At 37.4% G+C, this 60,948-nt stretch overlaps 2 protein-coding genes across 11 annotated transcripts in view; both read right to left on the bottom strand.

Moving 5' to 3' along the window:
- Positions 1–16,969: 16,969 nt before the first annotated feature.
- Positions 16,970–32,333, bottom strand: kdm4ab (lysine (K)-specific demethylase 4A, genome duplicate b). 2 transcript variants are annotated; one of them, XM_051868040.1, is made up of 23 exons: positions 32,197–32,333; positions 30,828–30,980; positions 30,565–30,740; positions 30,369–30,483; positions 30,063–30,256; positions 29,851–29,900; positions 29,655–29,758; positions 29,364–29,501; positions 28,462–28,682; positions 28,211–28,365; positions 28,046–28,108; positions 27,666–27,955; positions 26,706–26,814; positions 26,454–26,626; positions 24,559–24,748; positions 22,989–23,065; positions 22,734–22,789; positions 22,449–22,557; positions 21,143–21,331; positions 19,287–19,460; positions 19,082–19,201; positions 18,463–18,555; positions 16,970–18,329 (listed from the first exon to the last, which is right to left on the bottom strand). In XM_051868040.1, the coding sequence occupies exons 2-23, from the start codon at positions 30,954–30,956 to the stop codon at positions 18,189–18,191; spliced, it is 3,066 nt and encodes a 1,021-aa protein (XP_051724000.1). In that variant the 5' UTR covers positions 30,957–30,980; positions 32,197–32,333; the 3' UTR covers positions 16,970–18,188. The 2 variants fall into 2 exon arrangements, with proteins under 2 accessions (XP_051724000.1, XP_051723992.1); XM_051868032.1 differs by having other exon boundaries at positions 27,666–28,108.
- An 8,005-nt stretch (positions 32,334–40,338) lies between these two features.
- Positions 40,339–60,948, bottom strand: part of ptprfb (protein tyrosine phosphatase receptor type Fb) — a 210,194-nt gene continuing 189,584 nt past the window's right edge. For all 9 annotated transcript variants that reach the window (XM_051912632.1, XM_051912656.1, XM_051912675.1 and 6 more), the window contains 12 exons: positions 60,808–60,905; positions 54,742–54,865; positions 54,433–54,608; positions 52,150–52,269; positions 51,905–52,059; positions 50,890–51,175; positions 49,282–49,460; positions 44,909–45,035; positions 44,696–44,821; positions 44,172–44,326; positions 43,012–43,147; positions 40,339–42,047 (listed from right to left, as the gene is read on the bottom strand). In XM_051912632.1, coding sequence (XP_051768592.1) covers positions 41,979–42,047; positions 43,012–43,147; positions 44,172–44,326; positions 44,696–44,821; positions 44,909–45,035; positions 49,282–49,460; positions 50,890–51,175; positions 51,905–52,059; positions 52,150–52,269; positions 54,433–54,608; positions 54,742–54,865; positions 60,808–60,905 — 1,751 coding nt within the window. In that variant the 3' untranslated portion in view covers positions 40,339–41,978. The remainder of the gene's footprint in view (positions 42,048–43,011; positions 43,148–44,171; positions 44,327–44,695; positions 44,822–44,908; positions 45,036–49,281; positions 49,461–50,889; positions 51,176–51,904; positions 52,060–52,149; positions 52,270–54,432; positions 54,609–54,741; positions 54,866–60,807; positions 60,906–60,948) is intronic.

Raw genomic sequence — 60,948 nt, 5'->3', positions numbered from 1 at the left:
ACGCTGGTAAGGACAGTAAAGGACACTGGCTCACTACACATTGGGACACTTATGTCTCTATTTCAGGCGATGTGACAACGTCCTTATTGTATAACATCACTACTGGTATTTATGAACAAAAACAGAGCTGATATCTTTCTGACATTACTTTTAAGTACTTTATGATAAATACTTTGCTTGTTACATATACGTGCAACATTTCAGCCGTAAATAAATTATAAATGTTAGCTAGATTATGTTCATTACCTGTTTAGCAATGTATGTTTATGCTGAAATATAATAAAATAATGGTTTGTATTTTTTAAAAACATCTATTGCGCGTCGTTATGTGTAGTGAGTTTGCTCACATGATTTAAGTTTCGTGCTGCAGAACCTCCATTAAGGGAGCATAGTGAGCATCGATGCTCCCTGGTTTTAATGGTGCATTGTGGGACTTTTTAGGGAGCGGATGTTTCAGTGCCCTGGAAGGATTCTGCGATTGAGACAGGGCTTAAAATGGCTGACTCCCTGATCAGTGCCCTGACTACTGAACTATGGAGCTGACTGAGACGCACCCCATGAATGTGACTCCCAAATGAGGAACACCAGAGGGTCTTCGCAGTCGATCATCTGACCCCCATGTGATCCCCACAAGGCTCTTGAGCTACTTACGTCCCTGGAGATTAAAGACTGCACACAAAAAATGAGAACAGAGTGGTTGTATTGCAAAGACACAGTGTGCCTGCAGAAATGCATAGTTTAAATAGTTTCAGCCAAATAGCATTGGATATCTCGCATCACATATTTTTAAGAAGAATGAGAAATAATTTTACTACATAAACTGTGTTTCCACCCTCACCATGTCCTGAGAAATATGAGCATATATCAATATTTGATATAGTTTGCAATAGCTTCTTTCATGTGTTTCAATCGACACAGCAGTAAAATTAGTGTTTAGATAGTGGTAGATAAATGTTGAAATAAATAAAATATTATATTTGAATAATACGTACCATCACTATACCAATGTGGCACAGTTAAACAAAGCCATATGCCTGATAGCATTACTACATGACTTATACAGCACTGGAGCTCAAAAGAAGTATCTACTTTTGATATGCGGTTTAAGAACTTGAGAAAATAGACAAAAAAATATAGTCAGTTGCCCTTACTGTTATTTGTACAAAGCATGCGTGAAGTTAAGCCACTTGGAAAGAACACAAACTACAGTATGGCATTCCTTTAGTCAGAAAGACACTGTATTTATTTTGACAGATGAAAACAAGGTGAGGTGAATGTTTAAAATAGATATAATACATGTTAAAAGTTTGAAAATGGTTCTGTTTCATAATCATATCATAAAAACATGATATCAGTATTTGATTTATTCTTCTTCTGCTCTTTTTGAAAATGGCACGTGAGCTGCATGAACTCAACAAGTTTGTCTAAAACCTGCTGATCTTGTTCTCCAGTTTCTTGTGTTAAATGAGGAAGTACATCTGCCCAAGCAAGTTCACCTGATCAGTCAATTTACTTTCATTACAAACCAAATTTCCGAAACACCCAATTGTTCTAAATTGGACACATCATCACTGATGAACCCAGGGTTGTAACTTGTTACAGGTTTTAGATCATCAGACACCTTCGCCTGGGCGACCCAAGTAGCCCACTACACCATGGATTACCCCTCTTGTCTTGATCCACAGCCACCTTGAAACTTTTTCCCCAGCTTCTATGATGTTTTCGGTGCCTCTTCTTTCTTGCAACCCTCTAACCCTCTTCTTTTTAGTTTGTATTTAAATGATCTCCCAGATGCTTGTCCGGATGTATATATTCAAATGTACGCAGATGACACTGTGAGTCCTGTACATGATAAACAAATGAACAGGTATCACAAAAATGATCTGTTGTCGTAACTAAACTCTTGGATTGGCTAAATCAGTGTTGTCTAATGTTCAGAAGGAAGAGATCCTCCCAGATATAATAGTTAATGGTGAAAAATTACAAATTGTGTCAGATTTTAAATATCTTGGAGTTATTTTAGACACCCATTTAACATTTGAAAAGCATGTTAAAAAAAATAGTCTGCGCAGTGACACCTCAACTTAGAAATTTTAAATTTATACAGAGTCAACTTTAAAAAGAGGCTGCAAAAGTGTTTTTGCATTCCTTGATCTTTTCTCACTTTTCTTATTGTATAACTTCATGGTCACAAACAGGAAAATCTACTCTTAGACCTTTACATAAAAGTGTTTGATAAGAAATCTGACAGATATCATCATTGTTTTATAATTGAAAAGTACAGTTTTTTTACTTTTAACAATTTTGTTATGTTTACAATAGTTGTTTGATGTACAAAATCGGGTAACACTTTATTTTAGGGTCTTTTAACTAGTTGCTTATTAGCATGCATACTACTAAAATATTGGCTGTTTATTAGTAATTATTAAGCACATATTAATGCCTTATTCTGTTTGACCTTATTCTACATTCATAATCCTACCCCATACCTAAACTTAACAACTACCTTACTAACTATTAATAAGGAGTAAATTAGGAGTTTATTGAGGGAAAAGTCGTAGTTAATAGTGAATACATGTTCCCTATACTAAAGTGTTACCCAAAATCGTTGATGATCTTGCACCCTTAAAGGAATTTGTCTCTTTGCGTACTCATAAGACAAACAAGAGCTTCGTTAAGAGGTGACTGTGAAGCGCATTTTAGAGTAACTGATTTTGGTCGATCAGCTTTTTCTGTAAGAATCGTTAATAACTGGAATAATTTACCAATTAATATTAGACAATGTACTATTTTTGCACAGTTTAAATTACATTTGAAAAAATGGTTAAAGATGAGTCAGGTTTGTGATCATTGAATATATAATGAAATATTGATTTTTTTTTCTCTCTATTGTAGTTTATACTGTTAAGTGATGGGTTGTATGTCATATATTTTGTATTTGTGGGGGTATTTTATTGTGTATGCCTTGTATTTACAAACCCGATTCCAAAAAGTTGGGACACTGTACAAATTGTGAATAAAAAAGGAATGCAATGATGTGGAAGTTTCAAATTTCAATATTTTATTCAGAATACATCATAGATGACATATCAAATGTATAAACTGAGAAAATGTATCATTTTAAGGGAAAAATAAGTTGATTTTAAATTTCATGGCATCAACACATCTCAAAAAAGTTGGGACAAGGCCATGTTTACCATTGTGTGGCATCCTCTCTTCTTTTTATAACAGTCTGCAAACGTCTGGGGACTGAGGAGACAAGTTGCTCAAGTTTAGGAATAGGAATGTTGTCCCATTCTTGTCTAATACAGGCTTCTAGTTGCTCAACTGTCTTAGGTCTTCTTTGTCGCATCTTCCTCTTTATGATGCGCCAAATGTTTTCTATGGGTGAAAGATCTGGACTGCAGGCTGGCCATTTCAGTACCCGGATCCTTCTTCTACGCAGCCATGATGTTGTAACTGATGCAGTATGTGGTCTGGCATTGTCATGTTGGAAAATGCAAGGTCTTCCCTGAAAGAGACGACGTCTGGATGGGAGCATATGTTGTTCTAGAACTTGGATATACTTTTCAGCATTGATGGTGCTTTTCCAGATATGCCAGCTGCCCATGCCACACGCACTCATGCAACCCCATACCATCAGAGATGCAGGCTTTTGAACTGAGCGCCGATAACAACTTGGGTTGTCCTTGTCCTCTTTAGTCCGGATGACATGGCATCCCAGTTTTCCAAAAAGAACTTCAAATTTTGATTCGTCTGACCACAGAACAGTTTTCTACTTTGCCACAGTCCATTTTAAATGAGTCTTGGCCCAGAGAAAACGCCTGCGCTTCTGGATCTTGTTTAGATATGGCTTCTTTTTTGACCTATAGAGTTTTAGCCGGCAACGGCGAATGGCACGGTGGTTTGTGTTCACCGATGATGTCTTCTGAAAGTATTCCTGAGCCCATGTTGTGATTTCCATTACAGTAGCATTCCTGTATGTGATGCAGTGCCTTCTAAGGGCCCGAAGATCACGGGCATCCAGTATGGCTTTCCGGCCTTGACCCTTACGCACAGAGATTGTTCCAGATTCTCTGAATCTTCGGATGATATTATGCACTGTAGATGATGATAACTTCAAACTCTTTGCAATTTTTCTCTGAGAAACTCCTTTCTGATATTGCTCCACTATTTTTCGCCACAGCATTGGGGGAATTGGTGATCCTCTGCCCATCTTGACTTCTGAGAGACACTGCCACTCTGAGAGGCTCTTTTTATACCCAATCATGTTGCCAATTGACCTAATAAGTTGCAAATGGGTCCTCCAGCTGTTCCTTATATGTACATTTAACTTTTCCGGCCTCTTATTGCTACCTGTCCCAACTTTTTTGGAATGTGTAGCTCTCATAAAATCCAAAATGAGCCAATATTTGGCATGACATTTCAAAATGTCTCACTTTCAACATTTGATATGTTATCTATATTCTATTGTGAATAAAATATAAGTTTATGAGATTTGTAAATTATTGCATTCCTTTTTTATTCACAATTTGTACAGTGTCCCAACTTTTTTGGAATCGGGTTTGTATGTGGGGATTTTATTGTAGGCCTATATATTCTTATATTGATACTTTGGTCCTAGTTTACTCCTGCCCAGGGACAGCAGATGAAATTTAGCTCTGTAGCAGTTTTTTATTGTCCATTGTCCCTGTCAAATAAAGAATAAAATAAAATAAAACAAAATAAAATAAAATAAAATAAAATAATACCAAGAAAAGCAGTGTCCAATGTAGAGAATGTCCTGCAAAGCCCCTGCAGCCCACCTCAAAGGACTCACAGCGGGCCCTCCACCCATGCCTTCTACATTCCTTTGCCAGTTCGAGATACTTGGACTTCTTGTGCTCGTAGGCCTCCTCTATCCAGTCTTCCCAAGAGAGAGTAGGTTCCAACATGACCATTTGTAAGATGTTAACCCTTGTAAAAATTTGAAACTTGGGAGCACAGACTTAAGTTTGGTCTCATTTTTAAGAAGACCCTTGGCAGATTATTGTTGAAGTTAAAAAAAAAAAAAAAAAAAAAGTTATAAAGTGTAACCAAAAAAAGTTATTGAGGTTTAAGTTTATGAAAATGATTTATGAACATTATTTTATATAAAATATATATATATTATGAAACATGTTGAACTCTAAAACTGCTAGAAAATCAAAGCCATAAGTCTAAACAAGATGTGTTCCAAATTTGAGGTTGATATCTCAAAAAATGAGCTTTCAGTAAGATTTTGTATGGGCGCAGTACCAAATTTCCCCCCACTAGATGCTAGCAAAACTCCACTGGTGCACACAGTGGTTGGATTTGTGATTTGCAGTATAGAGTTTTCTCTCTCAAATATTACAAGCACACACACAATTTTTTTTTATTACACACATACAAGCCACACTCTGACATCCATACCAACACACCCACACAATTATAGCTGCATAATTTATCCATGGCTCTATAATATGCATAAGCAGAAAACAAGAATAGAGTATTTGCTTTATAGGACAAACCTGAGAAAATGGCACCATCTGGTAAAAAAATAGCAAAAATTTACATTTTGAAGCCTGCCAACAAAATGAAAGCCCATTAACAAAGATTGCAACATTTTATAATGAAATGGCCCTCGGATTAAAAATTGCAGTTTTAATGGGTTTCAATGGGGACATTTCTGTCCTTAAAGGGATAGTTCACCTAAAAATGAAAATTATCCCATGATTTACCCTCAAGCCATCCTAGGTGTATATGACTATCTTCTTTCAGATGAACACAATCCTAGATATATTTAAAAATATCCTTAGTCCTCCAAGGTTTATAACGGTTGAATGGTAGGCCAAATTCTGAAGATAGAAAAAATGCATCCATCCATTAAAAAAAATTAATCCATACGACTCCAGAGGGTTAATAAAGGCCTTTTGAAGTGAAGGGATGTGTTTTTGTAAGAAAAATATCCATATTTAAAACTTAACAAATTCAAATAACTAGCTTCTGGCGGACGACCGTACACATACTGCACACGTCAATTTGGGTGGAAGAGCAACCTTTGACCTGACGTGATGACGCAATGACAAATGCAGTTGGCATTAACACAGGCAAAATGATAAAAGATTAAAAAAAAAACTGAAAAATACAAAAATGTCCATAAGGTCTCACAAAGGTTAAGACCAAATCTGGCCTGAGTGTCGTCCTTGCAATGTTTTCCGGAAACTTCAGTTGCTTCTCTAGGTCAACCTTCAGCTGCCAATCATGAGCTGAGGCTTACTGTAGGTGTTAAATACCAGATGTTCAATTTCACCTTTAAACACTAGCAAAAATTCCACTCCTACTTCAGAAAACATGTTAAACCTAAGCTAACCTGACCTAAGACATTGAAACAGAATGTCTGTCCCTCACAGTATAGTTTTCATTTGAATCAAATCTAATATGGCATCCACCATGACTAAAGTCTTTAATCTGATTTAGCATGATGTGAGAAAAACAATTCTATCAAAGGCATCTCATATTCCCCTTTAATTTTAATGTGCTGATATGTTCGATTCAAAGGTGAACAACCACAGTATGTTAGTACACAAACACTCAGGAATACTAGTGCAGTCAGCATTCACCAAGTGCACACTCAGCAGATTAACATTTTTATTATAGTTCATAACATGCTTTATTTATAGCATGCAACCACACTGTTCATGGACTGGTGTGACCATTATTCAGCCCAGCTGGCTCAAAGCCTGTGGTCGTGCTAGGTACCACATACCGCTTGACGCAGGTTATCAGATATGTCAATACCAATTTATTGCATTGGAATCACATAAAAGCATCTGTGTGTCAGGCAAAACAGATGAGATTTGCCTGTATACATGTTCCTCAGTTAAAAGCCGCTTTCATTACGACTCTGCTCTGTTTGTGTCTTAATGCCAAGCGTGTCTAATTACTGTTTGAGTAGATGACACTGCTTTAGAATTCACTTCCCAAGCAATACAAAAGAAAAGCTAATGGATGTTTACGTAATGACTGGTCTAAATACATGAACTTCCCATGCTTTCAGGAACTGAGAGACCACATGCTGTAACGATCACACTGAAGTAGTGGTTTTCAGTTCCAGGGTTCCTCAAATCAGGTGGCCTGCAGAGTTTAGATCAAACCAGGGGGGTAGCCAGAACTTTAGTTCAGGGATGACCAGGTAAGACCTAGTGATTTTAATTGGGGTGGCAAAAATTAGTAAAATTATATATATATATTATATATATATATATATTAAAAAAAAAAAAAAAAAAAAAAAAAAACCTGCTTCAAATCTAGAATAAATCACTCAATTGAGACCGTGCGAGGAATACCTTAATGTGAACTAAAACCTGCATTTAAATGTGAGAAACCTTTATGATTGTTCCATTTGCGTGCGGAACACCAGTAACTTCCAGAATTGTGCTAAATCAATGCACTGATGAATTAACAGATGAATTAATGAATTAAAAAATGCATAGATAAATAAGTTATAATAAACCGAAATCATTAATTCTCATGTCTACATTTGGCTTTAAACTTTTTTGCTATAGGCTACACTTTACAATATGGTTCATTTGTTAACATTAACTAATGTATAAAGTAATATGAACTAACCATGAGCAATACATTTGTTACTGTATTTCTTCATCTTTGTTAACGTTAGTTAATAAACACAGCAGTTCATTGTTCATGTTAGTTCACAGCATATTAACTAATGTTAACAAATACAACTCTTTAATAATGTATTAGTAAATGCTGAAATTAACAAAGATTAATAAATGCTGTAGAAGTGCAGTTCATTATTAGTTGAACCTCATTGTAAAGTGTTACCACTTTTTCTATATAAAACTGAAAATACAGTTTTCATCTACCTCATGTCCACACAAACAGCAATAACGCATCGAGACAAACACTTATACCAAAGCCCCTGGAAGGCAAGCCTGCAACCTTTAGCCAAAAAAGCGTAACGGCTAATGCTAACGCTCCAGCTGTGGCGGTACGCAGGAAAGGAGACCAGAGGCCACGATAGGCTGAGAGGTGCTGCACGTCATTAAGTTAGCCGTTACGCTTTCTCCAATGGTAAGAGATACAAGGCGTTTCTCAATGTCAAGGATACTTCCTTGGCAGGACTGGTCCTTCCAAGTCACTTCCTTCAGAGGCTAGGCGAGGCTGCTCTTTAGCATTCGGAGAACACGTAAATGGAACAGACTAGCAAGTGCACGTCATTGCGTCATTACGTCAGTGAAAAGGCAACCAAGCTAACAATTGTTAAATGACGGTCCGGTTCAGTTAGCCATCAATAACGTAATTTGTATTTGTATAATTTATAATATCAATACGGTAGTAATTTATACTGGCATTTAAACGTTAAACTTTATTTATCTGACATATTTACTACAGTTATAACAAATGTTTGGTAACGTAAATATACTTACATTTGAAAGCATATTGCCCGCTAAAGTCCAACATTTTTTTAAAATTTTTTGAACAAGATCGCAAAGCTGCGCGCATAGGATTGTGGGTGATTTGAGAGCGCGAAGGCTACACATATGCATCCTTTCCTGTATATGGGATATTTTTCGAACGAAGGACTCAGTCCTTGTTTGAAATTCCGAGGATCCTCGACATTGGAACAGTCCTTCGACGGATGTCGATGACGTAGCATCCTCGAAATTCTGGCTTCCGAGGATCCTTCCTTGACATTGAGAAACGCCTACAGGCTGTTTCTCAATTCCAAGAACGCAGAGAACGGACTTGCGTTCTCGTGGAGTCTGAACTTCGACGGTTGATGATGACGTAGAGCAAGCAGAGAATAGGCTTGTTTGAGATGAGCAAAATCTGTGCAGAACCGATCAACGGTGATCACCGTAAGATGCATGCCAGTTAGAAATGTGTCCGAGGATGGGCCACCTTGCTCTGATGTCATGCCCATAGACATTATAATAAACAGTAGACGCCTATTGGCCTCTGGACCGTACGTCAACGGCGCCGCCATATTGTGCGGGGCAAGGTTCTCATAACGCTCATAACTGGAATTCAGAAAAATGCCTGCTTCGTGTTCTGCTTGGGGCTGTACAAATCGCTGCACAATTGAAAACAGGTCTCGGGGAATGACCTTTCACAAGTAAGACTGAACATTTGTTTCTGGTTGTATTTGGTCATTATGTAATTATATTGATAGTAGTTGGCCACCGGAGTCAGTCAGACTAAAATAGCTAGCGATGTCGCTAGTTAGCTGTGAAAGTTGAGACACGAGTTTACATGACTTCTATATAGTTTTAGCTTATATTATATCTTATTTTATAAACTAAATTTCCTTAAGTTTAAATATGCATCTTTATTTTCTTAAAACCAACTTTTATGACAAGTACTCGTTTCGGCTAGGTGACTGACATTTCGTGTTTCCCAAAGACAACGAGTTGAGGAAACAGTACTGGGAAGTAGCTAGAAGGGAAGTTTCCCGACTCATCTACAAAGAGTAGGTTTGTCTTAATAGTTTATTTAATAGTTTGCCATTAAATGGTGATTTGTTTATATTTTTATTTCCTTTTTAGCCCGTTGCAACCAGTGCTACACAAGCCTCAAAGAAAGCTGAGGAGGGCCTGTCAGTGCACTGTTCTCACCATTTCCAAGAGATTGATGGCAAATATATAGCCTTTTGTTGTTGTTGTTGTTATTATTATACCAATACTACAGTAGTCAACATTTGAAGTGGATCAAAACCTTTCATCAAAGTTGTCCTAAAACCTTCTTCTTAGGACAGCTTAGAGGCATTTCTCAATGTCAAGGAAGGATCCTTGGAAGCCAGAATTTCGAGGATGCTACGTCATCGACATCCGTCGAAGGACTGTTCCAATGTCGAGGATCCTCTGAATTTCAAACAAGGACTGAGTCCTTCGTTCGAAAAATATCCCATATACAGGAAAGGATGCATATGTGTAGCCTTCGCGCTCTCGAATCACCCACAATCCTATGCGCGCAGCTTTGCGATCTTGTTCAAAAATTTTTTTAAAAATGTTGGACGTTAGCGGGCAATATGCTTTCAAATGTAAGTATATTTACGTTACCAAACATTTGTTATAACTGTAGTAAATAAGTGACTTAGAAGGACCAGTCCTGCCAAATAAGTATCCTTGACATTGAGAAACGCCTTAGTTCTTAGGACAACTTTGATGAACTTTTGTGATCCACTTCAAATGTTGACTACTATATATTATTATTGTACTAGTCACTATTTAATTTACTATTTTTATTATTGTCTATATTATTCTGCAATTGATATTACATTGTATTTGTGATTATTATTATTATTATTATTATTATACCAATACTATTATATTATACCACTTGAGATTATCAATCTATTATAGTTATGCTGTTATATTATTGTCTATATTCTGTAAATGATACTACATATTCTATTGCTATTATTATAGTATTATTATACTATATGCTATTATCAATATATTATTATATTATATTATTGTACTTATACTATTATATAATTGTACTATTCATTACTATTTTATTTGCTGTATACTGTTTGTTTATTGACAATATTATATACCTTATTATTGACTATATTATTATATTATATACTACATAAACTATTTCTTATATATAGTGTATAACAAACTATTTACTATTCTCACTTTCTTATATTTACTATTTGCATTGCACTGTAGTTGTACCATATCATATGTATTACCATAAAGGATCCATCAGTTATCGTTGTTGTATGTTTTTGGAGTATCTATCTGTAAATATCTGTATCATTTTAGTGCTATAAAAATACAGAAAACAGCCTGTGTAATTTGTATTTGATAATTTGTTTCATTTTATCAATGGTGGTCAATTCTAAGCTCAAGAAAAGCTAACAACGGACTCGTTGACGTATCGCAGCAACAGTGTTTATTATAATATCTATGGTCACGCCGACGTGTCAAAAAACTCTCGCGAGGGCAAGGCGGATTCTGCAGTCGAGCGCAGTTGCTCTCCACCGACTGCGCTAACCAAAAGCACGATGGGAAACGACTTGCTGACTACACAGCTTAATACTCATTGGTTTAAACAACCGTGATGTATTGATCTCTTTTAAAATGTTTGATTTTAATACTCTAATATCATGATTTTATGTGTATAAATTATGTGTGAATATTCCCAAACTCTCTGACAGTGCGATCTCTCTATGGGTTATGTGATTGTTGTCATATTTATAAAAATATATAAACGCTTTTTTGGCTAAAGGTTGCAAGCTTGCCTTCCAGTGGCTTTGGAGCATGAACACAAGGACGCAAGATCGCTTAAGGAAGCCTATTTCACACTTTCGGGTTTTTGGCTTCCGGAATGATCCACGCCAGGTAAAAGTTTTTCCGGTTACAGTGATAGATAGCCGAGCCTCGATCAGAACCAGCTCGGGAATCAAAGTCGTTTTACGAATTAAATGTCATGAAAATGTTTGAACGGTCTTGGTGAATTATTGGTGAGACTACAGAGCTCTAATTAAGAGCAAAATTTAATAAATAATTCGAAGTGATGGCGGTTAAACTGGTTATATTCTTCGTGTCTGTTTGGCGCGGCTGTGCATTGCGCTCCATGTGCTATAAAGACAGTGCCTGCGTCTCAATGTGCATACTATCCATCCTAAATAGTAGTCTATGTGACATTAGTAATATTCAGTCCTATTTAGGGTGGATAGTATGCACATTGGGATGTGTAAAGTGTTTTTCGCGACGTGCTGGGGAAATGATCAGCTGGCAGCTCCCTTACCACGCAAGCCTGATCCTCTGATACATGACACAGGACCGCTCGCACCCTGGATATTTCTGGATATATATAAACACTTAAGTCATCTCTCACTCATATTTTCCTGTCGTCATCATCTTAAAGTGTGTATATTATGCACAGTATTATTGTGCTGTTGCAACATGAATGCAAAGACTGATAGTTGTGTACAGTGTGGTGTTGGAAATTATGTCTTAGTTTAATAATTTTAATCGATCAGGCAGGGGCGCAGGAGACATTTTGAAAGTGGGGTGACCAAACTATGAGATTAATACATGCTATATATTTTTTAAACGTATTAAACTCACGGCAATATTATGTATCTCACGACTTTATATCCCCATTGAATATTGGGAGTTAATTTTTTTAATGAATAAATAACGTTCTAAGTTGTGCAATTATTTTCAGGGAAACCCACGGCTAAGTAGTTCTAGGCAGGTCTTGACCACATTACAGTTCCATATCACTTCGCCAAATGATTTTATTTATTTCAAAAGGTCCTTACAGCCTATAACAGCAAAAGAAACAAAACCCACAACGACACCGACCAAGCAAATAAATATAGTAAACTATAGAATGAAAACGACAAATTAGTGTCATGGTTTTTTCCACAAAATACGTTTTATTGTGTCCTGAAAGCACATCCTCTCTCTCTCTCTCTCTCTCTCTCTTTCTCTCTCTCTCTCTCTCAAACATACGCACATACTCGCAGAGAAACGTTTTGTCAGCGCTGCTCTGACGAATTAATCAGTAAAATGACTCACCAGCGAGGTAATAACTGCGATTCTTGAGGTAGATAAACTTACAGTTTCGTTTCGCCATTAGTAGAGACAGTGCTGCCGTGAGAGAGGCACAGACACTCAGGTAGGCTAATTCACTCTCTCTCTGCGTTAATAAGTGTGTTAATAACTGTATCAACGGTATTATTCTGCTATCAAGGCTCAAGCCTCCGTTACTAGTTCTGAAATGACATTTTGGAATTAGCAACGGAGGCTTGGGATGAGATGCGTACGAAATTAGTCCCACACACGAGTGTTTTAAGGACAAAAACCTAACAAATGTCTTGAAATACAACATCGAAACAGTGTCTTGAGGCGTGGTATAAGTGGAATAAATAACTCCAGGCCATTGAATTCTTAGAAAATAATGCACACCCGAGGTGGTAATGCGGCCACGTCAATTATTCCTTACGTAAAACACTGGTTCTTGACAGGACTATGAACATACAGACTTGATCTGGTGACAAATTCTATTATTATTTTGCATAATAATCTAAGTAACCTTACTGGCAAAACTGGGTAACTGTCACTCGTCTCTCAGGAATCCTTCTCAAGAATATTCCAAGCCTAGTCAACTAGAAGAGCTGTCTCGGAATAACACATTCATCTCATTAGCTCCTTCACACCCTCGCAAGCTTCCTGGGAACGGCTTTTGTCATTCTCAGAGCCTGGTAACACAAAAACACTTAGTGAAGGATGATTTCCCTACAGATTTCATGCTATATAAATAAAATGAACTGGTTGGCCGCAGGTGGCAGCTTCTAAGTGTATTTTGAGTTAATATTTCAAAACCATTTAACATTATGACTGTGAATGCATAAACTCACACAGACTCAGAAGGATTATCAGAGACACCTTAAGGTCAACATCAAATCCAACTTTTTTTTTTTTAGTTAAATTTACTTCAAGTTGTTAGATTTATTGTGAACCATTAAGTGATGCATGTTACTGCAAAGAAAACAAATCTTTGTCTTTGTGATCCTTCATCAAACCTTGCTCTCCCTCTAAAACATGTCACTTAAGCCATGTGATTTTGGAGGGCGTCATCAGCTGAGGGGGCAACAGTGTTTTAGGAAAGCGGGGCACCGTAACTTAACTCCCCACCCATTCAAAAAACCCATTGACTTCAGAATGATGGACCTGAAAGTGCCGTAATTATTAGATGACATTCAAACGGTTCATGTTCTCAGACTCAGAACTATGCCTTTCTCTGGCAACACTATTAACCACAAAAATAATCAGTGTAATTTGAGTAATCAATAGACAAAATCACATTACTACAAGTAACATTCTTGCACCGGGAATAGGAACTCAGAAGCGGCCGACAGTGGCATCTTTAAGCGCGGCATTTATAAACGCTAAAAACCGGTGGATGGAGGATGCCGTGATCGGAGCTGTGTTTGTTGTGTGTAGTGGGTTTCGTGATAACGGAGATGGAATGTAAACGCATAATTTACGCCACTGAAAGAGCAAAAAGTGGGGCTAAGAGACAAAATCTTCTATGACAACTTTCAGTATCACATATCGAGTCGCAGAGAAGAACACAACCCTGAAGATATCAGGTAAATGCCGTTATCGCTGTTTTTCATGTTCGTGAAGTAAATATGTTTACACGGCTTTTTAAAAATGCCAGGTGCCAGTGTTTGACATGCGTTTGACCAATCAACATACAGGTGCATCTCAATAAATTAGAATATCATGAAAAAAGTTTATTTATTTTTTTCTGTAATTTAATTAAAAAAGTAAAACTTAAATATATTCTAGATTTATTAGACAAAGTAAAATATTTCCAGACTTTTTTGTTTTCATTTTGATGATTACAGCTTGCTGCTCATCAAAATAAAATAAAAAAATCAGTATCTCAAATTATTAGAATATTTAATTTCAAGTTCTATTAAATTACCATTCTCAGGGTATAAATACTGGGTTTAGGTCAGTAATCCCAACAGCAGTCATGGGGAAGTCTGCTGACTTGACAGTTGTCCAGAAGACGATCATCAAGACCCTCTACAATGAGGGTAAGCCACAGAGGGTCATTGCTGAAAGAGCTGGCTGTTCGCAGAGTGCTGTGCCAAAGCATATTCATGGAAAGTTGACTGGAAGGAAAAAGTGTGGTAGGAAAAGGTGTACAAGTGAAAGGAATGTCCGCAGGCTTGAGAAGATTGTCAGGCGAAGCCGATTTAAGAACTTAGGAGAGCTTTAAAAGGAGTGGACTGAAGCTGGAGTCAGTGTATCAAGAACCACGCACACAGACGTCTTCAGGAAATGGGCTACAACTGTCACATTCCATGTACCAAGCCACTTCTGAACCAAAGACAACGTCAGAGGCGTCTTACCTGGGCTAAGGAGAAAAAGAACTGGACTGTTGCTCAGTGGTCCAAAGTCCTCTTTTCAGATGAAAGTAAATTTTGCATTTCATTCGGAAATCAAGGTCCCAGAATCTGGAGGAAGAATGGAGAGGCACAGAATCCAACTTGCTTGAAGTCCAGTGTGAAATTTCCTGTCGGTGATGATTTTGGGCTGCCATGTCATCTGCTGGTGTTAGTCCACTGTGTTTCATCAAGTCCACAGTCAACGCATCCATCTACCAGGAAATTTTAGAGTACTTCATGCTTCCTTCTGCTGACAAGCTTTATGGAGATGCTGATTTTATTTTCCAGCAGGATTTGGCACCTGCCCACACTGCCAAAGGTACCAAAAGCTGGTTCAATGACCATGGCGTTACTGTGCTTGATTGGCCAGCACACTCGCCTGACCTGAACCCCATAGAGAATCTATGGGGTATTGTCAAGAGGAAGATGAGAGACACCAGACCCAACAATGCAGATGAGCTGAAGGCCGCTATCAAAGCAACCTGGGCTTCCATTACACCTGAGCAGTGCCACAGGCTGATCGCCTCCATGCCGCGCCACATTGATGCAGTAATTCATGCAAAAGGAGGCCCATCCAAGTATTGAGTGCATAGAAATGAACATACTTTTCAGAAGCCTGACATTTCTGTTTAAAATATCCTTTTTTTTATTAATCTTATAAAGTATTCTAATTGGTGGGTTTTTGTTAAATGTGAGCCAAAATCATCACAATTAAAAGAACCAAAGACTTAAAGTACTTCAGTCTGTGTGCAGTGAATTTATTTAATACACGAGTTCCACAATTTGAGTTGAATTACTGAAATAAATGAACTTTTCCACGACATTCTAATTTATTGAGATGCACCTGTACACTCACGTCAATGATAGTTCTGGTTTAGACCCTACTCTAAAATAGGAGCTAATTTAGTTCCCCTAAAAGGAGTTCCTAGAACTAAAATTGTTCCTAGTTCCTGCGGTGCAAACACAGCAAAATCTGGGTACTTATGTCTTTACTAGGGGAGACCGGGGGCAATTGTAACAGGGAGCAATTGTAACATCTCAAATTACACTAATCAGAAACAAGACAGAATTATGAGAGCCCTCTCTGCATGCCAAAGGACAAGCTTCTAAATCATTCTTGGTAAAGTTTTTCTACAAAGATTCATATTTGAGGTATAAAAGTAATTTATTTTTCATCTACACTATTTTTCTCATACTGCCTTAACCATTAATGTCTATGAATTTATATCTGACTTGTTTTGATGACCATTCTGTTGTCTATCATTTGATATCTTTGTCACGGGGTGGTACAGTCGGGGGCAATTACAATTACCATCAAAATAGATTATTTTTTCCAATAATTTAAGAAAAGTGTTTTTGCCTCTTAATCTGGGGATCCATTTTACTGAGTAGGCCCTGTACACTAGACGCATGTCTAGGTTCAGACCAAGGAAAACAGCAAGGGGAGTTAATTAATTGTTCTGGATAATATGGATGTAATGGATATTTAATAGTTTTAACTATATCTATATTCTCTGGAGTTTATTGTGGTCATTGGTATTTATATGAAGGCATTAAATGTGTTGTTACAATCGCCCCTGCATGTGGGGGCAGATTTAACATTTGACTTCTAATGTTTCAATCAATATTGTGACTCTAACATTGCTTGTAAAAACATTTGGTGACTGTTAACAAGTAGAACACAGATACAAGTTACCGACATAAAAATTATCAAAATATTTCAAAAGGTTTTTGGGTAATGACAACATTACCAAAATTTTTTACAATTGCCCATGCCATTTTGAGTATTTCTGAATGACATTGCAGCAGTCAGGTGGTAAATATCAGAGCTCTCATGAAATACAAGTTATAATTCATTCTGAAATAAACTATATGACTTTAGTTTTAATTTAGGACTTTAGGTTTAATTCAGTTCATATTGACTTTAAACATTGTAAATGATTTGTAAATAATGTATATGGAGGCTGTGATATCAAAAACACTCAGAAGAGGCTAAAATGAGACGAACAACAAATGTTCAGGGGGATAGGACACATTGCTTTTAATTTAAAAATAAAGTTTTTAGCCTTAAATTAACAATGGATCTATATTCCAAGACAAAGGAGTGTAATGCCTACTGCACAAAACAACTGAAGACAAGGATCTGTAATGCTATACAGCTAAAGGAATCTCCACAAAACATTTTTTAAAATAATCTAGGTGATTCAAACGAGGCATCTCTTTTGACACTCTTTAAATGGAGCGCTTCGAGACATTGCCTTCCCTGCCTTAAGTACTATAAAACTCACAAATGAAAAGAGAAAAAAAAAAAAAAAAAAAAAAAACACATGGATAAGTGCACCACTTCGACCATGACTGGTCACAAGTCACTCTTACCTGTGTTGTCATAGTAATGCAACTAAGAGTAGAAAAAGTAGAGAAAATCTGGCTTCAACATATATAAATACTTCTTTTTACAAACAAAGTTAATCCAGAACTAATATGCAGTTAGGAAACTGGCATTCCTTGCACTTCAACAGAAATATAAATTAAATTAAACAAAATCCAAAGCTGCTGTATCCACCTAAACGTAAGAGTATAAAGCTAGTTTCCTATAAGGTCCCATGTTTACAGTAGATCACACATGAGAGCTGCTCGTACTAAGAAAGACTAGATTCATCCATGAGATTCAGATATTGCAAAGCACTTTAAGACCTACAAAAAAGGTCAGTGGGACGGCGCATCCCCGCTGACTTAAAATTTGTCTGACGGACTAAAGGTCTGTTCATGTGCAGTCAGCCGGTTGGTCTGCGGGGAGGTGATTTTAAAAAAAACAGTTGAAACATTACCGCCACCTGACTGAAGATAGTAGGAGTCCGAGAGCAGTCCAACGCCCCCGCTGAGCCTGAGCCGGTTGTGTGCTGTCCGAACAAACAAACACTCTTACACAAGACATTCCTAGCATTTCATTTCTGGGACTCTCATCTATGCCGCCCGAAGACCGTTCACAGTAGGATCATTTCAGTGAGAATTATTACTCAGCCTGAAGGTCTAAAACTTGATCTTGGTGTTTTTAAAAACAAAGGCTCGGTGGTGGGCATGTCTTTGCAGTTGTCCGATCACGTGATGACGTGTTTGTTTACTCAAAACATTAAGGTGTCTGGTCCAGCCTGTTTTTCTGTTTGTTATGTTGTTAGTGGCGTCGGCCAATTGATCTGTGTGTTGAAGATATTGTTTGTGAGGAGTTTGTGAAGTGCTACTCCATGATGGCTCTGTAGATGACCGGTTCGATGTAGTCCTCCCTATAACGGGAGTTGATCACCCGCTGTCTTTTCGAGTCCTGCTTCACGTCCTTCTCCACAAACACCCCTTTGAAGCGCATGTCCGACGCCACAGACTAGAGACAGAAATAAAATGGATTTAATGTCTGCTAAAAACACTTCGTTGAGTAGCTCTGTGTCATGACAAGCTAATGTTACTGTAGTGGTAAGACGGATCAAAGAAAAGGCGTTTTGTAATAAGTTTCTCACCAGTCGGGCTTTAACACGTTTGGGCAGCTCCTCGTCCAAACTGTACACATCTTCCCTCTTTACAGTGAGCTGAGAGTCATCTTCAAATTCCACCTGGAAAATAATTAAAAGAGCCATTTTATTTTATTTCATTTTGTTTAGGATTGATGAATCCAAATGTAGTGTTTACATGAACGCTAAACAAAGTGATCGGGTTGATGTGCAAGTTTATGTGTCACAAGTTTACAATCTGAATTCATTTTTTGACACGTGCACACTGCACAAATATACAGAGTTTCCTGCAGTTTGCACATACTAATCTCCTACATTTCTTCTGTCATAATAGCAATAACAACAATGAAGATCAATATCATGAAAAAGACAAAAATAGCCTCTATCGAAATCAGGAGGAAAACAGACAGACATGACTGTACTGTATTATTATGTGAATAGGTATAGTAGTGCATGTTATGATATTAAACTTTAACAGTATACAGTACAGATTTTTAGTCTGTTTTCTCCTACAAGTTACACTATCCAATACAATGCAAACAGTGTTACACACAATATCTACTTTGCAGTGTCTGAAGTTGAACTCTAACCCAAATAGTGTGCACAACTGTGTTTGTTGTTCTCTGACCTGGTACATTGGGATGATATGGTCAGACACAAATTTGGCTCCATAGATCAGGCCATCTGTCCAGCGCACTTGAACTACGTCGCCCTCTGATGGTGGACCGAGCTGCTGACAGTCTCTATTCTGAGAAATAAAGACCAGCACTGCTTCAGTACACTGTGCATTTGATCATTAAACATTGTTTGGAGCTGCATAACCCCTCACATACCACTATATCCTCAGGGAAGAGGTTGTCACTGAATGAGCCATCATCGAAGATAACTTCATAGAAGGTGGCCTTGGTCAGCTCAACCACCTCACAATGGTAGTATCGGCCATTTTTGTGCTTGCAGATCACTTTCTGTCCCTTCTCCAACTCCCGCATTGATGCTTTGTTGCGCGGCTGCAGATAACATCAGAAATCAGACATCTCAGATAACATCCAACAAACATTTTTTTTTTTAAGTGTTAACAATAGTGTGCTTACATGCTGGCTTACAGCAAGCAAAATGCTTAGACCTATGATGCATAATTACCAACCAGGCATAACACAATAAGAGGTCATGGAGGACATAGACAGTAAATACATACTGGCTTAAAGAAAAGAATTCCACCCTCAGAACCTCCCAGTCAGGCCAGTTACTGTAAAACTCTTTTCTTTTTTTTTTTAGTGGTTCTACTACTTGTGCCAAGTTTTGAGAAATGTACTCTTTGGATTTATGTTGGTTTCGGGACCTCTCTATGATATCGTTTCCCATTTTTATTATTTTTTATTAGTAGTATTTTGCATGTCTCTGGTTTAATCAGCAGTAAAGCAGTTGTTCAAATATTTTATTTCAAATAAATAAATAATATAATATTACGCCTGACTAAAGGTCGATTGAAAGAAGGGACAGGTTTAATCAGACTATATGATTGAATAAGTTCTGTGTACATCACCAGAAGATGACATTTTGATAAAAAAAATTACAAGGTATATAAATAAAACAAATGCATATTGTTCTCAGTAAGATAAATAACATGCATTTAGAAAATAGCTGAATTTCCATTTAATGGTGACTTTAATGAGGACAGTTTCTGATTGACAGGCAAATTTGCAGCAAAATACCAGAGTTTTATTAGATTACGGACCTTTGATGTCAACAAGACATATGGGAAGTATTTTGATATATTTTGCTAACTATGTGCAATTACACGGCTAGTTGCATTTCATTATTTGCCTTTAGCATTGTTTTTCCCCAGGGTTCATACAGATACTGCAAAATGAAATTCCAGGACTTTCAAGGACTTTTCAAGCACTAATCTTTTGGTTTTCAAGGACTACAATCAGAGATTTCACTTATCAAACAAGATCTTTATTATCTTTCGAATACTAAAAAAGGTAAATAATAAATATAAACTAATAAAATAAAATGGTACAAATAATGTGCAGCACATGCAATGACTGTGGTAATTTTAACCATTGAAGGAATACTATGACAAAGATATCGCTTTCCTTATTCAAACTGATTTTTTTTTTCATACATCCCCATTAATGTCTGATGGACCTATAGAATGAAAGCTGTTTCATATACTTGGATGTTTATATGAGTAATATCACGCTCATAGCCATGCGAAATGGCTCTATATGTAGGTATCAGACAGGCTGCAGCATTAATTTGGCGTGAAGATTGTTTTATCGATAAAATATTAAACACTAATTTCATATACTGGTGGTCCTAGCATAAGGGAAACAGGGTTCGTACAAGGTGCTTAAAGTACTTGAATTTGACTTTTTGAAATTGAAGTCCTGGAAAACCCTTGAAAATAGCCATATTTATGAAAAGATACTTGAAAAGTGCTTGAATTATTGAAATTATATATTATATATATATATATATATATATATATGTGTGTTAGAACCACCAATGCAGAGGCTGTATCCCAGGAAATGGAGGAAATGGAGTCCTCTTATCATGCCCTTATTGTGCCATTCAATGTAGTTAAAGGCAAAAACTGGCTTCTGTGTGCATTTCCATTGTTCAGTTTTCATTTCTAGACTTTGCCATCACCCTCTTTCTGAACATGTCTTTGTTGTGTCTGTACCTCCACTTGGGTGCCGCCCTTGTGTCTCCAGCAGGTGAAGTATACAACGAATGGCCAGTCGTCTGGGTGCATTTGAACTCCGGCTGCCTGTGCACAAGTGGCGTGAAAGGAAGTGGAGCACCGGCCATTTGAGCACTGCACGCAGCAACCTGAGCTCTTCTTCATCCACTTACGACAGAACTGGCATTTCTGAAAAGAACCCTTTGTTACTTATGAATTTGACAATAGAAACACACTTGGGTTCATGCAAAGTGAACAATGAAAAAATTCTGATGAGTTTATAAAGTAATTTGTTAGACTGACTGCATTTTTAATGATTCATTAAAAGAATAATGAAAAGATTAAGATACCAAAATCCCCTTTTATTATACTGCTTAACAGACATGTGCTATATAAACAATGCTAGCGACTAATTAACTAGGTATAGATATGATGCCAACATACCTACTATTTTTTTAAATACCTCAGCTGTTCTCAGAATAGCAAAGCTTTTACAGTAGCAAGATCATTTATCCAATGATTATCATGACAAATCGCTCCATTGCCATATTTTGTTTCATATAATATTGCATGCACATACATTATTGTTCAAAGTTTGGGGTCTGTAAGATTTATTTTTATTTATGTATTAATATGTATCATTTGTTTTATGTATTCATATGTATTTCTTTAAAAAAAAAAAAAAAAAAAAAAATTGGGTAAGTTACTTTAAAAAGTACTTAATTACTAGTTAACTGTTTATTTTCTCTTTCAAATAAATAACATAAAATTGCATAAATTATTGTTGAACTGACCAAAGTATTTAAAGCGAGAAGGTTACATGAAAACATACATTTTACCACTAGACACTAAAATTTGATGTTAAATCCACTATAGTTTTATTTAGAACTGCTCTATAGTCTATACAGCATTTAATTCAATTACATCAGAAGTAACTAATTAAATTGTAGAAAAATTCAGAGTAATTACAATTATGAAGTCATTTTAGCAAAATGATTGATTTAAAAAAACAAAACAAAACAACAACAACAACAACAAAAACAACCATGGTCTTTTTCATAATTACTTTGTTGGGGAAAGTATTTGGGTAAATACTGATTTACCACCATGTTTTTATACAATTATATAAATTAGGGTGTTTTGTACTTTTATTAATTTATATAGTGTAAATCTGAGAGAGAGCCTCATTGTTTTTTGACTAGCCAAGATTTCTAAAATAAACAATATAGATCCACTTTCCCTCTATATGTCAATCAGCACTTCATTCAGATTGTGTTCTATGTTTCCATGTAAAACATTAACTCACCAGCTTAAATCTCTGAAGCGGGATATTACCGAGATCAACAGGACTGCGCTCTGCAATGTTCACAAATCTAGCTTCCAGCACTGCCACGGCACATAACACATGAACCCACCTACAACAAAACCACATTTTTAACGTAAGGAGGTTTCACTAGTGCCTACGGTAAAACCCTTAACATGACATGTTGTCAGCAGCTGAATGAGTAGATAAAAGTGTCATTCAGCTGAGAGGAATGTGTGTGCTATTGAAAATGTGCAATCCAACCATGAAGGGCTCCTGGGTACCTACTTGTCATTGTTGGCCTTCTGCAGAGCTCCTCCTCTCAGAGAGCATAAACAGCAGTCCTTAGGGAAAGACACAAACACTTAGTCATACCACTGAGAATATGAGTTAAAAAGTAGAAGCAACTGGAAAAACCTAATCACGCATGATGGCCAGACATAATACCGCCCCCTAGCAGCTAGAAAAATATATGGCAGAGGTTTTGGGGATGAAAAAAAAAAAAAAAAAAAAAAGTAAACCTAAACAAATGATCCAACTAACCTGAGTAATGGCATTCGCTTCACAGCGGGAACACATCCACCCGTCCAGATTAGTATCCTGAGACACACCATAACAACCTGTAGACAAAACATCCACAATTTATTAAATTACCTTTTTATGGGTAGCAGACAAATTACATGAATATTTCATTTGCAAAATAAAAACTTTAGGATAACATTTATAACAATCAATAAGGGTAAGTGTATATTTTTACATGATGTAACTGGTTAACAAAAAAATCAACACGAAACAGCCATTTTAATGTTGTTTAATGTTTAAATATGAAATATGACTGAATTGGTTTACAAAGACCATTTTTGACTTCAAATAATAAATGAAATAAAATTTCTAACCAAGAATGTTTATTGAGACAAAAAGATGTGTGATGTGACTTTTTAAAAGGCTCAAATATTCCATGTACTCTCTCTTTTAATATAAAGTTATAAACACTACAGTTCAAAAGATTGACGTCAAAAAGAGTTTTTAATGTTTTTTTACAGCATTAACAATTTTAAGTCTCTTATGCTCACCAAGCCTGCATTTATTTGATCACAAATACAGTAAATACTGAAATATTGAGAAATTATTACACTTTAAAATAACTGTTTTCTGTTATATATATTATAAATTAAAATCTAATTTATTCCTTTGATGGATATTGTGACCCCTTTTTCTGTTTTCTTTCCTTTTTTAATTTTTCTTTGTACTACATCTCCCAAAATTCCAAGTAAACTACACTATCAAGTCTAGAGCACTACATTATCCACACACCCCTGGTCAAGGTCTACAAGTACACCTCACTTCCTTTGTTTTTTTTGTTTTTTTTTGTTTTGCATTGGTGAGGTGTGGGTGTTTGAATGGACACCCACCACCTTTCCACAGGATGTGTTAATGACTTAAGACCATCCCGTCCATCCGTCAACACCTGTCCATTTACTCTTTGTGAGTCTGCTCCATCCTGTTCATTTCTGAACTTCATGTCATGTGAACTACAAGACTTTAAGCATCCTGAATCAAATGAAAATAAAAGAGAGCAAAGGACTGGTGTTTGTCCCGTGTTTTAATCAGCAAGTTTCTACGTTTCCAATGAACTCTGGATACAATTAACATCAGATATCCAACAACGGCAAAGCTTTCCTTCAGAAATCTTTCTAATGTGATGATTTAGTGCTCAAGAATTAATTCTTATTGTCAATGATGAAACAGTTGTGCTGATTAATATTTTTGTGGAAACCGTGATAACATTTTTTTGTCAGGATTCTTTGATGAATAGAAAGTTTATTTAAACAACAGCATTTATTTAAAATAGAAATCATTTGTAATATTATAAATTTTACTTTGATCAATTCAATGCATCGTTGCTGAATAAAAGTATTAATTTCTTTCTTTCTTTCTTTCAAAAAAAAAAAAAAAAAAAAATATCTTACTGACCTCAAACTTTTGAACGGTTATATAAACGGCATACATAATTATAAAAGAAGTAGAAAAATGTTTTTAAAATGCTGTGACTGCTGAGACATGCCATATTAACTGCATATATTTAAGTGGCAACAGTGAACAACAGACTTACTGGTATGAACGCGCACACTACACACAGAGCAGCTGATGAGTTGGCTAGTGCCATCTTCATCCAGATTTGGGGTGGACAGGTGTCCCTCAGAGCTGCTGGTGAAGCACATCTCGGGAATCAGCGGCATGGTCTTCTGCTGGTCCCCTCCTTCAGCTGCAGAACCGCACTGGATCAGACTGATTACATCACTCTACACGGAAGAAATGGCAAAGTGCACGGCACAATCTTTTAGAGGTTTACACAAGTCATCTTTCAATTATCAGCTCACGAAAAAAGGAATAATTACTTCTGATTGCACATTATATTTTTATACATACATTTCCAGTCAAAGGTTTGGAAACATTATTTTTAATGTTTTTGAAAGAAGTCTCTTATGCTCATCAAGCCTGCATTTAATTGATCAAAAATACAGGAAAAAAACAGTAATATTGTGGAATATTATTACAAATTAAAATAATGGTTTTCTATTTTAATATACTTTAAAATATAATTTATTTATGTGATGCAAAGCTGAATTTTTTTTAGCATCATTACTCCAGTCTTCAGTGTCACATGATCATTCAGAAATTTTTCTAATATGCTGATTTAATATCAATGTTGGAAACAGTTGTGCTGCTTAATATTTTTTATAACCTGTAGAATTGTTTCAGGATTCTTTGATTAATAAAAAAGTAAAAAAACAAAAAAACAAAAAAAAAACCATTTATTTAAAATAGAAATTGTTTGTAACAATATACACTACCCTTCAAAAGTTCAGGATCAGTAATTTTTTTCTTTCTTTTTTTTTTTTTTGAAAGAAATTAATACATTTATTCAGCAAAGATGTGCTAAATTGATAAAAAGTTATAGTGAAGATTTATATTGCTAGAAAATATTTCTATTTTGAATAAATGCTATACTTTTAAACATTTTATTCATCAATGAATCCTGAAAAAAAGTATCACAGGTTCCAAAAACATTAAGCAGCACAACTGTTTCCAACACTGATAATAACTGAGTATCAAGTCATCGTATTAGAATGATTTCTAAACAATCATGTGACTGGACTGGAGTAATGGCTGATGAAAATTTAGCTTTGCATCACAAAAATAAATTATATTTTAAAGTATATTAAAATAGAAAACTATTATTTTAAATTACAATAATATTTCACAATATTACTGTTTTTTTTCCCTGTATTTTTGACCAAATAAATGCAGGCTTGATAAGCATAAGAGACTTCTTTCGAAAACATTAAAAAATAGTAATGTTTCCAAACTTTTGACCAGTATGGTATATAACATTTTTTCTTCACAATCCACCAGACATTTCTGAGCCACTGATGGCATCAAACAGCCAGTAGCTAGGTTTCCATCAATGTTGAGAATTTAACTTACGTGCAAAATTGGGATATCGCATAAAACATTTGTGAATAAAGCAGTGTTTCCATCCAGTGAGCTGAAGAGAACAAAACCGTCACTTCCTGATAAACTGGCGCTAAATATCAAAAATATATGAGAAAAATGGAAGTTGCTGCAGTAGAAGTCACTCTATATAATAATTTTTATATATAATAAATTACTTGAGCCTCAGAGCACGCAGAAGAAATGAAATAAATGCACTCATGTCAACTTGCTTTCTGAGACGGATGCCTGGTGTTTTGGGAACACAGTCATGGACAGTTCTGGGAGGTAATTATACCGAACCACTTTGATGACAGAATTTTGCAGAATTTGAAAATGCATGCACATCTTGGAATTTCCATCCAATGTTTTTAATGCGATATCCCAAAATGCGCATAAAAATAGGTGGATGGAAACATAGCTAGTGAGAATAACTCGCTGTGTTGGCTGGTTCACACAAATTAACACTGAGTAATAATAGATTTTAGTGATGACAGTAATAGCATGTGTTACCTGTGTGTACGTGTGAAAGAGGGTACACACTGCACAGTACGGAGGTTGCTGGCCCATGCGGAAGTTGAAATCCTTCTCAACTTCAAAATCGCGAGGCTTGCTTTGCCACATGGGAGAAAGGAGTCTGGCCCAGGGATCGGTCTCCTCTTGCTCTGTTGCTGGCTCCTGAATCTCTGTGGAGTGGAGGAGTTAATGAGAAAGAACAAACAGTGATGCACCAATAAATGAACAGATAAATAAACAGATCCTAACCGTCATCGCTGGAGTTTTCTCTGAGCAGGGGATGCAAACGTGGCAACTTGCTGAGTGGCTGCAGTTTCCTCTTCATGCTTTTATTCTCTTTCTCTCCCTCAATTTCATGCTGAACAAAAGCAAGAGAGGCGTTACATTTCATTTAGATACGTGTTGTGGAGGTGATACATTTTGAGCTTGATTTTAAAACATAATTTGTGATGTCATGTTTGTGAATAAAGCTGAATATATTTCACGTGCATTAAAAAAAAAATACATAACAGTAATATTGTGAAAGATTATAATAAAATAAAGGTTTTCTGTTTTAACACATTTTAAAATGTAATTTATTTCTGTAATTCAAAGCTGAATTTTCAGCATCATTACTCCAGTCTTCAGAAAATCCTACAGAAATCATTCTAATATGATGATTTGCTGCTCAAGAAATATTTCTTATTATTATCATCATCACTGTTGCAAACAGTTGTGCTGCTTTATATTCTTGTGGAAACTGTGATACATTTTTTCTGGATTCTTTGAATAGTTATTTGAAACAATATTTGTTTGAAAAAGAAGATCTTCTGTAACATTATAATCCCCGGTTTCAGCAACTTGTACTGACATATCTTAAAATATTTAAGATACGGGAGTATTTGGTTCTTCTGAACGAGAATGTACCTCATACTAACTTTTTTCTTTTTTTCAACATTTTATTTAGGGATACATAATATAGTGGTACCATATTAGTTATCAAAGATTTTTTAATTTATCAGTATTTTAGAGATTTATTTTTAATTTACTCAGACAAAATAGTTTTAATATCCATTCAGTTAACAGCCATAACATACAATTTTAATATCAATGTACCCCTGTGTTAATTTTGTAGTATTTACCTACTTGCTTTTTTTTTTTTTTACATATGTTATGCTCATTTAAAAAAAAAAAAAAAAATACACACACTAAGACAACGCAGTTACCAACCTCTGTGTTTGGTTGTGGAGTTTGCATATTTGGCCTCACATCTTGTTGAATGTCTGGGTCTTTGAGGTCTTCTCTGGGTTCCTGTGTCATGGGTTGCTGAGGTTTACAGAGCGCTGATCTGGCTGCATAGCTATGGACCTGAAGGGCATCTGAAGGGCTCAGGGTCCGATGAAAGAGAAGGCTCGCCACCCCTGGTTTGGTAGAAATCCGTGGCACGGCTGACAGGCAGTGAGGGACAGTAGGGACAGATGCTATAGAGAGATGACGCTTTGGGAAGGACTGTGTACAGGCTGAGGACAGAGAAGTAGCTTTAGAGACCAGGTTTGTGGCACTAAAACCTGCACCCCTAACACACTCCCCAGATGCAGGACTTCTAGAACCTGGAAGCATCTTTAAACTGGTCGAACCCATCAGTGGCAGCAGGTCATCTTCGTCCTTCAATTCTGAAATAAATTTTTTCATCAAATTCCAACCACTGCTATCACTTAAAGTTGGAGGAAAAAAAAAAAAAAGTTTTTTTTTTAGGCCATAACCACAGGACGTACCTTGATACTCTCTGTATTGTTCTGTGTATAGAGTCAAGCGCCCCTTCTTGCCATATTCAGCCTCCTCATCGTTTGTTTCACTCTTTGGAAGAACTTCCTCTGGTAAGTCCAGACACACTCTGTGTCTTTTGGTTCCTATCCTTTGTTTGGCCAGGCTAATTTAATTGGAAACGGCAACATTTAAGATTGATATTACATGTTTTTTTACATATCAGTATGTACAATGTAGGAAGTAAAGTGAGCTTTTTCACCTTTTCTTTTGTCCCTCACTACTTTGGTTCTCAATGCAGAGTTCCTGAGCACCGCTCTTTCCAGCCTCTCCACCTAAAAACTCAGCTGCTTCAGGCGTAGGCTTGGAGTGGTCAATGGGAGCATTGTCCTTCCCCGCCAACCACAGCTCATACCGTTCGGGTTGAAATTTCCTTACAAACACATCCATGGAGATCTTCACCATGTCTTTCCTACATGAACACTGAAGAAATAATATGCCAAGATTGATGCACCATGTAATGTACAGGCATTTCAGAACACGATAAATGCTGTTGACACAAATTATACAGATTAAAACAGTTTATATTACGGTTGTCAAAATTACCGACTTCGGTACCAAAATTTTAAAAATGTGACAACACCAGCATTTCCCCCTAGCATTTTGAGAGCTGTTGAGCGGATTCTTAAACAACTCTGATTGGCCATTGTGTTCACACACTCAACAGATAGGTCTGTGACTGGCTTCAATGATCAACGCTTCAAAAACATGTTGTAAATAGACATCTTTGATGGGAGTGTTTGAAAGCAGGCGTCTATCAGCAGATCCTTAATATATCCGCTGATAGACGCCTGCTTTCAAATACTCCCACGTGTATCTGTGCTGGTGTCATCACATTTTTAAAATTTCAGTACCGACTTGGTACCGAAGTCAGTACTTTTGACAACCCTAGTTCATATACACTCTCGTTCAAAAGTTTAGGGTCAGTAAAAGTTTTTTTAAAAGAAATTAATACTTTTATTCAGCAAGGATGCATTAAATGAATCAAAAGTGTCAGTAAAGACATTTATAATGTTACAAAAGCATAGAATTTAATTTTTTCCAATTTCAGGGTCATACAAAAAAATTACTGACCCCAATTTTATTTATTTATTTATTTTTTACCAGTATGGCTTGCTTTCCATAGTCGATCCATCGTCTTGTGGCAAAGTTGGTCGATTCCGCACAGTTAAAACCATGGTTAAAGCCTGCATGATAGCCGTACGGAAATGTCACCATGAACTCTCCAGCCTCCTGAGTGATCTACAAATCAAAAATGGACAATGACATCACAAAACTTCCTCAAACATGACATTACATACACATGTATCCTAAGGAAGCATAATTAGGTCTACTAATGGTAAAAAGAACAAGTCATCAGTTGGGCAAAATGCACTCATGATCATAAAAACATACCTTTTCAAAAGGAATGCCATACTTCCTTAGAATTGAAGGTGAAATAAGAGTCATCTTGTGTCTAAGAAATGCTTCACAGTTTTGTGAACTTCCAGGGAAAAAGCCTGTATAAAAATGCCAAGAATTATATATGAGCAAATACAAATCAAGCAAAATATTTTTGTGTACAGAATTGATGACACGAAAGGCTGTTTACCTTTGGCTAACCGCTCCAGTCTTTTTCCATGTTCTGGAGGCACACAGTACCTATGAGATCATTCCAGATTAATTTAGCACTTGGCATCAGGATAGACAATTACAACAACAATCTTTAGGCCCGTGGGCACACATTTCATCTACAAATTAAATTTTTCTATCAAAAGCGTTTCAAGAATTTAATTCAAACCCGCAGGTTTTACAAACAATTACCATGACTTTGGTTCCCCGAAGTGTAAGTAATTAATGCTGTACAGATCCATGTCCTCAGTGTGCCAAGCAAAAGTGGTTTTCCACATGCCAAAGTAGAGGTAGGGTGTGTTTACTCCCTCTATAGTAATACCACTCTCATGCTCCACGGTGTCAAGGATGGTATTCAAATGCCCTACATTCCATTCTTTGACATCCTGTATAAGACATGAAAAAAAGAAACAATGACTCCATTCACGTCAGAGAGCTCACAAACCAGAAGTGAAACCAAATAAAATTCATTTATATTGCTTACAAGCGTTTACTCACTGGGTCATAAAGGGTCCCATTCACATCAGCTCCATAGATGGGAGGGTTAAAGGTTACATTTTTCCAGTATTTCCTTTCAAGCTCTTCAAAATCATCATACCGAGGGCTGCAAAACCTTAAAAAGGAAGGGTAGATGTGGTTATAATCAATTTTAACTGGAAAATAAGTAACAAGAAAATGAGTCAACAAGACTTACTTGTCACTGTTGGCTGTTTTGCGGAACTCTTTCACAGTCATGGCTTTTTTCTGGATGTTGTACTGGGTAAACAGCCCTGACTGCCCAGTCACAACCTGCTGAATCGGTGCAGGTATTAGCAGGTCATCAATGTCATCGTATGAACGTCGAGGCTTCCAATTTTTCGGCGGGATGATCTGTAGTTGAGTAAAATAAATATACTTTTGTAAATGACTTTCTGACAGCAGTAGCCTAATGGGTAAAGAGTAGCGTTTTCCTCTAACCTTGGCCAGGCCTGCCTTGTGTGCACCTTGGGACTCCATGTACGCAATGTAGCGACTGAAGTTCTTGAACTCTTCAACAGTGGGGTAAAAGGTCATAATACCCCTAGAAACCGGGGTGTCCGATGCCATCTTGACCGACCGAGTCCTTAGCACCTGTATGACAAATGTTATTGGGATTGTATTCTCAATATACAACTAATATAAAACAGACTATATTAGCAAAATACTGAAACATGAAAAATGGGAATTCCATGAACATAAAAAAAGCATGATTCAAAAATGATTTGACATTAAATCAAGCTTATAGTTGTGTTTTAAAGTACTATATAACAGGTGTTCTCAATATTTTAGATGCCATGGACCCCAAATATGATCATCCTTGTGTGAGGGACCCCCATCCTGAAATTTATATTTCATATTTTCTTGCATAAACACCCAATTTAATTAATATTATAAATATGTCTAAAATATTATTTGGAAAATATTTAGCTTCTATCAAGTTACATTACATTGTTTTTCTATATACTCATTGTATTACTGCACAGTTAGATTTAGTCTTTATTTACACATTTATTACTTATTCATTTTATTTATTTTAATCTTTATACACTTTAATATAATTATTTAATTAGCTACATTTTTTACATTATTTTTTCTCCTTTTAACTTTTCCATGGACCCCCTAACCCCCAGACCACAGTTTGAAAACAAATATGTGGGATGACTTTTTTGGGATACATCACAATCATCATATTATTGTCATTTCTAGGTTGCTAGGTTTCCTTTGCCTTTTCCAATTAACTTCCCCTGAATTTGGTTAACCACACGTTTTAAAATAAACACATGTGACAAACTATAGCCGAGTAGCATTCCTGTAAAAAGGCGGGCAAATAGGACTTGACATGGCTAAGACAGTGAGACAAAAACCTCATATTCTCCCAGTGCAACCCGTACAGTGTGTCCACAATACACGTCACGCCCATTCGCACGCCCCGCCTTGTATTCAAAAGACCTGATGCTGATTGGCTAACACATGCGTCTCTTTAAAAGTATGGCTAGGCTAACGAGTTAGGCCAAACGTAAACACTATCATGTACAAATTTACCATTAATTTATCATCGGATAAATTAAAAGATCCAACCTATACATAGTACACGACAGGGTATGCAAAATATACCAAGTACTAATGTTAAATATAATATAAAATCTACGTAAATTGGGAAACTAGCTGTTGGTTGCAGTAGTGAAAGTGCAACGGTTAGCTCTTCGAAGCTAGCAACTTTACCACTATTAACATGGCTTTTAAACTGTAAATTATACAAATAACGTAAATATAGAAAATAACAAGTAAGTAATATGTAAATACTTACTGACTCTGTCGAACAAAATGCTAATAGCTGCCCTCAACCTTCGTAGAGATGTTTAGCTAACAGCAGATCCTTCTCCTGACAAACCTCCATCAGCACTCACACACTGCGCATGCGCACACAGGATTTGTTTACTATTATTGGTCCACCCACGCCAGAGTCACCATAACCAATCAAATCACTGTCACGTTTACAGTCGCTTGCCTGCTGTCTGCCATACACGGTTTAATTTAGTCTCCGTTTCATGTTAAATGTTTGCCTTATTCACACAGAGGAGTCTGACCCATTACTAATACAATTTAAACTTACACTGCGTCCATCTCTCCAATTTAATCCAACCAAAAGGCCAATTTCACGATAATAAAAAATAAGGAATTTCATTTTAAAAACCTAAAGAATAAAATTAAAAAGATTTGTTTTTTTTTTATTTTGTTTGTAGCCTATTGAGCAAAACTGAATATAATCGTGCATACCTGCATGTAGCATCTGTATGTCATTTTAATAATGGTAATGTAAAGCTTCTTTTTTACCAGAGCAGTAAATAATACAACCAATAATACCAGTAAATAGCCTAAATAATACCAGTAAAGCTACGAATCTGAATGACTACTGTACTCTAGCCTACTGTAACTGCAGATGACAGAATCCGATAACGGGAACTGTCGGTGACTTGAAAGTATCCTTGCTATAAACGTTAAAAAAGAGACCAAACAGATCAAACGCTCTTAAAAATAGACCTAAACAATCCATCCATTCCAGTACTGGTTTTACTTGAACTTCGTAACATTCCTTCACACACGTCGACTATATGCTTTTTTGGGGGTGATACTGGAGCAAAAGACAAGATGTGAAAATGTAGTGAAAAACTGATGTACCATCAAAGTAGTTAGCTTAATTATCGTACAGGAAGACTAAGTGGCATTTACACAGTGTTGTAGTCTACTAGCTTAAATTTCCAGTTCCCTCTAACATAGCCTATTTAGTTCAATGCACAAGCTAAGTGTGTCATTAAAGGGGATTTAACTTTAAAATATAGAAGTTAAAAGGAATTCATGTTCTACTTGCTGGCAAACAAAAAGGTAATGATTAGAACAAATATAGCCTAATGTGTTAGGCCTACTGACTAAATAAAAATGACAAAGATGATTTACTATTTTATACATTTATAGTGTTTAGTGTAGTCTAGTAAAAAAAAGATGGGGGTAAGAGTGGAAACAATAAATGTTCTTGGAGGAAGTTTTGAGTTCTGAAACTTACAGTTTCAGTTTTCTAGTGCAATATAGTATGACTTCTTACCTCCCTAAATTATAACTCTGTTCAAGAAAGAAGAAACATTTTATATTAAGGCCCTTTTTTATAGATATTTGCTGTGACACATAGGTCACTGATATTTTAATACAACAAGCACTTTCTGTTTTAAGCTGTACACCTCTCTGCCTTAACACAAACAATGAGCAACATAGCAAGGGTATCATGCTTGACAAAAGAGCTGAAGAAGAGCTGTTTTTATTCAAATGTCGTTATTGGTTTTGTGAGGGTGGGACTTGAGAAACTCCTGGAGATGGATTTTTCTGCCCTTGTAATCCAAAGATAAACCTGCAGGTCTCTGTGATGTATTTTGTGGTTCCTGCTCTGTTCTTGAGCGCACTCATGTTTTATTTTCAAATCCCAGAATGCAACACATAGTGGCTGCCTTTAACACACACACACACACACACACACACACACACACACACACACACACACACACAAACATATTTTAACTTTTAATAAAAAGGGTAAGAAATATTCTTAGTATCTGTTTTAATAGTGTAATACAAGGTGAAATTTAAGCTTTAGTGTATATAGTTTTGGAAATACACATAAGAGGAACTGAAGTTTCATATAATTATTCAAAACATTGGTCCATTGATCTTTAGTGGAAAAGTTTTTGAAACTTTAGATTTAGAAACTATGGCAACTCCCTTAACAGCATTCAAATGTAATAATATTTCAATAACACTTTATTTAAAGCTTTTATATATAATGCATTATAAAAGTATTTCTAATGCATTAATTATGCCTTGCTGCTTTTTTGATTGGGTGACAGGTCCACACCAGCATTGTCCTGTTGAAGGAACAGACATAATCATGTAATGCTGCAGATTTAATGAGTAATGAGGACAAGCTCATGGGTACGGGTGGACTTTGTTGAGCTCTGGCAGGCACAAGTACTTTCTGTTGAGACCCAGGAGCTTCCTGTGGGGAACATGGTGGAACAGGTGCTGTCTATGGGGTCCCAGAATGCACAGACATATCTTTTGGGATCATGGAAGGCATGGGTACTCCCTGGGTGACAGGCACTGGTGCACTTTGCAAATTCTCCCTCAGATGCTCAGTAAGTCTCTGTTTTCCTCTTATGATTTTCCGGGTGGGCAATGCTGCTGACCCGGCGGGCACTGCTGCTGCCTGTGGAGACCTGGCAGGGACTGCTGCTTTCTGACATGCACAGGCACTCTCGTTGGGGTACTGCTGGGTAAAGGTGCATCCAATAGGGACTTGGTAGGCATGGGTGCTACCTGTACGGAAGAGGCTTGAGGCTTCTGCTGCAGCAGCTCTTTCCTCAGCAGCTCAGGGATCTTCAGATTTCCCCTCTCTGGGATCTTGTCAGGGACACCCTGAGCACTCTGTGCGCAACAGACAGGTGCTCCCTTTTGAGAAGAGGCTAGAGACTTCTGCTGCAGCAGCTCCTGTCTCAGCAGCTCAGGGATCTTTAGTTTTTCCCTTTTTGAAATTTTGTTAGGCAGGGGTGCTACCTGAAGACAAGAAGCTTGAGGCTTCTGCTGCAGCAGCTTCCATCTCAGCGGCTCAGGGATCTTTAGTTTTTCCCCTTTTGAAATCTTTTTAGGCAGGGGTGCTACCTGAAGAGAAAAAGTTTCAGGCTTCTGCTGCAGCAGCTCCCGTCCCAGCAGCTCAGGCATCTTTACTCTTTCCCTTTTTGAAATCTTGTTAGGCAGGGGTGCTACCTGAAGACAAGAAGCTTGTGGCTTTTGGTCTAGCAGCTCCTGTCTCAGCGGCTCAGGGATCTTTATTTTTTGCCTTTTTGAGATCTGTTCAGGCAAGGCTGCTCCCTGAAGTGAAGAAGCTCAAGGTTGCAGCTGCAGCAGTTTCTGCCTCAGTGGCTCAGGGATCTTTAGTTTTTGCCTATCTGGAACCTTGTCTGGCATGGGTGCTCCATGTGGGGAACATGTGAGCACCTTTGAGGCAGGCATAGGTGCTCTCTGTGGAGACTTGGCGAGCACAGGTGTTTCTTGTGAGGACACAGAGGGCGTGGGTGCTCTCTGTTGGGACCCACCAGGTATAGGTGCTCCCTGTGCAAAAAAAGCATTTTGCAGAGGCTTAATCAGATGTTCAGGGATCCTGAGTTTTCCTATTTGTTGGTTCCCAGCAGGCACAGGTGCTCCCTGTGGGGACCCGGCAGCCACAGGTGCTTCCTTGTGGCTTTTTCTGCCTCTGCTTTTTTCCACTGCTCCCTGGTCTTCAATGATGCATCTGGAAGCCTGAGTGCATGACCTTCTCAGATGCATCACCGAAGACCAGTGATGAGTTGAGTTTCCCCATATCAGAACGGACAGGCACAGGTGCTTTTTGTTGGGACCTGGTGGGCACTGGTGCTCCTTGTGTGGACCTGTCAGGCACAGGGGCTCCCTATGTCTTCTTCTGCCTCCACTGCTTCTTGGTCTTCAGTGTTGCATCTGAGAATCCTGAGTACGGGGTCTTCTCAGATGCATCACTGAACACAGGAGATGAGGTGAGGTCTTTTTTCTTAATCTCTGACCCAGCAACCACAGGTGCTCCCTTCTTCTGCCTCCACTGCTTCATGGTCTTTAGTGTTGCACCTGGGAAGCCTGAGTGGGGAGACTGATCATTCTCGGATGAATCACTGAAGACCAGGGATGAGGGGCATGAAGTTTCTCCTTCCTCCACTGTTCCACACCACTGCCATGAGGTAGGGTCTCCATACTCAGGCTCCTCAGATGAGGGGCAGGAAACCTCCATTATTGCCCACCACTGCCCAGCAGCAAGGGCCATGGTAAGCTCATCTGATAGTTCAGGAGATGAGGACTGCTCTGCGCTCTCAGGAAAATAAGTGGGCATGGCTGACATAGCCATATTGATGTTGGATTTAATGATGAAAGATGATTGTAAGAAGTGAACAATACTGCCTATGTGAAATCTATATCTGTAAAACACTGTTAAAGAAAGGTAAATGGAAGACATTAGTTGAGTAAACATATGTTTTTGTTTTTTACAGTGTATGCCTTTTACAGAAGAGGCAAGGGAGGATGAGAGCCTCCTTAAAATGTATTCAAAATGAACAATGAAGCGTAAAAAGTTTTGTTTTTATCAATGTATCTACTAATGTGCATAACTCGGATACATATAAAGTAAAAGTATTTATCTTTTTTTTTAATCACGCACAGCCGTCCAAGTTTAATTTATTGACTGCATGAATTGAGGAGCATGACAACAATACAGGATCCACTCATTATTAAACTGACCAATAAGAATAGATATTAAAATGAACATTGTTTGCTTCTGTCTAAAATGTGGCCTTTAAAGGCACAAGAAAGGCAAAATGAAAAGCTCATTTTGCATAATATGTAACCAGTCATGGTCAGAGGTAACCATTAATGCCAACCAGCTTACAGTATCACTTTCAATGTGTCATCAGATCTGCAATTCGTTGGTCAATAAAATATAATGTATCTCAAAGCAAGAGAGAATGAATAGCAGGTCCATATAAAAAATTCTCATATTATGGGATTATGGGACTACCAATTTAGAAATAAATGTTTAAAATGTTCATAGTCTGTGTTTAGTAAAATTTGTTGCATTGATTTAATATACTGAAAATAATAATAATAATAATGTTTAATTTATATAGTGCCTTTCCCAAGCTCAAGTACGCTTTACAAAAGCAGCAACATAATAGGCAGTCAATTCACATAATCATAAACAGTCATTTCATATAATCAATTTATCAGTTAAGTGGACAGTACATTTGCCCTGTCCGCAGATAGAAATGATTGATGAAAAATGTTGTGTTGATGTAAAGATTATAATACATCATTAAATACCAAGAATATAGGTGGATATTATAACCGTCACAGTTACTTTGCACTGGTCAAGCTACAAGAGTTCAAAGGGGGAATCGTCTTTTGTGCAAATACTTAAATTGTTCTATTGTGAAAGAGGTCTATTAATAAATAAATTCTTGAACAAACAAGAGTGGTGTTTCTTTTAGCATGTACTCAACTTTTTCACATTCATTAGTCACAAACCCCATATAAGTCATACACAAATATAAACATAGATACAATTCAACGATTTCATCATGTGCAAGTGTGTATGTGCGTGTGGTGAATCGAAATGTCCAGCACAGCCCACTGCTGTTTGAGAGCATAAACAGCTCAGGAATTGAAGAAAACCAGTCTTATCTGTTGATGAGTAGAGTTACAAAGGATGATGATGAGGTCGATTGTTGTCCTACGCTTGGATGTTTGGTCAATTGCAATGTTTCACTCCAAATGAACCAAAAGGGTGGCTTCAACAACACAAACTGTGTCTCGCCGACTCGCTACAAAGAACTTGATGCCTGTGCACTCAAAGTTAAACTCACCAAACGTTCCAATTGTGGCGAAATGACGTGACAATGGACCACACGGCGCTCAATGAACTCAAGAGTTTCCGAGTGATGGGAGAACAAGGCTGTTTCGTTGGATTAAAACTTAAAGGGTTAGTTCACCCAAAAATGAAAATAATATCATTTATTACTCACCCTCATGTCGTTCCACACCCGTAAGACCTTCATTCATCTTCGGAACACAAATTAAGATATTTTTGTTGAAATCCGATGGCTCAGTGAGGCCTGCATTCAAAGCAATGACATTTCCTCTCTCAAGATCCATAAAGGTACTAAAAACATATTTAAAACAGTTCATGCAAGTTCAGTAGTTCTACCTTAATATTATAAAGCGACGAGAATACTTTTCGTGCGCCCAAAAAAACAAAATTTTTCAACAATATAGTGATGGGCCGATTTCAAAACACTGCTTCAGAGCTTTACGAATCAAATCTCCTATCAAATGGCTAAACTGCTGAAATCACTCCGAGTCACTGATTCGATTCGCAAAGCTCCGAAACAGTGTTTTGAAATCGGCCATCACTATAGTTGAAAAGTCATTATTTGGTTTTTTTGGCGCACAAAAAATATTCTCGTCGCTTTATAATATTAAAGTAGAACTACTGAGCCATTGGATTTATTTAAAAATATCTTAATTTGTGTTCCGAAGATGAATGAAGGTCTTACAGGTGTAGAACGACATGAGGGTGAGTAATAAATGACATTATTTTCATTTTTGGGTGAACTAACCCTTTAACTTGCAATACATATACAAAGAGTGAGCAGACATTTTTAATTCATAATTGTTTATACACATACACATCTCTGTTTTACTTTTGTTTTGCTTCATATTTAGAGCCTATTATTTTTTTAACAATTGCAGCTGCTTAAACGGGAGCAAGCGAAGCTGCAGATCAAAGCATATGGGGTATACAGTTTATTAAAAAGTATAACAGACCACTCAACCAAACTTAGTCAACAAATATTGCAATAAAAGCACATTTCTGATACAGGATATAATTCACAAAAAAAAATTCTCCTGTGTAAGTTCTCATTTTTGATATTTATTACATAGCCTACGGTATAGTGAAGCAACATCAGACGTGGAAGAATATTGTTTTCCCCCGTATCAGGAGCAGAAACATTAATTGATACAAAACAAACCAACTGCCCACCGTTATTCGGTGTCTAAGAATGAGATAGCCTATTCGGTGTCACTAGTCATAGGCAGAGCATACATAAATATCTGTGAGTTTCCTGTTTTGTTGTAGGCTATATCACTCTAGTCTATTTATGAACGCATTCTATCTTTTTATTCAGAACTAGACCTATATAAAATGATGGAAAAACAAATAAAATACAAAAAATATGAAACTGAAACTATCAGTATGATTAGTTTCAAATGTCATTCAGGAACAAAGCAAGTGTCAGTGAGTCGTTGAGTCATTTATTAGACCGATTAATTACAAAAATGCTAATTCAGTAATGAAACATTACTGTGCTGCTCGGAAATGCTCTGTGGATTTGTTTGGAACTATTTTCGTTGGCGAAATAAAGAAAACACAGTATTATCAAAAATGTAAGTCATCTAATATTAACTTTTTGTTTGTATCTTTTCGTACGAATTAGGTTTTACACATGGCAGCTGTTTTGCAAGAGATTCTTTGTAAAGCATAGACAGCTAAAGTGCAGAACTCCTTCACTTAAAGGGATAGTTCACCCAAAAATGAAAATTCTGTCATCATTTACTCACCCTCAAGTTGTTCCAAACCTCTGTAAATTTCTTTGTTCTGCTGAACACAAAGGAAGATATTTGGAAGAATTTTTGTAACCAAGCACATCTCGCCCCCCATTGACTGCCATAGTAGGAAACAAGAAAATAAATACTATGGTAGTCAATGGGGGCGAGATCTGCTTGGTTGAAAAAATTCTTCCAAATATTTTCTATTGTGTTCAGCAGAACAAAGAAATTTATGCAGGTTTGGAACAACTTGAGGGTGAGTAAATGATGACAGAATTTTCATTTTTGGGTGAACTATCCCTTTAATTGACAGCTTTAGTGATTATAAAGCCAGCGTTTCATATTCACGCGATCAGACACGTTTGTAAAATAAATTTCAGCCACTCGTTGGCATCCTTCTGATATAGGCATTAACTCTTTGTAAAGGGTTTCAGCTCTCCTTAATGTTCAACCAAAACAGAGATTGCACTGCTTCTATTTTTAGGACCGTTTTACCCAGTGCTCAAACTGACTGAATATTATTTGCTTTTCACTGAACATTTGTTTCATGACAGAAAGCCAAAGAACAAGTTGTTCTCTGCTGGATAACTACAGCTAAAGCCATCACAGATCCGAGATCTTAAGAGGAATGTTATTACAGTGCTTTACAAAGTTAAAGTCGTCTAACATCCAGTCATTCTGTCTTCTGTTTAAATCAAATAACACACTGAACAGTCTAGAAATACACACAGAGACAATATTTTGTACAAAAACCAATTATTGAACTTTATTAACATCAAGGAGTTTTTTCCTGCAACATTTTTTATTCCAGTTTTCTTATTAACAAATAGAAAACAGACTGTGTATACAACAGATCGAACCTCTACAGCACTAATCATTCACAAGGTAAAAATGAACTTGCCAACATATTCTGAACGTATGGCCAGGTCTCCCTTTAACATGCCGGTTGTAATCGAGCAGGCATGAAATGATGTCCTGTAGGAAGTGTTTTTAATTTGCTTTGTGCTGCCCCATCCCACCAGAGGAGACCTCCAAATACCCGGGGTGCGTAGATAATACAGTAGATATAACTTTTGTACCATGAATAGATTCACACACAGCAGTCTCTCGTGTAGTTTTCTCTATGTTGGTATATCAAGAAGAGTCCAGGATTACGTTTTGAGAGAATTATGGACAATAGAGCAGAAGCTGTATATATACTGTATCTATAATAGTATTTATATTTATTCATAATTATAAATTCATGTATATATATATTTCTGTATAAAAAGAAGAGTTTGATTAAACAGAGCTGACTCTCCCTCAGGGGAGTGGTCTATACTGTACAGGTTGCCAATGGCGATTGGTCTCATTTCAATATCAGGTCTTCTAATGTCACAGAGAAGCGGGGTGCGAGGGGCACTTTTCGCCAGGATTGCGCTCGGTTCCCGGTCTCTCATGGTGAACGTGCTCCAATCGGAAGGTTTATTCTTCACAAATCACATTTAACCCCTACTGAGTTCTGTACAGTGCTGATTTTATTCATTAGTTGATTTTCAAAAGTTTTTCTTATTTAGTACCACTAACCCAAATGCGTACATCTCACAGTTGGAGATTTTTCTTTTATCAGTGAGTCAGAGACAGAACATTAAAGGCTTCTCCAAAAGTGAACCCGCTCATTTTAGCCCAGTAAGACCAATTATACATAACGAAGAAGAAGAAGAAGAAGAAGAAGAAAAAAAAGAAAAAGTAAAATCATGTTACAAAGTCAAACCATCAGCAGCTTAGAGAACAGCGGTTCTCTGTTATTAGTATCAGGAACATGTTAAAAATACATGTTCTTGTGCTAAAATAACCTATTATATAGAAATAAAAATAAAACAGTACCAATTAAGGAAAAGGTAGACCCACGGAAAAGGCCGTTAAGACAAAAGATGTTAAAAGATGATTAAAAAAAAAAACACAAATATTCTAAATAATAACAATATTGTCATACAGAATTTTTAAAATGATAACAAATGATAATCATGATTTAAAAAAAAACAAAAAAAAAACAGGAAACAGTCAAACAGGAAGGGGAAAAAAAAGAAAAAAAAAAGAAGAAGAATTAGTGCTACCAGTAGCCTTTGACTGTAGTGTGGGTTGGCGTACGCTAAAGAGAAACTAGAATATAGTTTTTTAGATGGTGCTTCTTGAAAGAGAGTTGTCTATATTTCTTAAAGCAATCTCTTGGTGCCAGTCAATAACGGACTGCTGTGATTGGTTAACCAGCCACTGGATAGCCTGCCCTTCCCAACCCCCCAGATCTCTGTACAAGATGGGGTGGGGGAACGGTGGCTCAGAAGGAACACTTGGTGCACTCCTGAAGAGTTGTACCAGAGGGCTGTGGTCCAGGAGTGGTTACGTTGCATAGTGATCAAAGCTCCCCAGGTACTCCAGAGCGGCTCTGTAGCACAGCTGGTACTGGTCCTGCAGGGGAAAAACAGCGTGCGTCAGTGGGAGAAACACTCGCCTCAACTAATAACACAGAGTTACGGCGACAGAGAGCTTACGCTCCATATCAATTCATGTCGAAACTGCTGTAAATGATTTTATGGGACACCATGCATGAAACGTTCTTGACAGATAACACTGAAATAGGTGTCCTGAGAAATAACGCTCCATAGGCTCTATAAACAACTTGGATGCAGTGGGAGAGAGTGTGTTGTTGAGGGAATGGATATATTCAATCAGTAATTCCAAGTATTCTAAGTATATGGGCCCTATTTTAACGATGCACGGTCTGAAGTGCATGGAGCCGGTGCACTTAGGGTGTCTCAGAATCCACTTTTGCTAGTTTAACAATGGAAAAAATGGTCGATGTCCCAGGCACATGGTCCAAAAGGGTTGTACCTAGTCTGTTAATGAGTCACGGGTGTGTTTTGGGCGTAACGTGCAATAAACCAATCATCTCCCATTCCCTTTAAAAGCCAGGTGCGCTTGCACCATGGCAGATTGCTATTTACGTGGCGGAATACAGACACCCTCAACCTGACGAGTCAGTTTAAAACACGGGTGTATTGCCACGACTGGTCAAATAATTAGGCAATTTCATTCGTCATTACTGCAAATAGGTAATTCTGATACATGCAATGACTATCCATTATGACATGTAGGCATTTTTATCTTTATGTACACAATAATAATCTTTTACATTGTAATCCTTATATTCTTAATATTTGGCATGTTTGTGTGCTGCTTCGCATCCCTGTGTGTGTAACAAGCAGAGCGTACACGCATTATAGGCGCCTATAGGCGCATATTACTAACGCGCCCTTTAAATAATAATAATAAAAAAAATACTTCATCATTGACTTTAGACCAGGTTTCAGTTAATCAATGGCGTAGCATATTTGACAAGTGGTATTATAATGCTTGGGCATTAGGACAGTACCTCTGTCTGCACCATGGCAGGCCTTTGTGTGCGCAGGGTCTTAACCGTCTGGAACAGATCCACCACACCCTCATATCTCATCCTCTCCAGGACAATACTCAGAGTGATGAAAACACCTGTCCTTCCCACTCCAGCACTGAAAAACAACAGAATCTGTTAACTTAACAGCTGTTACACAAGGGTGAAGACTTTATGTGACACATAACACTGCTGTCTTGAGTGTAATGCACTACATCTGTTTGTTCCAACCTGAGGGTTTGTAAGGATGTGATAGAAATTAAATTAAAAATAAAATGTGTACAAATAAAATGTGATAAAATAAAACAATTATTTATTACAAGTTCTAATAAATACATTTAAATAAATAAAATAAATAATAAACAATTAATTATTAAAATGTTTAAATTAAATTATACAATTTAATAATTTGTACTATTATTTATTAATAAATTTGAAAAAAATAATTTATAATTAAAAATAGTTTATATTATTCATTAAATTTCATAAAAAGTTAAAAAGTAAATCATTAAATATGTGATACAACTAAAAAAAGATAGTCATATTTTTAATACTTTTTTATTAATAAAAATAAATAATTTCTTAAAAAGTTTATTAAATTAAAAAATAATTTATTATGAAAATGAATAGTAATTTTTTATCAATTAATTTATTACATTTTAAGTTAAATCACTGCATAGCATTTTAAAATGTGTAAAAATGTTTATTATTAAATTAAAACTATTTACAAATAATTTAATTAAATGATACAATTTAAAAAAAGTGTAACAGTACTAATTAGTAAGAATGTGTACAATTATTTATTAAATAAAAAATAATTATATTACAAATGATTCATTATTCATAAAATTTTACATAAAAAACATTACATAAAATCTTAAAAAGTGAGTGAACTATGCTACTAAATGAACTTTTTGTCTAAAATGTTTATTTATTTGTTAAGTAGCAATGAAATAAGCAGGATAATGTACATTCAGTTGGTCACTGTCACATAATAAACCCTTTAGGATGTTACCAGGAAGACCCCTCTGCTTCATGTTGGGGTTTATTGTGTGATGCTGATCAGCTGACTGTATATTATCCCTCACACATTTTGCTATCCATATTTTCATTCAGACTTGTTCAGTCACAGATCAGCATACCTGCAGTGCACAGTGATTGGTCCATCCTGCCCAAACTGCTCCTTGGTTTTATGAACTTGGCCAATGAAATCAATGAATCCTTCTCCGGTTTTTGGCACTCCCTGCTCTGGCCAATCAGTGAACTGGAACTGGCGAATGGTTCTGGATTGTCCATCCTGAAGGGAATGAAGAATTACAGGTTTATTAGGCTGCTGGTTTCTCTCTCACATAAGCACACAACAGCTGGACACCTCCCAGTCAGAAGGCACGCAGCAGGGAGCCTCTGTCCATATGCTCGTTGTATGACCACGTGCTATGCGTCTCAGCTACAAGCTTATTCATAACCTTGCCACTATTTATAGTCGCCAGAAAGCTCTAAAGTCCAAGGCTAGCCGCTGGATATGAGAGCGAAACATCCGTCGCCAGCAACAGATTGCTCACACACCCCAGCAGTGCCCTCAAGTACCATACTGAGTGACATTCATATGAAATAAACACAAATAATGCTCCTCTGGCAGAGTCCTTCAGGTGATAGATGCACTTACCCTGGCATCTGTGACTTTGAACTCTCGCAGGATGTACTGGGGCATGTTGTATTCAGCCATGGGATCCACCACAAAGTACTGATAGCGGGCAGAGCGCTCTGCAGGCCAGTACTGATGGCACTTCTCCTGCATGATGGGGAAAAAAAAAAAAAATGGAGTTTATCCCTGATTAAAACAGCAGGATGCGAGTTAAAAGGAGGAACGAGCTCTTACCCGTCCCATCTCTCGGAGTTTGGTCAGCATCACTACAATAGTGGAATTGTGCTCCCATAACATCCTCCAGAAGTCCTCAGTGGTCTCTGCTAGAGGGCCCTGAGTGGCAATATAGGCCTTCTGCTGTCTGTGCACACACACACACACAAAACATCTTTTGAGAACCTTGATGCAAAACAAGCAAATATGCCAGAATGACCACATGACCTTGACAGTGGCTAGAAAACAGTTGTGTGTTTTCTAGCCACTGTCAAGTAACAGTGTTACTTCCAGGCAACACACAAATAAGTGCTGAACATTTTAGTATTATTTATATACTAATATAGTATTAAAGGTGGGGTAAGTAGTTTTTCAAAAACGCTGTTGGACATTGTTGATATTTGAAATCAACCCAAACAAACACACCCTCTCTTCATTGCTCCGTCTCCAAAACTCACCCCCCAATCCTAACCACCCTGCTCCGAGACGGTCTCGAACCCTGGCCCGTTTGCTGCTGGCAGGCGAGGCGAGTGCACTAACAAGCACGCCAAACACCACATTCGCTAGCGGTCGTCAGTGTGCAGTGGTTTAGCTGCACAACTCTCACTATCTGGCCACTGTTACACACGCAATATGAAAGTGGATGTCTGTCAGCTGACGCGCTACAAAATGCTTCACAAAAAATAAAGTGCAGATGATGAAGGAACAACAAGAAAGCACAAAAAATGATTGTGCACAAGAGTAAATACAAACAAGAGTTTGTTGTTAGTCGCCAACAGCACAACAGCTCCAGACAATCAATGACGCCCAAACCCAGTGTTACTCACGTTACGTTTGAAATGGAATCAAAGCAGCCTCCACGTCTGTTTTCAGGCCTTCCCGCTTAGCTCTCTCCAGTGCTGGAAAGCTTTTCTAATGGTAACGCGGGTCCTAAGGCCCAGTCATAAACCTTCCGTCCAGTGATACGCTTCTGAGCTCTTTTGTATTGCCTCTCATCTATCAGTTTTTTTTTTCTTTTTTTCTCAAATCTCCCTCTTGCTTGTTCTCTCTACTCGACCATCATACGCCCACTAACACTGATTGGTTACATGTTTTATTGTTGGTGTCGGCCGGACTAACTTCCAAACAGTGTTTTTAAAAAACTACTTACCCCACCTTTAATTAACATTTTCATTTTAAAGTTTTAGTATTTTTGTGATGTACATTATTTTATTTCAGTTTTAATCATTTTACTACTTCAACTTTAGAATGTTTTATTTCAGTTAGTTAATTTTTTTTTTTTTTAACTTTTCCCCATTTTTTCATGTAACATTTGTTATTTTATTTCAGCTTTATTTCAGTTAAAAAAATTACTTTTATTGTTTTAGTTAAAGATATCAACATTGGCCCCAAATATTTTTTCGTTCTTTCTATTCTTTTTTGTAATTAGGTCCATTTTATGCCCTTGTAACAAATCTACTGCAGTCAATTTCCATTCAACGTTTGTTTTTATGTGTAATTTGCAGGTCTCTTTTTTGTGACGACTATGATAAAAAGGTTTAAGTTTAGTCTATTAATGGCTGCAACTGACATTTGGCATATTACTAAGAAACTATTATTTATATTTATAACAATTATATTTTTCCTTTTGGAAAATAACATGAAATGTCCAACCACCTGACAGATATCAATTAAAGGAGTGTTTTGAGAAATCACCCGTCTCTGTGACAGCCCTAAACTGAAAACAGTAAAGAAAGGGGAGTGACCCACCCTTTTTTAGCCAAACAAAAATGCTCCCTCCCTATCAATCATCTTCCATGTATAGGTTTGCTGATACGTATTTGGAGGGTGGGTTTTGAAGAGAAAGTGATGGTGTGTCATTGAAGGAATGGGGTTTAATTCAGTGACTTGCAGAAGTTAGCAAAACAATCACTTACATCACGTTTAAGAAAGACAAGTCGATTGAAAATCCATGTCCTATAATCTGTTGTTTTAACATGACCACTGGGTGGCAGCAGCGTACTTCGCTATGGCAGCTTGTACAATCAATGGTGCACATGGCAAACACATCGCTGTCTCATACAAACAGTGCCACGGGTTAGCAACTAATGAAGGTGCTGCAGGCGAGGCAATAACATGGAACCGGGAGATTAAAGTCTGCTCAGGGCCTTGTTCCGACAAATAAAGAGACGGCAGAAAAGAAGAGAAGAGAGATGGGGAGAGACGAGCCAGAATGAAGAGCAAAGAGGAGCGTGAGCACCCCCCCTCCTTCCCACGACCACTCATTCCGGAGCATACACACACACACAAACACGTCGCTACGAAGAACACAAAGCAGACGTCAGGGACACACTGCCTTTGACAAAGCCGAATTACCTCTATATTAATCATGCTGTTCTTCCTTGGAGGTTATTTTTCCCCCCAATCAAACGAAATTCAACACGAAACCAAAAATGGTTATAAAGGCCGACACGAAAACAGCCCTAATGATGTATCCGCTTGACTGGAGAAGCTCTTTGTAAACTAGCAAGAAGGTCAAGCGTGTTTTTGTGCTTATCGCATTAACATGCTGTTTAAAAGCGGCTTAATTGCTGCTTTTTGACAAGACAACAAATCTTGGAGCAGACGAACACAGAGGCTCGGCTAGAGAAGGAGACGTGACCAAAGAATCGCTTTTGAAGCTCATTTGGTTTCAGAAATGGGAGTGGTGTCAATTACGCATTGGCACAGGTTGAGCTCCTCCAGAGTAGCTCTCATTAAGTTTTAATTCAAACGAGAGGGGCTGATGTATCAAGCCTCTAGACATTTCCTTCACAGACTCTGTGACATTTCGTGCCCACGCTTCGTTTTACGGCAAACACGACTGGCCTTTTCTCTCTCGCTTTTCTGTCTCTGATTTTCTCAAGCGTTCGCCCCATTGAGAGCGCCTCCCTTTGTAATTCAATAAACAGCTGTCAGACACAGTAAGGCAACAAGAAATGTGAAGGCTGAAAATATGTAGACAAACTACACCGTGCTGCTCATTGTTTAGGGAGAATATTGCAGGGGAGAAAAATAGGAGCTATGGATCATCTTATTTACCACATACAAGAACGAGTTTTGATGCCTGATGTAAACAGAACAGGAGGAACACAAAGAAGTCAACAAATCTACTTATCAAAACCACTGCATTTATTTAGAGATGGATTCAGAGGCCTAAATTAGGACTCACTAAAATGGCTTTGGTGAGTAGATAAAACATGACAGTTAGCTGGTAACTATTAGGAACGGCAACATAATACATGGCTAAAATCTAATTGTAACAATGAGCTGACCCTCACTGATATAATTGACCTTAGCAAATCGAATTAACACTCATATGTCTTACTCGTACAACTTTTAACTCAGTACTACATGTGGCGACACGTGGTGTATTCCAATATGTTGTTATATATATGTAACACACGAAAATTATACATATATATAAAAAAGCAAAATATATTTCATGGCTCTATATATACATGGGTCATTGACGAATAAGGTTTTTAAAAGTGTAAAAATACATAAGAGATATAATTAATTTTGAAGTTTTATTAAGTGTTAACAATGAGATTATGTGGTTTTTAATATTTAATTAACACTGCTTTTGTCATTTTTTACAAGATGGACAATATTTGTCACCAAAAAAGTTTTCGGTTTAACCAAAATTTTATCGAATTACACTTTTGGTTATACCGAATGACGATATTTTAAAAAAATGCTGACAGGCTGATATCTAAAAAAGGACAATCAAACATTTTATATTTAGTACAAGTTTTTGAAATATTACAACATTTTCCATGTTTTATAGCGGTTGTACCGAATGACCTGATGTTTCGGAACATGCCTATGAGCAAGTGAAAACATTAATTTTTCATATAGTTAAGAGAGAGTTAGTTACTTTGCTTCACAACCATGTGGTCCTTTGCAGGCACTGAATGATGTCACATCCTGTCACATGATATTGCCCGCATGACTTGATCCAAAATGGTCTCTTTATATTGGTTACTCCAAATGACATCAATGAAATTCATTTTTCCAGACATTCTTTCTCATAACAAAGCAACGACTTCTACACATAATTTTAATACCATTTTGCACTATGTTGATATATGATGTTATAAAATCATGCCAGAATAAAAAATATATACATTTATTACATTTTAAGATGTTTTAATCACAAATGAAATGGCTGTATTGGCCTTTGGATGGTTAAACTGAATGACCTTTTGACACTTCAAAATCTTTAAAATATCTTTATATGTAGCAAAATATAATTAAAACCTTTTGGATTCAATAAAATATATATATATATATGGGTATATATACATAGCAATCTTACAATCTTACATTTCATCTATTGCACTTGTAAAGTGTTTTTGTAATGGTTTGGCTACCTGTATCCGTCGATGCAGCTGGCATTGATGTAGTCAGATCCCTCCACTCCTCGGATTGGCTGCAGGCACACCCGTGTGGACTCAAAAGGCATGATATTGACCAGCCGGTTTTTGAACTTGTTGCAGGGCAGGTTGGCGCTGATGAATCGCGAGGTGTGGGCTTTGGAGTTGGCGAGTCTCTGTGGAAACAGCATTGGGTTCAGAGGGCTTGAGTGTAAACATGCTGGCAGAAACATTATAGCAGAAAACATTCTGAAACAGAAATGTTTTTTAAATGTGGGGGACTGTTAGTTGTGCGCCATTGTGATTGTAAATTGAATGTGAGCTGTGCAGCAGTAGAGAGGGGTGCGGGTGTAACGGTCTGACTGGGAAAGCGAGGGCGTGACTGGCAGCGGGGAAGAGAAAGCACAGATGGACATCAGCAGTGAGTGCATAGAGACCGTTGGCTCTACTACAAGCTCTGTCTGTACTGGGTACCCACTCCGGTCTTTGCACCAGATGCTGTTTCTACTTCTAGAATCCGTTCTGAGTTGAGCATATACCAGCGTTCAGTTATATCCCAATAGCACTATTAAGAGATGGAATAGTAAAACATTTGAAATAAAACATTTATTGAGTCATTAGGTGTTTACATGCACTAATTCTTGCCAATCCGAAAGAATCCAATCCGATTCCAGATTCTGAAAGATTAGTTTATGTACCCTTTGCAAATTCATGTGCATTTACATATTCATTTATATCTATTCTGAACAATATTTCAGTGCCTACGCAAAGCCAGTCGCCATGTTCAGAAACAGGTCACCGCGAAAATGTTACCAATGCTACTGCGAGCTTCCTCTACTGATAAGTTTACACATCTAAAATTTCCCTGTTAATTGGATTGTTCAAGATCTACACCACCCCTTTCAATCGGTTGGAAATTTCATTCGGATCGAGCTCAATCATATCGATTGCAGTGTTTACTGCATATAAATGTTACTAAGCTATTGACTCGTCTCACTCTTTGAGGTGATTGCCACTGAAAGTGCATTCAATTAGCTTTGTTACATTGTGCTGACGTTGTGCTGATGTTACAGTCATCACGGGCTTATACTGACACCTAGTGGCGTGGATGCATCAGGGTTATAATAGTTTAAAATTTTTTATTTAGTTTTTATTTCAATTTCATTTTCAGCTTTTTTTTTTCAATTTAGTTTTCATTGATTGTCATTTGTCACATTGATTGTTTCTGTTTATTTTGTGGTATAGTTGTAGTATTTTAGGGCTGATATCAATTTAAAATGTTTAATGTTTTAAACTTCTCAGCACAGTCCAGTGTTATTGCTATCTTGTGGCATCTTCATGTTGTATTTAATCACCATCCACTATTAGCAGTCAGTCATGATTCAATTATTTTGTGAGCGGAGTGTCACAAAAATAGGAATGTTATCAAGATAAAATGACTAGTATTCGGCTGGTAATACGATCTCAACATGGCGGCCCCCATGAGGCGACCCGCTCCATGTTATAGTCCACTGATAGTCTTTGTCAAACGTACTATTCATTTTTTTTTTTTTTAATAGGGAAAATATGACTTTTCTCATTAATGAGTAAGATAGGTGCAGTCACCTTAAACTCTAGCTCCATGGCGGTGACGGTCTCTCCAGATGGTGGCTGAGTGAGCTTCTGTATGTGGGCGTAGAGGTTTCGGGCAGGGACCTCTGTGTTTCCACAGGTGGCGGCCTCCAGCAGCGCCTCGTGGATGAAGATATACTGGTCCTCTGTCTGCACCATGTAGTTCCTCTGGGCTCTCATGCATGTGACGTGGCCATAAATGTCTACCGTCTTCTCGTGTTTCATGCGCTCCAGCATGGCATCAATGACTATGAAGCAGCCCGTGCGGCCCACTCCAGCACTGACAGACACAAACTGGTTAGACTACAAACAAACTGTATAATACTAAGGCTACGTTCACACTGCAGGTAAATGTGGCCCAAATCTGATTTTTTTTTGCCCACACGTGACTCATATTTGTTTTCCCCATGACAGTGTGAACAGTACAAACCACATCGAATCTGATCTTTTCAATTCCGATTTGTGCCACTTCTTTTGCGCATGCATGTCAGTTCAGAACCATGATCTGTTCACACTGGAAATCTGATATTGGCCACATTTAATACAACAATGTGAACAACTATACAAAAAAAAAAATCAGATCTAAGCAAAAATCGGAGTTGAGCATTAAGGCTTGCAGTGTGAACATAGCCCTAGAGTGTCAATGGATAACTTTTTTTTTTTTTTAAAACAAATAATTACATTATATACTGAGTAATCAAATTATTCACATATCAATAAAGCGGTGTGGAATATTATGGAAATATTCTGGTAGGGGGAATGAAAATTAATTTTAAATCAATAATTGAGTTTTTTTGTAATTAATTAATTAATTGTTTTTTATATAATTAATCAAATGTGTTAACTTAACAGCCCTAACTAAAACACAAAGGTTAAATTAAATGTAAAAACCTTCCCTACAAATTTCAGCAAGTAAACCTACAACTGTTCACTTTACAACGGAGTTATATAAGATCCAAATAAAGTGAAAAGGTCAGCAGTAAATGAAAGACTGGGGAGCGGCGCTCACCTGCAGTGCACTACCATGGGTCCAGCATCAGGAGGGTTGCAGGCTTTGACCCTGCGCAGGAAGGCTAGGATGGGGGTGGGGTATTCAGGCACTCCGTGGTCTGGCCAGGCCATGAACTGGAACTGCCTGACCTCACGTTTCTCACTAGAACCATTCTGTTTGAACAAAGTGGGAGGAAGGAGTTTAAGCGAGCTGAAAATGTGGAAACTTACTATATGGAAAAGAAAAGGCAAGTAACTTTTTACCTTGTAAAGGGCAAAGGTGCGCACACTGTAGGTTGCCAACTCAACAGCATCAAGCATGGTCACTTGGATCATTCCGTAAGTCTCTGTGCCACGAATGGGCCAGTACTGGTCACACTTGACCTGTTTTAGAGAATGAGGTTGGGGTCAGTACGTACTTTTACTTTTATTAAACAATCCACAACAATATTAAGCAGCCTACACTGATAATAACAGGAAATGTGTACTGAGCATAAAATCAACATCAATGATTTAAAAGATCATGTGACACTGAAGACTGGAATAATGATGCTGATAATTCAGCTTTGTTATAAGAGGAATAAATTACATTTTAAAATAGAAAACCGTTATGTTAATTTAGCATTTTTTGCTATTTTACTGTATTTTTGATCAAATAAATGCAGCCTTGGTGCACATAAGAGACTTGTTTCAACAACAACAAAAAATATTACTGACCCCAAACATTTGAACGGTAGTGTATTTGCTCTGAAAAAAAAAGTTTTTTCTTCTTCTTTCAGTTAGAGGCACTATAATTTCAATCAAACAAGCACTTTAATATGTACATTTTAAATGTTTAACGCATGAAATAAAGCTTTTCATTGTAATATTGAAGTTAGTAAGTTATGGCAGAGGGGCGAGACACTGGTACTTCACAAGGACAAAGCTTATTTTTGAATTGACGACAACTCTTATGAAGGCCAACAAAGCAGAGTGCATGCAAATATTATTTAAAATTAGACAAAAGCAGTAGAAATTCATCCAAAACGGCATGTTTTGTATAGAGATTGTTTAATCTACTCCAGGAAAAGACCAACTGAAAATGATGTAGAGTTCATTTCTTCTTCAAGGTAGGTCCTGTCAGCAGTAAAACTAGGCCAGTTGTTCTGTCTCTGCTGGAGGTTTTCATCACAGGGCTTGGGGACGCCCTTTACCTATGAAGTAATGCTTTATGGGTGCACAGCCTTGCCAAAACTCACTCATTTACCACGCTAGCTCTGCCAACACGTCTCTTTCTCTTTAGCTCCCATCTGACCTCCCATCCATCAACAAAAACCTGAGTGCACAAATTCCGCAGGGGGCGGAATTACAGGTTATCTACTGTCAGATATGACATTTGAGCTGAACAGAAAACTAGTTGACGGACTCGCTCCCTCACCAACCCTGGGTGCCACTGGCCCACCGCTGAGCCCTGCACAACAGCACGCTAAAAGCCCACATAGTGATTGGACTCATAGAAAAGCAGGTCCCTTTAATGCCAAGCACAGATGGATGTTTTATAGCAACGAGAGAGTCGTGAACCATTGTACTGTGTCATCCAGTAAAAAGGATGGCAATGGTATTTTGTCTTTTATTTTCTTACTATATTTTCTGTGTTGGGGAGGAACTCATGCTGCCATTTTAGAGGGAACCTCAGGCATAGAAAAGTGTGCTCTTTTTATGTACTCTGTACCTACACTAACATTTAAAAGTTTTTTTTTTATTTATTTTTTTTTAAAGATATTAATACTTTTATTTGGCAAGGAGACATTACGTTTATTAAAAGTGACAAAATTATTTAGTAAAATTACTAAATGTCTTTAGTATTTTAAATAAATGCTGTTTCATCAAAGAATCCTGAAAAAATGTATTGTGGTTTCCACAAAATCAACTGTTTTCAACATTAATAATAAAAATAATAAATGTTTCTTGAACAGCAAATCAACATTTTAGAATGGTTTCTGAATAATCATGTGAAACTAATGATGCTGAAAAATCAACTTTACCATCACAGGAATAAATTACATTTTAAAATATAATCAAATAAAAAACAGTTATTTTAAATTGTAATAATATTTCACAATATTACAATATAAAAAATAAATGCAGCCTTGGTAAACACTATTTTATGTATCCATCTTTTGTACTACTCTCCATTTTATTAATATGTATTTAAAAGTTTATTTGTGAAAAAAACACAAGGATTACAAAACAGAATATATGATTTTTCTTTTTACAGATTATTTTTTTTAATATATATTTTGTTAATATATTTTTTTCAAATTATTATTGAAAATTATTTCAATTTTTTAATAAATATTTTATATTTCAATATAAAATGTAGCAGTATTGAATATTATAAATAGACTATTATATAAAAATAAAATAAATAATAAATTTGTCATACATAGAAATATCTTATCACACAGTTGTGTGAGGGGCCTACTGATTGAAAGTTAAGACATGCAATTATTCGTTTTGAATGTAGCTGATAAGTTTATCATTGTGGCATATGCCCCTGGCACTCACCCTGGACTTCTCTTCCAGTCTGGTCATCATGACGATGGTACTGGCTCTCTGCTCCCAAACCATCCTCCAGAAGTCACTCAGAGTCTCAGGCAGAGGGCCCTGCGTGGCAATGTAGGCATTCTGTTTACGGTAGCCGTCAATGTAGTTGGCATTGATGTAGTCGCTACCTGGAACACCTATAGAGAGACGAGAATTCACTGGTGGCCCACTTGTGCCAGTATTTGTGCTAATTGCATGCTTTCCCTAAACATACACACATCTGTCACCATAATGAAATGTTAAAGGTCAACGTATTTGTTTGACTTTTACCGTCCACGGGGGTGAGAACAACTCTCGAGTGGTCGTAAGCAATAACGTTGGCATAACGGTTCTTTGGCTTGTTGACCTCCAGGTTGGAGTTCTCCCATGTGAATTGCTGGCCTGGATCAATGGACTGCAGGGGAAAGATGAGAGGACAAAGAAAGGGAGGGAAAAAGAGAGAAATCTGTTCAGTCTTTTGAGGCACCTTGTTTGAAGCTTGATACCACAGAGTGCCGCAGGGGTAAATTTGAACTAGCATCACTTCAGCAAGAGAGGCTTTGTTTCTATAGCAACCCGATGTTTTGAACGGAGACCCGCAAGAACCAGAGATGACTTCGCCACCAGGGGTTGTTAGAACTGATGGACTGGCAAAGCTCAAGAGTGGTAATTTGGATCCCTTTGTGGATATATTGCAGTTCTGTTCCCTTACTAGTGATCATCTTCCCTGCAATAACAGCAAGTTCATCTGCTGTGTTATCACAGGAAACCAACAGATGGCTTAGTGTTCACTGACACCATAATTCAAACATGATCACTGTAGGGGGCTCTGATAATAGTACCACTGACTCAGTACGTCTGTACCTGAGCTCATTCGGTCATATGGCTTTGATGCTAAAGATTACACTGAGAGGAGGGAGAATTCAGACGCTCAGCCTGGACTAATGGATTACTGGTGTCCATGTGGACTTCATGCCTGTGCTTGATTTTGTGCCCGCTGACAGGAGCGAAGAGGGAAGAGCAATGGCTGAGGAATACCAGACCCAACAGGGAGAGTGTGGATTTATGGAGACAGACAGGAAGCTCTAAACAGAGAGGACAGATGAACACATCTGGAGGAAAAGCCTGCATATATCACTGGCTACTTGCATGAGGTGATGCCCTGAATGGGTAACAGACATTACAGACAAGGCCCTTTTTATTAGAGGTCAGTTATCGGTCGTGTACAAATGTTTGAGAGGTCATGCTCATGTTACAGCCATTACGATGCATTACAGACATAATAAGGGAAAGAGACATTTTTTTCAGGTTAATAATAATAAATATAGCTGCAAGCAGAGATGACGGGCCCAAGCTTTACGGCAGCTGTGCACGACGGGAAATATGCATTTAAACTGGGTAAATGTAAAAGGATTATGTCAAGATATGAGACTCTTCCTGTTTCCCTTTTTGTTATTACTTTAATCACTCGCCATGGCAACATCGTTTAAGATATCCAATATCCATTCACAATTTAACATCTTCAATGTCTTGCCACCATGTTCAGAAAGTTTGGTGTGAATTGTGTGAATCAAATGAGGAGTAGTTAAAAATTCAGAGCTTGATTATTTAAAAAATCCACATTCAAACCAAAATATATCTGACTTCCTGTTGGTTGGAACTAATGACTGTAAATTAGAAAGTTGTCCGGTTTGATGAGACCAATATATGTACTGAGTTTGGTGACTGTAGGCCGAACTAAGCCCCTACTTTTGTCAAAAGGTGGCACTGTAGAGCCACTCCTCAACTCCCATTTCTAAGGCTTTGTCCATGTCTACTGGCCGACACCTCTGATCTGTGTGTCGAGTTTAATGCAATTTGAAGTATGCTAAGAGCATCAAAAACACCCAAAAATAATATTAAAGTTTGATGAGTTGTCATGGCAACAGTATTTAAGATAACAAGAATCCCTTTACAGGTCTACATTTGCCATGTCTTGACATTATTCCGATGAAGTCTGAAGCAAATTGGGAAAAATAAGAGGGTGATTTCAAAGCATTTTGAAAATGACACTTTCTGCTGCCAGTGTTGGCACTATAACTTTGACTCACAATAATCACACCCATGTGATCAGCCTTGTACAACGAACACGCAGTTGAAGTTTCATCAAAATCAATATATACAGAAGTTATAACACGCTTCCTGTTTCCATTTTTTCGCCATAAATTTGTTTCCTCGCCATGGCCAAACCGTTCGAGATATCAAAAATCCGCTTGCAATTTAGCATCCACAATGTCTTGACTTCATGTTGACCGAGTTTGGTGGCGATCTAGTCCTTTCAGGGCTTGGACCCTAATAATAAGAATAATATTAACAACAACAATACTACTACTACTACTAACAACATCAACAAATAATAACAGAAGAACTATGATAAATGTTCAAATTGTATCTACATTGATGTCTATGGTGGCAAGAATCAATCAATATACAAACAAACAAACTTAAAATAAATATGTCAATTTTAAAAAGTCATTTGTGACTGGTTGTTTTTGTTCATTGCATTTTAGGCCGTTTGGATTTAAAAAGGACAGAATTGACTCAACTACTCGCCTGCACTCGCTCTTTAGTGCGTTTTTACATTCACACAATAAAGCACTCACACAGCGGAAGCAGAAAATGTACAACTTGCGTATGAAAAGACAGAATTGGTATTATTAATAATAAAGTTGATGTTCCTGTAGTTCCAATGAAGCAAGGTGCTAGCAATGCCAAGAGTCATGCATTTGAATTACAGGGAGCACACTTACTGATAAACATATGCCTGTACCTGTAAGTCACTGTGTCAAATGAATAAAATGTAAATTTTCAGGAGAGAATTAAAGATGCACTCTGCACTACATGACTCTGCATGGAGCTAGACACTGGATTCCTCATTCTGACATCAGAGGATTACACAAGAGACTAGAGGTGGGGTGGTACTCTCTCCCTCTCCTTCTCAAGTCACAGGTCTCCTCGGCTCAAATGACACTGGGTCGTATCTGAGCATCGATCGACGGCAATATGCAGCAGCCTGCTTGGCCGTTCAATAATGTCGCAGGGTCTCTTGTTATGCAGCATTGATTTGCCTGCTCTGGACAAGTCTCTGGTTGACTCAGTGTCCATCAACCTCCACACCTTTCACCTGATCTGGGATAACATAAGCCTCCTCGGAACTTGCGCGCTTGTTTTCGACAAGAAACACCCTCTTAAGGGCCTCAAACTACCTAACTAAAGCACTCTATTTAAAACACAACTGGTTTTTAAATTTCCACATATGAAGTACTGTTCAAGAGTAAACAGCAACTCGACATTCAATATGAATAAATTGCCATATTGAAGTATCTGACATGCTAAGTGTTTCACTGCCAGTTTATCAGCAAGCATCTTGGAGGAACATTTACTTTGCCGTAAGCTTTCGCATGTAAGTTCAGGTAATGTGCGAATAAGACAGCTGGTATGCTGACTGGCAGTGCTCGGCAAACAAGGGGAACAAATATGAGCTGTCACTACATGAGATGACAAGCTTGAGAGATGCGGATAATGATAGCGGTGGGAGGTGAGCGCCGGCTCCTATAAAAAGCTTCGGCTCTAGAGGGTTGACAAACATAAGCTCGTTACTGGTGAGAATCAGTGTCTGATGGGAGTGTTAGCTATTGCTATTGCCACCAGTGGAGCTGAGGAGTGATCTACTGAGCACTTTAAAAGCCAAGGAGGAGTTTTTTTGGACACCAAACAACTGAAATTCTGGTTTATGTTTATGGAGTGTAAATCATTCAAAAACAACTGACTTTTGGGTTAAATTAGTATGTACGTCTTCAGGTTAATAATAAAGCGGGGCGTCATGCTGGTTTAATGTAAAGATCACCGGTAGTATGGTGCGGCACAGTTTTGCCAAGGGGAAATAGCAATTGATTACAAGGCAGAGGGGAAAACATCTTTGGCCGATATAAGCATGTGAAACACTGACACAATGAAGCCGAGCAACGGATGCATCAAGTAGAACATGGAGCCAATAAACGTGATGGTGACCCGCTGCCTAGCTCATGCTGGCTGGACTAGGCTACTCCCATTGGCCCAAGCGGAACCATCTGTCCCCTTGAGAGGGGGCCTTCCTTGACAGGAGGACATGACATCACAACATGCCAAGAGCAGGTTGTGAGCACCGCCTGGCTACAGAGGGCTTGAGTGGTGAAAACCACAACCACAGCAGCGGGAGGCGATATTAGTCACATATGACTGTTAAAAACGGCTTGATCCGTCCCTCAATAAATGTCTTTAAAGAGAAATTAATAAAAGGAGGTCTATAAAAAGACAAAATCCTTGTCTTTGTATTTTATTTTCCACAGACACGTGCAATTACAGAAAATTAGGTATCGTTGGTTGGAGTGAAGTTTTAATTGCAGTTTTTTACTATAAATACGACTGTGATGAAAAAAAAAGACCAAAGTGAGACAAGAAGAACAAAGGAACAAATGAAAGAAAGAGACGTGTGTGATGTTGGCAAACTGACAACTACTTCACACGTAAACATCTCTAACTGGTATCTTGCAATGGTTAAGACTAATCTACTAATACATCCACACCAACTGTTTGTCAAAACCTTAACCTTCAAGGATGCACATTTTGGGCCAACACCGTCTGATCTTTTAATAATTCCACATCTTTAGGTTGACAGCTGACAGGCATGTTAAAGGTAACAGGCTTTTCTCAGCACCAGGAAGATGTAACAGGGCCTATGTGTATATTGAAGATTTCTAGAGAGAGATCACGGGAAAATGAACATCTGCCTATTTGAAAGAGACAAGCACGAGCAGCTGTCATAACACCGGATGTGGGCGCTCTAACCGATGATGGCAGGAGAAGACTTAGATAACACCAAAGTGTGCAAAGTGAGTGAGGAAATGGTTTAAAAACAGTAAAGACACAACAAACTTCACAAAAGTAACAAAAACACAAAATAAAAATGCCAGATCAGATCAAACAATGAAAACCCAGACAAAACAATTGCTCTATTTGAAAAAGTTTTCTAAGAACATAGGCTGAAGTTTTGCTGAGTTTCGGCAGTTTCTTAAAGGGCATTCACACTGGCAATGATGAGCTTCAACATACACTGTCAGAAAAAAAAAAAGTGCAAATATTGTATCTTTGTCATACAACAGATTGTCACTGGGGCAGTACTCTAAAAAGTGCATCTTTGTACCTTTTAAAAGGTGCATATTAGTACTTTAAAGTAGTAATATGTACCCTTAAAGGGATAGTTTACCCAAAAATGAAAGTTCTGTCATCATTTACTCACCCTCAAGTAGTTCCAAACCTGTATAAATTTCTTTCTTCTGTTGAACACAAAGGAAGATATTTGGAAGATTGTCAGTAACCAAACAGATCTCGCCCCCCATTGACTACCATAGTATTTATTTTTCAAGCGAGATCTGTTTGGTTACTGACATTCTTCCAAATATCTTCCTTTGTGTTCAACTACTTGAGGGTGAGTAAATGATGACAGAATTTTCATTTTTGGGTGAACTATCCCTTTAAGGTAGCAGTCTTAAGGTACTACTATGAGCGCTTTAGGAGTAAATATGGTACAAAGGTGTCCTGATTGAGTGTACTGCCCCAGTGAGTGACCTTTATGGATACAATAGCACAATTTGTGCACAATATTTCCTCACAGTGAAGCGACCAGATACCATTCATTTTCAATGAGAGTTGGCAATTCCTGGCAACAAGAGTAGAAGAGACAACTGCTGAAGCAACAGAAGAGCTTAACTTTATGCAAATGAACAGTTATTGCGACTACCAATGAGAGTGCAGACTGTGATTCTCCACCTAATACAGTTGGATACTGTAGTTCATAGACTGTGATCTTCAGTGATTTAATTGACATCAGTGTGAAAGCAGTATTCCCGGGGGACTAGGCAATAAAATAGCTCAAAATCAGGGGTGCCATATTCTGTTCCTAGAGTTCCCTGTTTGTAATTTTCAAGTGTTTCTGAAGATCTTAATTAGCTAGTTCTGGTGTTTTTGCTTAGGGATGAACTGTGAAGAAAACAGGATTGGGTACCTCTGCTCTAAACTATGTAGTAAAACTACAACATTACCACAACAGTCTTAAAAGTAGGGGTAGCCAACTCTGCTCCCTAAGGGCCACTTTCATGTAGACTTCAGTTCCAACCCTGCTCCAACAACGTAGGAGCTAAACTCTGCAGGAAAGTGGTCCTCCAGGAGCAGGGTTTGCTACCCCTGTCCTACAGAATCTGTAACCGTAATTAATTCAGATGTTTTTGATGCTAAACTTTCGAGCTGCACTAGTCAAATTAGTTTAAGCTACTGTCCTACCTCATACTCCTGGGAAAAGCGGAGGGCATCGTTGGCCTTGAGTCGCTCGATGTGGTCCGCCAACTCGCAGACAGATATGGGAGGATGTTCTCTCATTCCTAAAATAGAAAATAAGACAACAAGAAGTGATGAGCTCATCCC

This window comes from Ctenopharyngodon idella, chromosome 2 (genome assembly GCF_019924925.1).
Source record: "Ctenopharyngodon idella isolate HZGC_01 chromosome 2, HZGC01, whole genome shotgun sequence".
NCBI lineage: Eukaryota > Metazoa > Chordata > Actinopteri > Cypriniformes > Xenocyprididae > Ctenopharyngodon > Ctenopharyngodon idella.
Note: the sequence above shows the minus strand (reverse complement) of the source record. Positions and strands in the feature narration are given on the sequence as shown.

Excerpts from the sequence above, each read along its gene's own strand:
- kdm4ab (XM_051868032.1), bottom strand. The coding sequence starts at position 30,956 with ATGGCATCGGACACCCCGGTTTCTAGGGGTATTATGACCTTTTACCCC. Across the intron at positions 29,759-29,850 it reads ACTGGAGCGGTTAGCCAAAG|GCTTTTTCCCTGGAAGTTCA; the intron begins GTAAACAGCCTT and ends ATTTTTATACAG. Across the intron at positions 22,558-22,733 it reads CAGAAGGCCAACAATGACAA|GTGGGTTCATGTGTTATGTG; the intron begins GTAGGTACCCAG and ends GTTTTGTTGTAG.